The sequence below is a fragment of the Rutilus rutilus genome (assembly GCF_951802725.1).
Source record: "Rutilus rutilus genome assembly, chromosome: 10".
NCBI lineage: Eukaryota > Metazoa > Chordata > Actinopteri > Cypriniformes > Leuciscidae > Rutilus > Rutilus rutilus.
The window spans coordinates 40,779,339-40,851,427 of NC_140215.1; the positions used below are offsets into that span (position 1 = coordinate 40,779,339).

At 41.0% G+C, this 72,089-nt stretch overlaps 2 protein-coding genes and 2 long non-coding RNA genes across 4 annotated transcripts; all 4 read right to left on the minus strand.

The window, feature by feature from the left end:
• Positions 1-8,837: 8,837 nt before the first annotated feature.
• On the minus strand, positions 8,838-13,559 carry LOC311298342. The gene is made up of 4 exons (XR_014628939.1): positions 13,199-13,559; positions 11,343-11,418; positions 11,110-11,202; positions 8,838-9,161 (listed from the first exon to the last, which is right to left on the minus strand). It is a non-coding gene; the product is annotated as an uncharacterized lncRNA (long non-coding RNA).
• A 6,484-nt stretch (positions 13,560-20,043) lies between these two features.
• LOC311298892 (uncharacterized protein) lies at positions 20,044-39,996 on the minus strand (the record flags this gene model as incomplete). The annotated part of the gene is made up of 10 exons (XM_084422217.1): positions 39,784-39,996; positions 39,412-39,690; positions 39,195-39,263; positions 38,843-39,106; positions 38,285-38,704; positions 37,401-37,451; positions 33,372-33,492; positions 20,485-20,527; positions 20,352-20,391; positions 20,044-20,138 (listed from the first exon to the last, which is right to left on the minus strand). Exons 1-10 carry the CDS (start codon positions 39,905-39,907, stop codon positions 20,044-20,046), a joined length of 1,506 nt encoding a protein of 501 aa, XP_084278343.1. The 5' UTR covers positions 39,908-39,996.
• A 9,557-nt stretch (positions 39,997-49,553) lies between these two features.
• Positions 49,554-56,404, minus strand: LOC311298343. Its single transcript, XR_014628940.1, has 3 exons — positions 56,005-56,404; positions 55,434-55,508; positions 49,554-49,884 (listed from the first exon to the last, which is right to left on the minus strand). It is a non-coding gene; the product is annotated as an uncharacterized lncRNA (long non-coding RNA).
• Positions 56,405-63,831: 7,427 nt separating this feature from the next.
• LOC311298314 (E3 ubiquitin/ISG15 ligase TRIM25-like) lies at positions 63,832-71,750 on the minus strand. Its single transcript, XM_084421125.1, has 6 exons — positions 71,120-71,750; positions 66,964-67,059; positions 66,643-66,876; positions 65,231-65,390; positions 65,033-65,080; positions 63,832-64,793 (listed from the first exon to the last, which is right to left on the minus strand). The coding sequence occupies exons 1-6, from the start codon at positions 71,696-71,698 to the stop codon at positions 64,246-64,248; spliced, it is 1,665 nt and encodes a 554-aa protein (XP_084277251.1). The 5' UTR covers positions 71,699-71,750; the 3' UTR covers positions 63,832-64,245.
• Between the last annotated feature and the right edge of the window lie 339 nt (positions 71,751-72,089).

A 72,089-nucleotide genomic window follows, 5' to 3' on the forward strand; every position in this document is an offset into this window, starting at 1 on the left:
ATATAGCATAACAAGTGATTTATGAGCTATTTTTTGTAGGCCGGTCATTTTTGACCGGGAACACCACAAGAGTGACAATGTGCCATTTTGTACAAAATAAAAGTTTTTCAAAACAAAATTCCTGGTGAAACATTAAAGTAGACTAGTGTGATCAACCGTGCCAATTTTCTTCAGATTTTATTTAATATTTCCAAAATTATTCAAAAATAATGTTTTTTTTACTCATAAAATGAGATGCCTTCTATCAAATAAATGAGGCCTACAATTAATCAGATGCAAATAGAAATATAAAACCAGTCCTAACTGAAAGAGAACAAGTTGACAAAAAGATTGAATCCAATATTGGGTGATAATATTGCATAACAAGTGATTTATAAGCTATTTTTTATAGTCCGGTCATTTTTGACCGGGAACACCACAGGGGAAATTGGGTTGTGAACACCACACAAGGGTTAAGGGACCCGATGCCACACAGAGTCACACAAGGGTTAAGGGACCCGATGCCACACAGAGTCACACGCTGAGTAAACCACGAGTCGGTTTACGTGGATCTCACGGACACAGCCTCGCCAGTCTGATCTTGGTCAGAGGGTGCAGGGTTTGCTAATACCTCTTTAGTCGGTTGCCTACTGTTCACTCATAGACAAAAGTGTAGTTTATTTTGCCACTTCCGTACAACTTGCCAAGTCAGTGATAGACAGAAATCAAAAGGTCTTCAGATGACGTGCCTACTGCTCTGTTCATATGCGCCTTTAGTTTGACCTGTCCTGGACACAGAGCTGCGGTAGCACCAGCCTCCTCATAATCTACTACAATAATGATTTCAGAAAACTTCAGAATAAATCAAGATGTAACATTTATTTGTCAGGTAAAAATGTATCATGCCAATTACACAAGTAAATGATTAAAAGCCAATTCAGAAATAATAAATACATGACATCAATTACTCAAAGATGACTCTAAAAGTAAGCAATGCATTCCTGACAGAGACACAAAGTGGTGTGTGAGCGTTTTCCAACGGTAAAACACTGACACCGCACTGTATGTTTTTTTTTTTCCTGGTTACAGGTTTCCCCAGACTGCTCTGTCACCTAGCCTTAAATACCCAGACCAGAACAAAAAGATTATACAAATATTGTTTAGAGCTGTTTTGGGTCAATTCATGTACCCCAGGTGGTAACGCCTGGATTCGGGGGAGAGGGGATATGTCTTGAAGAGACATCACCCAGAGAGGAGAACAGAATTATCCAAAGTGTTCAATCTTTCTCATAATACCAATGACTGCAATGAAATTTAGACCATTTTACCAATCGCACTGAGACATTTAAAATGATACCAAACATGAAAAGGAAAAACAATAGATTCACAAGATACATTATGTGATATATAGACAATCTTAGTGAACTCTGTGAAATCCTCACGCCATTGATGGACCAATTGCGGAGGGAGGGAGCTCAGGAGGAGGACGAAGAGTAGGTGAAGGGCAGACAGAAGGCAGGAAGAACCAGGGCGGAGCAGGTTGTGCAGGCGGACAGGGCGAAGACGACGGAGGGAGGAGCCATTGTGGAGAACGGGCTGTCAACTCCAGGGGGCTGACTGACGGAGGTGGAGCAGGTGGAAGGGGAGACCTGGATGGAGCTGGAGAGCCAGGGCGACGCAGAGGATCCCGAGGGACATGGCGATGCCTCTCAGAAGGTGTTTATACAGTACACTCGTGTCTGCAACTCTATTCTCTCAGAAGGTGTTTATACAGTAAACTCGTCTCTGCATCTCTGTTCTCTCAGAAGGTGTTCATACAGTAGACTCGTGTCTATCTCTGTTCTCTCAGAAGGTGTTCATACAGTAGACTCGTGTCTATCTCTGTTCTCTCAGAAGGTGTTCATACAGTAGACTCGTGTCTATCTCTGTTCTCTCAGAAGGTGTTCATACAGTAGACTCGTGTCTATCTCTGTTCTCTCAGAAGGTGTTCATACAGTAGACTCGTGTCTATCTCTATTCTCTCAGAAGGTGTTTATACAGTAAACTCGTATCTGTAATCCCGCTTAGGCTGAGGTTGGCCCTAACATTCTGCTAAACATCTCCTTTTGTGTTCCACTGAAGATAGAAAGTCATACAGGTTTGAAACCCCACAAGGGTGAGGAAATGCTAACAGAATTGACTTTTTTTGACAAACTACTGCTGCCATAAGTTTCTTACTACAGAATGAAATGAACAAAATCAACAAACAAGTAATAATCAAAATAGAACAACATCAAATAAGACACATGATGTAACTTTACTTGATTTGGGCTTTCCTTTTTAAACTAATTCCACGATTTCTGACAAAATCTCTGATGTTTTGTGCACTGTGCCTTGCCAAAACAGGATCTTCAGCTGTCTTACACTGCTGGCATTCTGTCAGTGTGGCCAGTTTCCCTTTCGTTATATGTGCTTTAAAATGTTTCATTACAGCGCTAACTTCCGAATGGCACACTTTTTGTCCTCTCCGTGGGTTTTCAATTTCTTCCTCACTCTCATTCTCTGTACAGAATAATTAATACATTAGTAAGCTCTAACTATATGAGAGCTCATGTACTCAATGATGGTCGTGTTCTAATTTAAACCTCAGGTACCTTGCGAAACTTCAGTGGTTTCCTCAATGGGCATCTTTTGAACATCTGCAAGAAATCAGTTATATACTGATCAGGAAACTCGGATGTAACTTAAACTTACAGAACTCAATGTTAACTGGTTATAAACCTGAGTCAGAAATCTTAATGACATTTCAAACAACATATTCAAAATATTATTCTAGAGATTTAAATGTTATCAGCCTGTTAAACAGCTGCTTTTTAAAACTTGTGTTCATCTGTCATTTATCAGTTTTTGGCGAACATAAAAATGATCAACTTATTGGTTGATCCCCAATTTCAATAATATTCTGTTAGAAAAGTTGCACTAAATGCACAGTATAATTTTATCTATGCATTTTATTTATGCCAATAATCTAATGAAAATTATGGGTTAAAATAGTTAATAAACAAATAAACAAACAAACATGTTCATAAACTTGACACATACCAACATCACTGGAGACACCTGCAGCTCCAGCAGGAGCATCATCCTCAGACTCACTCTCATCAGGATCATTGGCATCAGAATCCGTCATACTGATCTCATCTTGAAGAAAAAGTGAAATTTAGAACATGAGAAACATCTACATGTTTATGTCATGTCTCCGGTCTGATCTGTCTTTTTTTTACTTGCGTTGTCTGTGTGATTGTCTCGGAGCACATGGCTTTGTTCTGACAGTTCGCCATGTGCTCCGCTGTCCTTGTTTTGATCTGTTTCCCCACCCTCTCGTTCGCCACTTCTCTATCCCCACGTGTTATTAATTACCATCATCTCTGATCAGCCCGCACCTGTTATTGATTACCTTCCTTGTTCCTTTCCCTATTTATTCTCCTCATGTCATCTGTCTTGTGCCAGATCGTTGTGTTTGCTTCCTGCTACACTTCGACCCTGCCAGTTCTTTGTCCTTCAATCGTGTCTTGTTCAGTCCCGTTTTTGAGGCTCCAGTGCCGTTTTTGTTTCCCTGTTTGTTTCTTTTTGTGCATCTCTGTCAATCTCCACAGGCCTTCGAGCTGCTGCCGGCCATGTTTCTTCTCCAATCATTTGTCCACCTCAGCGTGCGAGTTCTCCGTTGTCCCTCTCCTCTGCCGGGCGCCCTGTTGTTTTCCCGCTGCGTGAGCTTTGCGCTCTGTTTTGCCTTATAAGGAAACGGACTTCCAGTGTCTCTGCTTTAGTTTGCTTTTTGCTGGATTGATCGTCTGTTTAGCTTGTTTCTCTATCTAAATTTTGCCTGTTATTTTCGTCAATAAACTTTTGTTTGAGCCTGCAACTGAATCCCGTCCTGATTCCTGACAGTTTAACCTGTACTCAAAAATAATTTGTGAAAAATGACAATTAGACTACACCCTACAGTGTACTCAATGGATGCATGGTACATCACATAATTCAGAGTTTCCTTAAACCTCCCTATGAGTGTAAAAGATCCACTGTACTGCCTACACTAGGATGGACATACCTTCAATCTCAATGTCATCAAGCGATTTGCCTTGAATATTAGGAAGACAGCCCTTTTCCATGGCTAGCAGTAACTTGTACATTTTAGCCAGCTGAGTAGTGGCTTCTGGCAGCCTGTAATAGTCGCGATGGACGTGGATATCATGTCATGTTTCGTAAATAATTAGTTAATCATTTACTAATGACTTGTAAATGACTTGTAACGGAATTTACAAAACATACATAAAATGTTAGTATATCACTTGCTAATCTTTTATGAATGTTTTGAAAATGAATAGTTCATCATTAACTAACCACTTATAAATGACTTACAACTGAACGTTATTATAAAGTGTTACCCAGCACCCATCTCTGCCATTCATTCAATCACACACAGAAACGCGATTCACTTGAGAATGAAAAAACTTACTACAGTATTTCTCAGCTCAGCTGGATCCGTTGCTCCTCGAAATACCAGCACTTCTGAGGTACATTTTCCATTATTATTATTACGATAGTATTATTCCTCACAGCGCCACGAGACGGTGTAAACAAGTACAATGATCTGAATAAGCTTGATGTGTTTTCTCGAGCTGATATGGGGGCGTTCACAGTTTGCATGGATGCCTCAGTCATTTGCGTTTGAATAGCGCGCGCTCTCCGTGGGCGGGATCACATTAAACTTAATAAGCTGAAATGAGAGTGACCGACATCTCTCTCTTTTCATACAGATTACATAAACAGAGAATATTTGATTTAGTTTGAATTAGATAATTTAAAAGTACACACTTGAATGATTATTCTTGGAATAATTATTAAGATTATTCTTACGCTTGGAACCTCAACAGAGGTGGTACCATTTAAAGCGAGCCGTACCGTACCGTACCATGCAGTGGAAATGCGCCATAAGTGAGCCGTACCGAACCGAGCCGTACCATACCATGCAGTGGAAAAGCACCAAAGCGTGCCGTACCGAACCGAGCCGTACCGTACCATGCAGTGGAAAAGCACCAAAGCGTGCCGTACCGAACCGAGCCGTACAGTCCCATGCAGTGGAAAAGCGCCATAAGTTTTGAGACGTGCTCCAAAAAAAAAGTTCACCGAGACGGACAGGCAGAAAGCACACCCTGTTTATTTTCTTTATTTTACAAAAACACATTGTTTTTTTTTTCACTTGTAAGTGGACACATAAAAGAAGTACCACTGGTACTTCACATGAAATGGGGTCGAGGTTACGAGCTGTGCACCAGCTGGTGAAGACCGACCACTTAAGAGCAAAGAGGCGTCTACTTGACGGTGCTTTAGCCTCAGTGATAGTGCTTAGGACTCTCTCTGGGAGGTCCCAGGATACCCATTGAGGGGCCACACATGGAGGGCCCACAAGTTGGGGCGAGGGTGCCAAATCGTCCCGTTCGCCTGTGTGAGGAGGTCTTTCCTCATTGGTATCGGCCAGGGGGCTGAACTCAGCATTTGTGTCAACTCTGGGAACCACACCTGGGTTTTCCAGAGGGGAGCTATTAGAAGGACTTTGCTCTTGCTCTCCCTGATCCGCTTGATAACCTGAGGGATCATCGAGATGGGAGGAAACGCATAGAAAACACGCTCCAGATCCGATGAACCGTCTGTGGGTGAAGAGACCATTCCCCTGGGGGAGTGTTGCCCCTGGATAGCATGTCCGCGCCCACGTTCTGGATGCGCGGAACATGAGCAGCTCTCAGAGAGCGCAGGTTGGCTTGTGCCCAAAGGAGGAGGTTTCTGGCCATGGCATATTGGTTGCCCGATCTAAGGCTGCCCTGGTGATTTATGTAGGACACTACCAACATGTTGTCCATTCGGACTAAGATGTGATGTCCCGCCAGGTTTGGCAGAAACGCCTTTAGGGTTAGAAAAACTGTTCTCATTTCGAGGCAGTTGATATGTAAGCTCTCGACCAGAGGCCGGAGATAGGCTTGCCCTTGTGCAGCACCCCCCAACCCAGGTTGAAGGCGTCTGTGAACAGGGTTTTCCTCCTGGAGGCTACGCCCATGGTCACTCCAGACCGGTACCAGTCCGGGACCTACCAGGGAGCCAGGGCTCTGATGCAGCCCTGGTTCACCTTGATGTGCAGGCGTCCTGAACGCCATGCATGGGCTGGCACACAACGTTTTAGCCAGTGCTGTAGGGGGCGCATTTGCAGTAATCCTAATTGGAGTACTGGTGATGCTGCGGCCATAAGGCCCAGAACCTTCTGAAACCTTTTGAGGGGCGCGTGCGCACCCTCCCTGAAAGACGCTACTAGCCATTGAATAGAGAGAGCTCTCTGATGTAAGCCGTGCTTTCATCTGTGTCGAGTCGAAAACCATGCCCAGAAAGGTTACGCTCTGGCTGGGTGACAGTTTGCTCTTGGAAAAATTGACCCTGAGCCCGAGACATTCTAAATGTCTAAGGAGCCACTATATATGTTTCAGAATATTCCCCTTTCACCCCCTTTTGTTTTTTTCTCACAAATGAAAAAAATGTTTATACGTTTTCTCTGGAATAATAAAAGGGCAAGACTTCGTTTGTCTTTACTGTACTTGCCTTATGAACGTGGAGGTTTGAAATGTCCTAATTTTAAGATGTACTATTGGGCTGCGCAGCTAAGGTCTATTTTGTTTTATTATACTAATCACTCACCACATTGGATAGAAATGGAATCACAAGGATTGAACTTACCTCTTCCCTCTTATTTATACTCAAATACAATAAGAAAACTATTAAGAGAAATTAAAAATCCAATTCTTAAAAACATGATAAAAGTATGGAGTGATGTGAAGACACTTTTGAAAGATTCACATTGTCTGTCTCAATTTAGCCCATTATGGGGCAACCAATTTTTTCCACCAGGCAGGGCAGACGCAACATTTAAGTTATGGAAAACTAAGGGACTGAGAATGGTTCAAGATGTGTATTTGCAGAATCTGACATACTTATGACCTTCCAAGAATTACAAGATAAATTTAATTTAGATAAAAAACATTTCTTTAAATATCTCCAACTCAGGAGTTTTATAAGAGCAAGTCAAAACAATATATTAACGAAACCCACCACTTCAGACTTGGAAGAATTGTTGTTAAAAGATAGTCAAAAGAAAGGCATTATTTCTCAGTTTTATAATCTGATTATGTCTTACGTTCATGAAAGTTCTCATGATAGATTTAGAGCTTGGAAGGATGATTTGTCATTGCAACTTTCAGAGGAAGACTGGCAGGATGCATGCACTTTAGCCCACACAACATCAATAAATACTCGTCTTAAAGTTATTCAATTTAAATGGTTAATGCGAACATATGTGACACCAGTGGAACTCTGTCGATATAATGGAAACATTCCTGATGTGTGCTCAAAGTGTGAACAATGTAGAGGAACACTGGTTCACTGTATGTGGCATTGTACAAAAATTACACTCTTTTGGGAAGAGGTAAGAGACATTATTCAAAATATTATTTCCAAACAAATAATATTAGAACCAAAATTGTTTTTATTGGGCTTATATCCAGAGAAGCATAACTATACAAAAAATGAACGTACATTTATAGACCTTAGTCTGCTTAACACCAAAAGATGTATAGCTTCCCACTGAGCACAGACACGTCCAAACGACGTCATTACAACGTCTTTGTCGAACGTTCAGAAGACGTCCACTGAGTAGCCAGAATGAAAGTTTTTATGACGTCTTTTTTAGACGTCTTTTTGACGTTCAATGTTGACGTCCAAGTGACATAAAAAGTCAACGTTCAAAAGACGTCCAATGAAGAGTCAGCTTGAACGTCTTTTTTAGACGTCTTTTTGACGTTCACTGTTGACGTCCAACTGACATAAAAAGTGAACGTTCAGAAGACGTCCACTGAGGAGCCAGAATGAAAGTTTTTATGACGTCTTTTTTAGACGTCTTTTTGACGTTCAATGTTGACGTCCAACTGACATAAAAAGTGAACGTTCAGAAGACGTCCGCTGAGGAGCCAGAATGAAAGTTTTTATGACGTCTTTTTTAGACGTCTTTTTGACGTTCAATGTTGACGTCCAAGTGACATAAAAGGTGAACGTTCAAAAGACGTCCAATGAAGAGTCAGCTTGAACGTCTTTTTTTAGACGTCTTTTTGACGTTCACTGTTGACGTCCAACTGACATAAAAAGTGAACGTTCAGAAGACGTCCGCTGAAGAGCCAGAATGAAAGTTTTTATGACGTCTTTTTTTAGACGTCTTTTTGACGTTCACTGTTGACGTCCAACTGACATAAAAAGTGAACGTTCAGAAGACGTCCGCTGAAGAGCCAGAATGAAAGTTTTTGACGTCTTTTTTAAACGTCTTTTTAGCGTTCACTATTGACGTACATAGTGAACGTTCATTAGACATCTCTTTTAAATGTTGATTTTTGATGTCCAAGTAACATCTTTACAATATTGTAAATGAAAGTTTTCACAACGTCATTTCAACGTCACTTACAGACGTCTAAAGAACATTCATACAAAATTTTAAGATGCACAAACGAAATTAGCTTTACTATTAGCTTTATTAAACCATGTTTTGGTCATCAAACAGGCTTTTGTTCCAAGGTTGGATGACAACATGGTATTCAATAAAACTCATTCTAGTCATAGTAAAAGCAGTGTGCAGAACTACTGCTTTAAAATTGTAAATAATAAATTAATACCTATCCCTTTGATGCACCTGTCTAAAACATGCAAATACTTTTTAGTAGCCTTATATTTTTGCAATTGGAAATAAGTGACATCTGATTATTGATTAAAAAAAAAGCAAAAATAGTTTGAAATGACAATTTTTTTCCATCTTTAATGAGGTTTTCAGCAAATTATGAACAGGCTGATAAATAAAACAACTCTAATGGTTACACTGAACTGCCAAGTGAACAAAAAACAAATTACTCCAGACCAAGATTGGGGGTGGGTGGTTGGAAAGGGGGAGAGAGACATAAAGTCCCCTAAACTAGAAATAAACACACGCGCCTTACAGTACTCATGTAAAATTCCTCATTATTTCCACCCCTGTATGCCCTCCACGGCACGTTTAAGATGTTCTGCTGCATGACGCTTGATTGTAGCCTCTGTAGCTTCTTTATCCCATTTTATGACTGCAGCTGCAAGAGTTGAACAAAAACAAAAAATCCATAAGTAACATTGCAAGTTAACATACAATATTTTTATACCGGCTCATTGTTTACAAGCGTGGAGGAGGATTGTTCAAATTTATTGTATGTTGAATGACATATTTATGGATTTTTGTCAGTTTATTTAAAATGGTTTGTATTAGTCTTCGCAAGTTCACTTTGTAAACAACGGGGCGGTACTTCTGCCTACGTCCAGCATGAAACTGCATTGATTTGGACTTCAACAATTTGGTTACCGTTGAAGTCCATTGTGTGGAGAAAAATCCTGGAATGTTTTCCTCAAAAACTTAATTTCTTTTCCTCTGAAGAAAGAAAGACATGAATATCTTGGATGGCATTGGGGTGAGTAAATTATCAGGAAATTTTCATTTTGAGGTGAACTAATCCTTGAAGTGGCAATACTACAGTGACCAATGGTGACTGGTGTGGTATATGGCAGCAAACAAATGACTGAAAATGGGTTCTGTAAACTCGCGTCGCTGTATGTTAGGAAGGTGTAAGACTGCAATAGACAGTGGCCTTGGGTGACAAGATATTTAAGATAGCAATCATGAATTGAGAGAGACTGCATATAATAAAATTTCTCAAGCACAGCCCAAATGTAATGCTTTTGGATACTATAACTTCCATTTTAGCAAATACTAGATTACTTGTAGATGAGTTTAGAAAGAGGTAATCCAGTGAAGTATCCAGCTCCAGCGTTATCAGTTCTGCTGTCAGTACTGGAGAAATTGAGAAAATGCACTTACTATTTATTAATGAAATATAGATGTTATCTTGCAAATTCCATCTTTGCCAGCCGTTTCTATACGAGATAATATTAAATCATCTGTCTATGATGCATTTTTGATATTTGCAATGCAGAAGAGAGTTGTTGTAAAATGCAGTCTCTACTGTTGCATTGCGGTTACTTGTTTGATAATAAAAAAGAGCTATTTAAGTAAGGGATAATGTAAAGCAAGGCGGATGTTATAGCGAATACAACCCCGCAGGCTGATGCGGAGGGGTCTTGAATCTGCCTGAAGTGGTTGTATTCGCTATAACAACCGCCTCGCTCTACATTATCCCGCTTATTACATGGCTACCCACCAAATAAATTAATAATTTGACATAAAAAATTGATTTAAAAAGGAGTTTATTCATTTAAAAAGGATTGTATTGCTTCTGCTAAAGAAAATACTCCGTTACGTCTCTACGGTTAGAATCCTGCGTCTATAGCAAACCTGTTTTTCATGGCAACGGTGTGTTATACTTAGCAGATGTGTTATCAAGAAATAACACACCGCTTTCTACATTAGAGTTCAACCAAGCCATGTAATAATGGACAATAATTTCGAGCAAGGGACGCTGTTTCCAACTTCAAGGTGGCTTATGTGTGTGCGCACCGAAACCGACCACAACTAGACAAGGAAATTATATTTTAGGCTTTGTGTGCGCATTTAACCATCAAATACACAACAAAATATGTCAAAATGACCGGATTGGAGAGTATTCACTTAAACAGTTCATATCTTAAATTGGTGTAAATAGTTTGGAGAAAAGGGGAGATTGGTATTATTTGATCTGCATTCAGTCTAATAAACCTTCTGATGATGGCATCATTAATGTGAATCAAACAAAAGGCAAAGAGAAAATACTCACAGCCCTTGAATGATTAACTTTGTCTTGATGAATTGTCTTAATGCTTACCCTCACTTTTGTCTATCTGAGTGCTTTTAATTTATTAAAATAGAACAATGTAAAAAAAAAAGTAAAAAAAAAAGAAATTAGTTCATTGTGTTTTTAAACTTTATGCATGTAGCATGTGCTTTTCAATTTGCAATTTTTTTAAAAGTTTGTTCAGTAGGTTACCAGTTTAAAAAGTACAATTGGGTATCATTTTATTATAATAATACTAACATAATTTGTGTACCTTTACCTTTCAAAAGTTTTAGTCGTCTCCAGAGGCAGTTTCTGCTTCTTCACCTTCCCCTTCATATTGAATTTTGCCATCAGCCAGTTGGTAAAGAGCCTGAAGAAACAAATTCACCATTTAGAAATTACATGTGTGTGGTAATCTACAGGAACTGTAGCATGGGTGAGAGTGCCAAGAGTGAATTAAAGAAATGGGGGCATGGGACACTGTTGTTTTCTGGAATCGATTAAACAAACCTCTTAGAAGTGACCATTTGCTCTGAGAAAGACCTCCCAGAGTATCTTGAGATTGGCCTTTGAACATTTTCAGAATCTGAAAGACAAAATTTGTCAAATATTACTTTATTGTTCGTAATAGTGGATATAGCTCTTGTAGCAAGTTGTGTGCCCATATAACTCGAGCAACCCCAGTGCAGAGCTCCTGCCTCTGTTGTACTGAGCGGACAGTGTAAAGATATCTAGGCTATATACTTCTGGCAAGGGCTGCACGATTTGGGGAAAATGTCATTGTCATTGGAATTATTGAGGTCAATATTGTGATTGAGATATGCAATCACGATATAATAAACAAATGGTTTCATGAGTCAACTTGCTTGGTTCTCAAGGAAAATGCACACACAGATTATTGATGATAATGCTGAAATGTGTATTTCTCGACTCAAACTAGCAACAACAACTTAATTATTGATAATACCTATAATGATCAATAAGCCATTGATGACTGGATAAAAACTCTTAAAACTTAATTGTAGCTAAGAAGACACACCTAAGAAGACTGCTGACAAGAAATGTATACACACACACAGACACAGTATATTGCTTTTAATTTATTTAGCATATAGTTAACAAAATAATACTAATATAAATGAAAGTCAAAAGCCCACAGTCATACCTGGAAACAAATCCTGTTCAAATAGGATATATGGGCCATTCTACAGAATTGGTTTAAAGTTAAACAAATTTTTATGCAAGCAAATTTTATAATATCCAATGTAAACATTTCTAGTAATTGTGCAGTTAATCATCATATTGTATTTTCAGACAGGTTTGGAATATTTATCCTCTCCCCAAAATTGTGACTAATGAAACACAATAATATGAAAGTCAACAACAATTACAATTTTAACTATTCCAAGTGTAATTTTTCCTTTGTAAAAAGCATAAATTTTATCATACGTATTTCAAAGTTAAGGATTCATTAGTATTGTCTAAAAACATTCATATTTCGTCTCAAGCATATATATTTTATGATACATTAATATAGGGCGTATACATTTTAATTTGCAGTGTAATAGCATACGTTTAAAACATTGCATTTTATTTAAACAACATATTTCATGAACATATTTCAGCAGATTTTTACTCATCTCAGTATTGCAATATAGTTAAGGAAAAGCTAAACTATAATAGCGTTACGTTCATGTAAAAATAGCATGTTGTAATTGTAGTAAACGAGCATCTGAGCCGTTCATTCACGCATACAAACGCGATTCATATTAGAACAAAGATATTTACGTTTGAATAGCGCGCGCTTTCAGCGGGTGATTAGCAGATAATGAGTTGCCATGAGAACGACTAACGTCTCTCTTTTTATATAGATTACATAAACAGAAAATTCTCTTTCGTTTTGAATTAGATAATTAAAAAGTAAACACTTAAATTATTATAAAGATTACTCTTGACAGTGTGTATTTGCTGAGTTTTGCTTACGTTTAGAGACCTGCTCCAGAAAAAAAAGTTCATGTAGAAGGAGAGGCAGAAAGCACACAAAAGCATAATGTTTTGTTTCGATTGTAAGTGGACACATAAAAAAGACATTTTACAGTTTATTTTTCCATATTTCAAGTCTGTATGACCATAAATGACGGAGTATTTTAAGTCTATTTTGCTGCTATGTGAAAAAAACAAACAAAAAAAAACAGCAGAACGCGCGGGCGCATTTGTCGACTTTTCGGTTAATGTGCCCGCGCAAATTGCCGCAGTTTTAAGAAGTTTTTCAAGGTATTAGGGGGCATGTGTGACTTCCAATTCATCTGATATCATCTCTCAACTGAATAACATATTAAATTAATTTTTTTTTAATGTTTACTTACCTGTTTTAGGGTTTTAGTCCAATTAAGGCAGTGTCTCTCTCCACGTGTCAGCAGCCTCTTTCATCGGCAGGATACTTTTCCTGGTGACTTTGCAGTGTGACGTGCGATTCTTCTTCTTTGATTTTTTAACGGCGGTCGCAAACTGTTTTAGTGCATTACCGCCACCCTCAGGTTATAAATGATCTCTGGCTTACATGCTATGTCATTATACGAAATAAATAAATAAAACAAATGATTTTATCCAGCTTGGTAGCTCTTAGAAACTAAAAATAAATATTACATTATTTTATGGCCTGATGATTTATTTAATATTTCTTTTAAAATCCCTCCCATGCCCTAAATTTTCCTCTTCACTATGCTATCATATTTATTACACATCATAACAATCCTCTGCTGATCAGGTACATTGCAATTATTACATAAACCAGTATCATGCTTCCCTATTAGATGCAGAGTTTTGTTTGGTCTAGTGTGCCCTAACTGTAACCTTGCAATGATTTCCCCCTTCGTACCCCAACTTAAGGGTTTATAAACATAGTTCCCCTCCCTTGTTTCCTCTATTCTATTGTTCCTGCCACATTCTCATAACTTCTTTCTTTATTATCGATTTAGCTTCTGATTTTCCTTCTTTGCTGTATATTGAAATATTTTGTGCTAGGGTTAGGGTAACCCTAACCCTAACCCTAACCCTAACCCTAATCTCACACATACGTATTTGCTATATTTGTTCATCAGTACAGGATTCTGTGTCCTCCAATGACATCAGGACATTTTGTGATGAGATATATGTGCTAAATCAACATTGAATTAGGAGTCTTTACAAAAACAAAAATACACATATGATCCCACTCCAACATTTTTTATATAAATCTGTAACATTTTAGGCCCTTTGTGGGCTCAACCCTATTTGGAAGATCCAGAGAATCATGAAGCGTGCTCTGCACCACTTGATAGTGGGTTGTAATTCTACTGAATTGCTTTTAATGCTGGAAATGTGCATGCACTGTGCAAGTTTGAGCACACATTCACATCCAAAATTTCACAGTTTCTATTACTTAATCCATATATCAAATAAATAATTGATTCATTTTAGAATGATTGCATAATATCAACTTATTATGCAATATCATTTGCCATTTTCATAATAATGTGATTATTTAAAAATTTTTATTTACCAGTATTTCGTATGACTATTTGTCAAAAAACTTTTTGCATTTCACAATGACACATTTCAGATTGGTTCAGATACTGAAATAGTCTTCTGTCCAAAAGGAGTCCTGGCTTTCTTGCACATCCATACATATCCACAGTAAGGGTCCCTATTCAGATGTTCGATATTAAACCAAATTTGCACTTCCACAGATGTCCAAAGGGTTCCCTAGTCAGATGTTCAGATTTTGAACCAGTTTTGCATGTCCACAGACATCCAAAAGAGTCCCTAGTCAGACGTTCAGATATTAAACCAGTTTTGCACGTCCATAGACGTCCAAAAAAGTCCCTAGTCAGACGTTCAGATATTGAATCTGTTTTGCACGTCCACAGACGTCCAAAAGAGTCCCTAGTCAGATGTTCAGATTTTGAACCAGTTTTGCACGTCCACAGACGTCAAAAAGAGTCCCTAGTCAGACGTTCAGATATTAAACCAGTTTTGCACGTCCACAGACGTCAAAAAGAGTCCCTAGTCAGACGTTCAGATATTAAACCAGTTTTGCACGTCCATAGACGTAAAAAAGAGTCCCTAGTCAGACGTTCAGATATTAAACCAGTTTTGCACGTCCATAGACGTAAAAAAGAGTCCCTAGTCAGACGTTCAGATTTTGAACCAGTTTTGCACGTCCACAGACGTCAAAAAGAGTCCCTAGTCAGACGTTCAGATATTAAACCAGTTTTGCACGTCCACAGACGTCAAAAAGAGTCCCTAGTCAGACGTTCAGATATTAAACCAGTTTTGCACGTCCATAGACGTAAAAAAGAGTCCCTAGTCAGACGTTCAGATATTAAACCAGTTTTGCACGTCCACAGACGTCAAAAAGAGTCCCTAGTCAGACGTTCAGATATTAAACCAGTTTTGCACGTCCATAGACGTAAAAAAGAGTCCCTAGTCAGACGTTCAGATTTTGAACCTGTTTTGCACGTCCACAGACGTCAAAAAGAGTCCCTAGTCAGACGTTCAGATATTAAACCAATTTTGCACGTCCATAGACGTAAAAAAGAGTCCCTAGTCAGACGTTTAAATATTGAACCTGTTTTGCACGTCCACAGACGTAAAAAAGAGTCCCTAGTCAGACGTTTAAATATTGAACCTGTTTTGCACGTCCACAGACGTCCAAAAGAGTCCCTAGTCAGACGTTCAGATTTTGAACCAGTTTTGCACGTCCACAGACGTCAAAAAGAGTCCCCAGTCAGACGTTCAGATTTTGAACCAGTTTTGCACGTCCACAGACGTCAAAAAGAGTCCCCAGTCAGACGTTTAAATTTCGAACCTGTTTTGCACGTCCAAAGACGTCGAAAAAAGTCCCTATTCAGACGTTCAGATATTTAACCAGTTTTGCACGTCCACAGACGTCCATAGGGGGTCCTAGTTAGACGTTCAGATTTTGAACCAGTTTTGCACGTCCACAGACGTCCATAGGGGGTCCTAGTCAGACGTTCAGATATTGAACAAGTTTTGCACGTCCACAGACGTCAAAAAGAGTCCCTTGGCAGACGTTCAGATTTTTAACCAGTTTTGCACGTCCACAGACGTCCATAGGGGGTCCTAGTTAGACGTTCAGATTTTGAACCTGTTTTGCACGTCCACAGACGTCCAAAAGAGTCCCTAGTCAGACGTTCAGATTTTGAACCAGTTTTGCACGTCCACAGACGTCCATAGGGTGTCCTAGTCAGACGTTCAGATATTGAACAAGTTTTGCACGTCCACAGACGTCAAAAAGAGTCCCTTGGCAGACGTTCAGATTTTTAACCAGTTTTGCACGTCCACAGACGTCCATAGGGGGTCCTAGTTAGACGTTCAGATTTTGAACCTGTTTTGCACGTCCACAGACGTCAAAAAGAGTCCCTAGTCAGACGTTCAGATATTGAACCAGTTTTGCACGTCCACAGACGTCCATAGGGGGTCCTAGTCAGACGTTCAGATTTTGAACCAGTTTTGCACGTCCACAGACGTCAAAAAAAGTCCCTATTCAGACGTTCAGATATTGAACCAGTTTTGGACGTCCACAGATGTCCATAGGGGGTCCTAGTCAGACGTTCAGATTTTGAACCAGTTTTGCACGTCCACAGACGTCAAAAAAAGTCCCTATTCAGACGTTCAGACATTTAACCAGTTTTGCACGTCCACAGACGTCCATAGGGGGTCCTAGTTAGACGTTCAGATTTTGAACCTGTTTTGCACGTCCACAGACGTCAAAAAGAGTCCCTAGTCAGACGTTCAGATTTTGAACCTGTTTTGCACGTCCACAGACGTCCATAGGGGGTCCTAGTCAGACGTTCAGATTTCGAACCTGTTTTGCACGTCCACAGACGTCAAAAAGAGTCCCTAGTCAGACGTTCAGATTTTGAACCTGTTTTGCACGTCCATAGACGTCCATAGGGGGTCCTAGTCAGACGTTCAAATTTTTAACCTGTTTTGCACGTCCACAGGACGTACAAAAGTGGTTCTGAACTGACAGACGTTATACAGACATGATCTGAACGTCTATCTGACGTCGCGTGTTTGCTGGGTTTATTTTGGAAAAAAACATGTAGACCAAGAGGCACTTTATGGTTACGGCAGATGCTGTCTGCTCTGCCACTAGAGAGGATTACATATGTGCTAAAAGGCAAACAGGGACTTTTTGAGAATATCTGGAATACTTTTATTGATTATGTAAAAGATTTGGATTTAACAGATGACAATGACTGAGATGTGTGGACACTGCAGTTCACTTCCGTACAACAATTTGTACCACCTGATTTGTATAATTCATGTATTTTATTTTAGATTATTATTTTAAAGATAAAGGATAAATATTTATAGAATGTTTTTCTGATTTGCATTGTGGTTGTTTGTCTTGTGTTTGTGTATGCATAAAACTTAATAAATATATTCTGGCAAAAAAAAAATGTCCGAGGAGCCAGGAGTTGTGTGTCAGTAATTTGGTTTTTGTCTGAGCCAGAATGAGCCAGTCGTCGAGATAGTTCAGCACGCGCACTCCCCATTGTCTCAGGGGAGAGAGCGCCATGTCCATGCACTTCGTAAAAGTACGGGGTGCTAAAGACAGGCCGAACAGTAGGACCGTGTATTGATAAGCCTGCCCCTCGAAAGCGAATCTCAAGAATGGCCTGTGATGGGGCGCTATCTGTATATGAAAATAGGCGTCTTTCAGATCCACCGTGAAAAACCAATCCCCCGGGCGAACTTGCGTGAGGATTTGTTTGATAGCTAACATTCTGAATGGCCGTCTCATGAGGGCACTGTTCTGCTGTCTGAGGTCTAAAATAGGCCTGGTGCCGCTGTCCTTTTTTGGTACAAGGAAGTAGTGACTGTAAAACCCCGATCTGCTTCTCGTGGGGGAAACTTTCTCTATGGCCCCTTTTGCTAGCATGTTTAGCAGTTCAGTGCGAAGCACGTTAGCCACGTCGCTTCTCACCAAAGTCTTGATGACTGCCTGAAAGCGCGGGGGTCTGCGAGCAAATTGGAGTGAGTAGCCTCGCTTTATAGTGTCAATTCGACACTTTGGTGATGGCTTGTCAGGCCTCGACCCGTGTGGCTAGGGGTTGAATGAAATCTGGGGATGGGCCGCCTAGCATAGGGGGACCTATTATCCGTGTTTTGTGTTTTGTGCACATACTCATGATGTGGCTGGCTTGCCAGGCCTCGGCCCAATTGAATAGCGATAGAGTGACAACTGGGGATGGGCCGCCTAGTGAAGGGGGACCGGTTACCCGGGTGTTGCGTGTTTAAAACATACTATTTTTGTGCTTTATTTGGGTCGCTGTAAAAACAGTGTTTGTTTGTAGGGGCGCGTGCAGCGCAATGGACCCATTGTCTACAATAGAAAAATCTCCAGCCGCCTGAACTAAACAAGGAGCTGGAAGATTTAAGCAAGCTCTTTTCGAGGGTGGTGGGGCTGAGAAACCCGAGGCACTGGCTTTGCTAGCTGAGGAGGCGGCGTTCTCTCGGGGCGGCTCGAGGCTGAGCTGGAGCGTTTAGGCAGGAAGTGCCGCATAGCTTGTGACGACTTCTGTGCTTCGGTGAAGCGCTCTGAGAATCCCTTAACAGCTGGGCCGAAGAGACCGCTGCTGGAGACTGGTGCGTCGAGAAACGCCGTCCTGTCCTCTTCTTTGATGTCCGTGAGGTTTAACCAAAGATGGCGCTCGAGCACGATCAGGTTAGCCATACCGCTGTTGATAGCCTGAGCAGTGGACTTTGTAGTGCGCAGTGATAAGTCAGTGGAGCTGCGTAGGTCTTTAAACAACTCACGATCCGGGCCAGACTCGTCCGTAGCCTGGACAAGCTTAGCCTGGAAAACTTGCAGGACCGCCATGGTGTGCAGGGCCGAAGCAGCCTGGCCGGAAGCGGAATAGGCGCGTCCATCGAGGGCTGAAGTGTTTCGGCAGGGTTTGGATGGGTGAACTGCTTTAATTCTCTATCCAGCAGCAGTGGGCGGGCAGAGATGGGCGGTGACTGCCTCTTTGAGAGGAGGCAGCTTCTCGTATCCCTATTCCGCAGCACCGTCTACAGAGGAGAGCGTTGCAAAAGTGGAAGAGCTCGTGCACGCCATGAGTTTGTGAGCTCTTCTTGTACCTCATGGAAAAAGGGTGCTGGTTTGTGACGGGGGGCCTGCTGGTGTCCTGGCAGAAACCATCCATCCAATCGGCTCTTAACAGGTTCCTCGAGCTCGAGTGAGGATACGAAGCATTTCGAGTCCGAATTAGTTCTGGCGACACTAGTGCTCGACTGGGAAAGGAGGGCGGGGTCAGCCGAGCCCGACCACTCGTCTTCGGACGCCGCAATGGAGAGCCTGTCGTCGTGCACTTCCTCGTCCGATCCGCAGAAGGAGACGCTCAGACGCTCAGGTCAGCCTGAGTGAACAGGACCGGCAAGGGTGATTGTGATGGAGAAAGGGAAGCACGCGGGGACGAGGCCGGCGTGGGTTCGTTTATCTCCATGTGCTCGGGCTGCCGTTGGCTGCGGCGCATCTTCTTCCGCGGCCCGAAGAGGGCTAGCCACGTCCGCAGCTTGGAGATGGGCATGCTCTCGCAGAGAGAGCAGCTTCCGGCACAGAGTGCAGCTTCAGCGTGCGTGAGTCCACGGTATCCGCACGAGGTGCAGAGAGAACGGGGCATTTGCTACAATGCTCGTATCCTCCCGAAAGTTCTCTTTTAGACTGTGTGTTGCAACGGCGAACACGCAGTTTTTGCAGTGAAAAGGATATAGCATTTGATCGCCGGATGGCCACAGGAAAACGTCAACAGAAAAGGAGCGGCTTCTAGCAGAGTGAAGAAGGTGCTGTCCGCTGTGAAAAGGCTCGTTCTAGCTGAGAAGGTTTGTTTTGGCGGCGAAGGCTTGGTAAGAGACAGTGACGTGAAGGTCGCTGAAGGAGATAAAATCTGTTTTATGGCAAAATAGATGGGCTTTTATAGCTATAAGCCACGCCCATTCTGGCGGGCTCTGATGTGCTTCGCGCCAAGCTACCCGATTGGTTCACGCGTCTGAGCCGCCTCGCCATAGGTTGTGCAGTTGCCTCAGCACAGCCAATGGGCGAGCTAGTAGCTCTGCTGGTATTTGCAGTGTAGCTGCATTGCGTTTTAAATTTTAGGCTTCGATATTCTTGAGGAAAGGAGTTTCCCCCCACTGCGTATTAGCTAGGCAATACGATGTGACCGTTCTCGAAAGGGAACAGGATCAGGCAGAGCTGGACATGAGAGGTACATTCAATGACGATCTGACACTGGACTGCAAACACAGAGAGAATAAATATAGATCAAAGACTGCTCTCACTCAGCCCACCTTAACGTCCAAAAAGGACCTTAAAAACAGCAAACAACCTCAATTTAACAAGGTTATCTAACAGTTTACCTACCCGATTATACAATGAAGTAATACTTTGGCGGCATATACCATAAATCATTCAATAGCCTTGTTGACAGCAACAGCTGGTGTTCCGACCAGGGCTACGATAAGCTGCGATGCCACACCGATGGAAGCCCTGAAGGCACACCGCACTGAAACAAATAGCTATAACTTAAGTAAGGACAAACCAAACTTCCCACAACATCCCAAAACACAGTATTAAACTTACCTGGGAGTAAGCAGCATCCCACACGCACACGGATTCTAAGTACCTGTTATGACAAATCAGACACAATTATTTGTTATACTTAACAAATAATTTTTAAAACTCACTCTGGGATCTATGGTCCCTTCCTCCCAACTAGGGTAAGAACCATGACTACCATCAGATAAGATGGTTTTATTGCTGTTAAAAATGTGGTCATGTGATAAAACAGAGACCATAGGGAAGACAGAAACACACCCTAAAACAGACTTTGCTGCATTAATTTATAGTCAAACTTATCTATAAATGAACATGCATCCCAGAAAATTGTCTGAATGATTTACTGTCTTGTGTATTGTCTTTTAATTCTATAAATTTTTTATACTGTGTATTTTATGATAGAACCGACGGTCATGGTAACCTCACCTATACCATGTTTGGTCTCTATAAATTGGCACTTTGAAGATTGAAATGATTGTGTACATGATATGTTGATAGCTGCACAACATATTAGTATTACAAGAATCTTTCATAGTTTCGTCATCAGCAACCAATCCAGCTGCACATGCAAATGAGCACGCTTAAAACAAAGATCTATAAATCAACAACAGATGAATTTTCCCGCTTGGAAAATGCCGCCCAGGGCCGGCAGGTCACAATCTGCATGTGCTCAGACATGTGCTCATGGAGAGAGAGAAAACCTTCAACCAGAACAGAGTCAAACAAACCACTCAAGTTCACTAACTGTTCTTCATTCAACGGTGTGACTGGAGACTCATGGAACCTTGTTCAGGAACTTAACGAAATGTTTCCACTGCAAAGGCCATGCAAGTATAGATTTAATGAGGTGCTCTGAAAATGATAAGCTGATGGTTCTTTTAATAGTTAAATGGATCTTTTCCATAGTTCCATTTCCTGCTTCCGGTTCCATTCTGTCACTCACCATTTTACTTATGCATGTACAGTGGAGAGAACAAGTATTTGATACACTGCCGATTTTGCAGGTTTTCCTACTTACAAAGCATGTAGAGGTCTGTAATTTGTATCATAGGTACACTTAAACTGTGAGAGAAGGAATCTAAAACAAAAATCCAGAAAATCACATTGTATGATTTTTAAATAATTAATTTGCATTTTATTGCATGACATAAGTATTTGATCACCTACCAACCAGTAATAATTCCAGCTCTCACAGACCTGTTAGTTTTTCTTTAAGAAGCCCTCCTGTTCTCCACTCATTACCTGTATTAACTGCATCTGTTTGAACTCGTTACCTGTATAAAAGACACCTGTCCACACACTCAATCAAACAGACTCCAACCTCTCCACAATGGCCAAGACCAGAGCATTGTGTAAGGACATCAGGGATAAAATTGAGGACCTGCACAAGGCTGGGGTGGGATACAGGACAATATGCAAGCAGCTTGGTGAGAAGGCAACAACTGTTGGCACAATTATTTGAAGATTGAAGAAGTTCAAGATGATGGTCAATCTCCCTTGGTCTGGGGCACCATGCAAGATCTCACCTTGTGGGGCATCAATGATCATGAGGAAGGTGAGGGATCAGCCCAGAACTACACGGCAGGACCTGGTCAATGACCTGAAGAGAGCTGGGACCACAGTCTCAAAGAAAACCATTAGTAACACACTACGCCGTCATGGATTAAAATCCTGCAGCGCACGCAAGGTCCCCCTGCTTAAGCCAGCGCATGTCCAGGCCCGTCTGAAGTTTGCCAATGACCATCTGGATGATCCAGAGGAGGAATGGGAGACGGTCATGTGGTCTGATGAGACAAAAATAGAGCTTTTTGGTCTAAACTCCACTCGCCGTGTTTGGAGGAAGAAGAAGGATGAGTACAACCCCAAGAACACCAGTTTGTCCATAAGTCCATAAGTCCATAGTCACCATAAACAGTTTATTAATCATTTACTTACACTTTCTAAGTGATCTTGTGAACCACTGACAACTCCTAAATAACCGGTTTGTAAATAATGCTATACTTCATTTAGAAATTATAAATTGATAATTAATAAAGTATGAAAATACAATTATTAAACACATTATAGATATGCTTATAAATCAAGAATAAATCATTTATAGCTGTATTTATAAACTGCTTATTAATGTCTATTAATGCTTTATAAATGATGAATTAACTGTTTAGTAATGCTTAACTAATGATTCATAGCGTGCAGTTATTATAAAGTGTTACCGAAAATCTTTGGAGGGAGCTGAAAGTCCGTATTGCCCAGCGACAGCCCCGAAACCTGAATGATCTGGAGAAGGTCTGTATGGAGGAGTGGGCCAGAATCCCTGCTGCAGTGTGTGCAAACCTGGTCAAGAACTACAGGAGACGCATGATCTCTGTAATTACAAACAAAGGTTTCTGTACAAAATATTAAGTTCTGCTTTTCTGATGTATCAAATACTTATGTCATGCAATAAAATGCAAATTAATTACTTAAAAATCATACAATGTGATTTTCTGGATTTTCTGGATTTTTGTTTTAGATTCGATCACTCACAGTTGAAGAGTACCTATGATAAAAATTACAGACCTCTACATGCTTTGAAAGTGGGAAAACCTGCAAAATCGGCAGTGTATAAAATACTTGTTCTCCCCACTGTATGTAAGTGTGTTTAGATTAGTTATGTTTGTGATTTAGTTAATAAAACTTGTGCACTTCCTAAAAAACGTGTTGAAGCATCTGCCCCATTTACATACTGCGGAATGGACTGCTTTGGACCATTTGTCATTAAAAGGTGTAGGAAGGAGTACAAAAGGTACGGCTTGATATTTACCTGTTTCTATTCCCGAGCTGTCCACATTGAAATGTTAGAAGATCTATCCACTGACTCCTTTATCAATGCCTTACGGTGTCTCATCAGCCTAAGAGGAGTAGTGCGCCAACTGTACAGTGACCAAGGCAGGAATTTCATAGGAGCTAGGAACGAATTGAAAGAAGCACTTAAACAGTGTGACAACCAGGCTTTGGAAATGTTTCTGGCTGAGCATCAGTGTGAGTTTGTCTTCAATGCCCCGTCAGCAAGCCATGCTGGCCGGAGATGATTCCTCCCTTAGGACACTCTTTTACGAGGCCATGGCCATCATTAATAGCCGCCCACTGACAGTAGATGGAATAAATGATTCCAACTCTCTTGAACCTTTAACGCCTAATCATCTAATCCTAATGAAGTCAAAAATTGCTCTTCCACCTCCTGGGAAATTTGAGAGGGAGGATGTATACTGTACAAAGCGATGGCGCCGAGTTCAATATTTGATCGAGCAGTTCTGGAGTCGATGGAAGAGGGAATACCTCCAGAACATTTCCACACGACAGAAGTGGCACGTGGCCCGCGCAATCTCAAAGTGAATGATGTGGTCATTGTAAAGGAAGATATCCTCCCAAGAAACCAGTGGCAGTTGGGGCGAGTTGTGGAAACCTTTATGGATAGTGATGGCTTAGTGCGAAGAGTCAAAATACGAGTTGGAGAACAGAAATCAGGAAAGCATCAGTTTCCATCTAAACCTTCTGTTATAGAGAGGCCCATTCAAGAGTTGGTGCTGCTTCTTGAAAGTGAATAGTCATAAAGTATACGTTCACATACATACATGCACAGACAAACATACAAACATGCATAACCCATCATATTAACATAACTCTATGCTTATTTGCACAATTGTCCAATATTGGGATGGTAAGTGGTCTATAAGATCTTAAGAATCATGTATGATTTATTTGGTGTTGCAATTATCATGACATGATTGGTGGGAGTGTAAAGGACCACTTTGGAGTTTTAATGTATGCTGTTGATTAAATGAAATATGGGTTGGGTTATTGGTAAAATATTTGATTAAATGTTTGTAACTTATTCAAATAATTCTATATTTTGTATGCGAGTAGCTATATAAGGTACCTTGTGTCAAAAATGATTTATGACCCTTGATTTATGACTTTTATGACATGCGTTTATGACCGGATGTTTGTACTCATGGGGGTTTTATGACCACCTGTTTGTTGACCTTTGACTGTGTGTGTGTTTCCAGAATTTTTATGGTTGTGTGTTTATGATTGTAATCTGGTTGGTGTGAGAGGAATGTTTTTTTCAGGATGGGTATTTGAAATAGCATTGTGTGCCTTATAGTCTCAGGATTGTATAAATAGTTGCGCATCTTTTTTGTAAGACAGATACGTGTTTGTGAAACACATCGATATGGATTGTTTAAGACCCCCTAAAACTCCAGAGCGTAGAGAGGACAACGATATGACGGAATATCTGACGATGGCTCCGCGAAAAGCACCAGGTCATGTAAATCTGACAAAATTTCTCCATGCTGATTCAAGCATTGTAAAAGGGGAATTTATACTGAATAGTAACCGTATATTCGGCTATATATTTCATAAACATTTTCGAACTGTTACGCTCTACACATCCGATACTCCAGATCAATTTGTACCGGGAGAAGACCCATGCCTGGTGTTTCCTGATAAAGACTGGACATTATTTTACAACCGAATCTGGAAAGATTTGAATGACGGCGGAAACGAGCCATTGTACATAGCCGAGTGGGACGGTGAGGCCCCGAATGTTCGGTACCGGGTGGTCGGGGATCATTCTAAAAAGAAAGAGGATGATTGTGTATACATATTCAGTTGTAAAGATAAGACAAAGCTTTGTGCTAGTTCAGGAACTGTTCTACAAAATGACCATCACGATCTGTACGCGATGCAATTTTTGTACAAATGGAGGGACGCCTGTCTGCTGAGTCTCCTTTTTTCAACGATAAACAAAATGTTCAAGTGGTGCGACATGTACGCCGTGTACAATAAAATTAAAGTGCAGCTGTTCTATCCTGAGAGATGTGCTCGCAGTGCGACATACACCCATCCGTCCCCGCCCATCTACTACAGCCATTATAAAACCAAGGTAAGTCTGCCCCTCCTCACACTTTGTCTTTATAAGCCATGTCTCAAGACGCTGATTCAAAGTGTGTCTATAGTTATGATGCCTCTGGCAGTTGTCTACCTGAGCCTGATGACAATGCTACTGATCATATTCTAACAGACGGGGTCGATACGTCCGATACGCAGAAAGGATGGCTGGACAAATTCTGCACTGAGCTTGGATGCCGCAACCTAACTTTCCTGACTAATGCGTGTAGTATTTGTCAGTCTTCTGATAAACCCGGTTTCGACGCTACAGACGGATGTTTCAGCACCATTGGATTCAAAATCGTAAAAGCTGCAATAGTGTTGCTGCTACAACACCTCATTGACGACAAACTGAAGGATGAGTGCGAGGGGTGTGCAACGGATCATCCGAGCCAATTACAACATTCCTGCCTGTACGAACCACCTACATACTTCTTCGAAACCCACTTTGACGAACTGACCGGCAAACTGTTTAAACCTAACCTTCGATTCATCATAGCATTTGTCCTAAACCGAGGTGGCTTTAAATCCCATCCTCAGGCGATTCATGGAGCAGTCGGGTCTATTCTGCATGAATTAAGAGACGAACCATTCATCGGTACCAAACTACAAGAAATCAGGGACAAACTTCTGGATCAATCCTGCAAGGCGATCGTCTACGACGTCGTCGATCTCTGGCAAGGCCTCTCAATTGTGAATGGAGAGTGACGAGGAACCCACCAGTATGGCTGCAGCCAGTAGCCGAAAGAGTTTCATGGAATTCATGTTTAAAGGACATTACAGAAGACAGTTGGTTTCATTAATGCAAAGAGTCATCGAGTATTCAAGTGAATCGGATGATGATGATGACGTTGATGTTGAAGCCAAACGTGTAAGAAATCTCAAGAAACAAATAAGTTTGATAAGAGGTACGCCTGATTCATGGGGTGAAGTTTGCAATCCACGATGTACTCTGTATGTGTGCGTATGTGGCAGATGTATGTAAGCTAATGATTCCAAAACTAAAATTCAATGATGAGGACGATACCTGTAGAATTATCGAAATGTTTGTCAGTTATATGCTAGATCGTAACATGATGGCATGCAGAAATTTCCTCTACTGGTTAGACTATCGGTGATGTTATTGTTACCCCCTTTTTTCACAAACCTCTAAGGCTATTATATCATTTAGAGTTTTGTACTACCATTATTTCTATTATTAATTCTTTTTTTTTTACCTTATAACATGTAGTTATTATTTAACCTGTTTTACTGCTCGTGATATTAGATGTGTTGTTTTTAATAAAAGGTTGAACCACTATGCGTGTTTGAGTTATTTCTTTTACAGAGGTTGGAACGATAGCATGTCGGAGCTTATGAAGCAGGCTTATTATACGCCATCTAACCCCGGGTCTTTAGGTGGTAAAAAACGTTTAAAAGACGCCGTCTTAAAGGATAATGGAGTGCAACTAAGTGATAAAGAGGTGTCAGACTGGTTGGCCGGAGAGGATGCCTATACATTACACAGAACCGTCCCTCTAAAATACAAACGCAATAGAGTTGTGGTGTATGCGATAGATGCCCAGTTCCAAGCGGATCTTGTCGACATGTCTGCCTATTCAAAAGAGAATGATGATAATAAATATTTGCTGACATGCATTGACCTATTTAGTAAGTACGCGTGGGTTCGCGTGCTAAAGAATAAGAGCGGTATTGAGGTTACTAAAGCATTTGTGTCTATACTCGAAGAGGGCCGTGTTCCGCAGAAACTGCAGACGGATCAGGGGAAGGAGTTTTTTAACAAACATTTTCAAGATGTGATGAAGAAGCATCAAATTAATAATTTCGCTACCGCTACCGATTTGAAGGCTAGCGTCGTGGAACGTTTTAACAGAACATTAAAACGTCGAATGTGGAGATTTTTAACGGCTACAAACTCCCGCCGCTACATCGATGCTTTACAAGATATCGTGCAGAGTTACAACTCCAGTTATCATAGGAGTATTAGAATGAGACCAGTGGACGTCGATAAAGTAAACGAGACTTTGGTGTTTCAAAACTTGTACGGAACTATAAAGAAGACAGAGAAATGTAACTTTAATTTCAAAGTTGGAGATGTTGTGAGGATCTCCAAAGTGAGAGGACCGTTCACCAAAGGTTATGAACAGAACTATACTGATGAATTTTTCACCGTATCAGCGTGTATTCCACGTCAGCCACCCGTCTATAGATTGGCTGATTATGACGGGGAATCCATCGAATTTTTTATGAAAAAGAGTTACAAAAAATAATTGTGGGTAAAAACAAATCTTTTAAGGTGGAAAAGATTTTAGGTCAGAAAAAACAAGGAAAATCTACGCTTGTTTTAGTGAAATGGTTAGGCTGGCCAGCTAAATTCAATAGTTATATTGATAAAAAAAGCACTGGTGGACTTACAAAAGCCTTAAAACATATGCTCGCTTACGGGTGAGATCATACGTGTGCCGGATGACCATGGATGATCAAGGGTTCTATGTTACGTTACCGTGTAACGCGTCATCGTCGGTTTATCCTGAAAATCGCATATCCAGCTATACAACCAGGTTAGCAAAAACTATAAACTTGAAAGGGGAATGGGAAGTAGGACTCGCCGAAATTGAATATCCTAGAAGCTGGTACTCCTTCAGCGACGACGACGGATATTTTACCCTATACACATCCCCCATGAACGATGCAGATATCCACAATGCAGACCCGATTAAAGAGTTATCAGGGTTTACTGTATCGAGGAAAATGCATATAAACGGAGGATATTATGAGAACATTCGTGCGCTGATATGGGGGATAAATCAAGTTCTTGCACAGACAGCCATATTGAATTACGATAATTTAAAAAACAAAGTGTTTCTGACGGCGAGACCTAACATATCGGTGGCATTCTATGGAAAACTTGCCGCTATTTTAGGCTTGAAACCGGACGATGCTCTCGGACGATCGGCCTACCATGAAAAAGCTGATTTTGCAAAGAGCGTCGTCACGTACGCCCCTCATCAAGCAGATATAAATGCGGGGTTCTATACATTCTACGTATACACCGACATTATCCAATATCAATCAGTCGGGGATTCCTACGTACCCCTTTTGAGATGCGTACATATATCTGGTGAAAACAATGATACCGTCAGTGTTAGATACGACACCCCCCATTACGCATCGATCAACAAGGGACACATCACCGACATCACCATAGAGCTAAAGGACGACCAAAACTGTGAAATACCATTTTCTTACGGGAAAGTCTTAGCAAAACTTCACTTTAAGCCATCGAAACATTCTATTCTTTAGAATGAGTTATTATTATAACCCTCGCGAAACGAATGCTGCTGAATATGTTAACTATTACCAAAATCAGGCTGGTGGTCTACCAGGATATTCAGGGGGTGGGGTTATGTATGGGGCTGGGCTTGGAGGTCTTTTCAGAGGTCTGTTTAGGATGGCCATACCTTTGCTAAAAAGAGGATTTAGTATCGCAAAACCCCACCTAAAATCTGCGGCCAAAAATATAGTGGTGGTTAAGAGCAGTGGTTAAGAGATCCATAAAAACCATATTCTAACATGTCGCTACTGCACCGCATGTCGGGAGAATGCATTAAGTCTGAGTTGGACTTATTTACGGTGCCACTGACGCAAACGGTTATTGAGAAAAACGGGTATTTGGAAGTCCCCCCTTTATCCGCTATATCGGACTCTGCACCTTTGGAGTTTTTCATAGCAGGGAACGGCGAGGATTATGTGGACCTAAATAATACATTATTATATCTACAACTTAAAATCACGGGTCCTGACGGAGGTGATATCGCAGCCCCTGCAAGCAGGCCCGTCGCGACAAGGCAAGCAAACCAAGCAATTGCTTGGGGCCCCGAGCTGGCCTGGGGCCCCAAGACAACGACTGGTTAAGAATAAAATGCAACGACAAACTGTGTGAGCACCCCTTTGATAGTCAATGCAGTAAGCTAAAGTGCAATGACACTGTTATCGGGATCCCCCTCAAGGGGGCCAACCTCAGTAGTCGCTGACAGCAGCCGGCAAAATACAAAACCTCCTCGGCAGTCATCATTAAGCGGAATTATGCAAGTAAAACAAGATAGTGGTAAGTGATAAATTACACTGGATAAAATAGCTCTACTTGTCTTGTACAAATGGTGTAATTTTGCAGCAGGTAGGCTAGCAAAAATATGTTTATGTTAGCTGTCTGCCTGATGGCAAATGCTGCTTGACGAACAGTTAGTGCAACTTTTTTTTCGAATGGACGGAATATGGTTACATACTGTAATATGGTTTTTTTTAACGGGATAAGGAAGACGCAGATCTGTTCCAGAATCACTGTTTATCGTATTTAATGTCGTGGCATTGCTAAAGCTTTTTAATAGGTTTTGATGAAAGTGGCATAGATAGCATGCTATACTAACTATTCCACCGTGATAATCTATTTACCAAATGGGTGTTAGGAAAACCACACAATAAATTTCGTGCATATCAAACATTAGCTCGGGATGTTTTTAAGCATTGGTAGTTGTGAAAGCAGCTGCATCCCTTCCCTTCTAATATCAAAATATGGAAATGCTAACATATCTTTTCGGTAAGACTTTATAATAACCATCATTAATAGATGGTGAATTGTAAATTGTTGGCCTCCATGTCCATTTTGCTTGGGGCCCCCAAATTCCTTCAAACGGCCCTGCCTGCAAGGGTGGGCCTAATAAACTACCCCGGAGCCACTATATTTTCACAAGTTGATGTGAGCCTCGGCGATCGGCTGATATCCCAGAGTTCGAGCACGTATCCTTATCGATGCATCATAGAGAGTCTGATCAACTACAGTAAAGATGCGTTGGAATCACTTTTCTCAGCCGGTCTGTTTTACAAAGACACCGCCGGACACATGGATGTGAATGATCCTGGAGGCCGTAACGCGGGGTTGACGAAACGTTCGCTCTACACAAACGGTGGTCAGGTGGTGGAGCTGCTGGCTCCTATTCACAGTGATATTTTCTTTCAAGAAAAATTAATGCTGAATGGCGTTGACATCAAAATACGCCTGACCCGTGGTAAAGATGAGTTCTGTCTGATGAGGGCTGATGATGTAGCATACAAATTAAAAATTGTGTCAGCATCCCTATATGTCAAGAAAGTGTCTGTATCACCTCCTGTGAGACTGGGGCACGCCCAGGCACTGCTCTCTACTACCGCCAAGTACCCCATAGATAGGGTATGTCTAAAGAATTCTCCATACCCGCGGGGTCGCGCGTTTCAAATCAAGAAAATCTGTTTTTAGGGACGCTGCCAAAATCTATCGTCCTAGCTATGGTCGATAATGATGCTTTCACAGGATCCTACGAAAAAAACCCTTTTGCGTTCAAACATTACGATTTGGAGTTCCTGGCGGTCTACGTCGACGGTCAACAATTCCCCGCAAAACCTCTACAACCCAATTTTGAGGCAGGGTTGGCAGTTCGTGAATTTTACCAGCTGGCAATGACGACCGGAAGACATCTTAAAAACCAGGCACTCTCTATCGACAGGAGCGATTTCCTGAACGGGTACACGCTTTACGCCTTTAATCTAACGCCTGATGAAGACTGCGGGCAGCACATATCCCTCATCAAATCCGGAAATATCAGACTCGAAGCGCGGTTCAGACAAGCGCTGCCGCATACTATTAACTTGATTGTTTATGCAGTGTTTGACAGTATCGTTGAAGTGTCTAACCGCAGACAGGTCCTGGTTGATTACTATTGAAATGAATACGATACAGCTCACGGGGATCATGGATAAAATCACGTGCAACACTCATTTTCTCGGAGTTCTCCCAAGCGATCAACTACCTAAAAAATCTGTAAGGAACTTACCAGCGTTGTGTATAATTAATACGCACCCTGCACACCTACCAGGAGAGCACTGGCTTGCTATTTATTTGCCTCAAGATGGACCAGCGTGTTTTTTCGACAGTTTCGGTAATCCCCCCTACAGCGAACGTTTTCCAGCCACCATCAATAACTTCCTAACAACCAATGATGTCGACGTTATGTATTCGGACAGATGTCTCCAGGATTTTTCATCAGATACTTGTGGCCAGCACTGTGTGTTTTTTCTATATCATTTAGTCAAGGGTCGTAACTATCACGACGTGCTGAAACTATATAGTTATGATTATATTAAAAATGATAAAATGGTTTCGCTCTTTGTTCAGAGATTAAGTCCGTATGATTGTAATGAAAAAATGTTTTTGTGTATTCATTGTGTACAGACGTGTAATATATCATTGAATCATGATTGAGTAATCACTCTATATTGTATTTTTATAAAAAACAATAAAAAATCATAAAAATCCATAATTTTCAATATTTTTATCAGATCAAACAGATGACACACACACACACACGCACACACACACACACACACACACACACACACACACACACACACACACACACACACACACACACACACACACACACACACACACAGCGTTTAATGCGTTAAAATATTCCATGCATGCAAATAAAATGGATGCTTTAAAATTCTAGCCATTGCCGTCTATCGATAGACAGTGATTTAAAAATGGCATCTTCTGACGATCTCGATGAAGAACGGGCATATCGTCGGGGTTTTTTAGACGGTCGAATATGGGGTGATGGTGGTGTAGCAGACGTACTCTTTAGACCGTTGATCATACGTCTAACATGATGATTCGGAACCGTAGAAAAAGGGATGTTTAATTCGGCAAATGCCTGTAGAAACTCAGACCATCCTAGAGGTCTTCAGTCATCCCGAACCTTTTGTGGCGCCGTGACATTTTTTAGCAAATCAACCATGTGTGATCCTTGTACAGTTTTACCCCTGAACACAAATTCTCCCGACTCAGTCCAAGAGCTTATTCCTTTAGCTTTTGACATTTTGTCTAATATGTATCTACTGTTTTTCACGCTTCTCGCCGGTACATTCTTCAGAACTTCTGCAACAACATCTGCCACATTTCCACCGGCTTCGACATTGGTGGCTATGACATCGTCTTTTTGACCGGGGTCTGGGTGGGGTAATGCCAACGTTAGCATACTGGTCTCCCGATCGCCTTGTTTAACGATAGCCAAAAACCTGCTCAGGATGTTTGTGTAAAGCTTGGCTTTTTCATATTGATTCAAATCAGTCCTGAGTAAAATATTTCTCACATAATCATCCAGATCGTTCTCAACAACCTGTTGAATATTCTCACAACCATTTCCAGATTTCAACTTTTCCAGCTGATGCTGTGGGACTAAGTACATTTTCTCAGCAAGCTCCATCCTCACCCCCGTCTAGCGGCTATTAAGCTTGAAATAAAGGGTACTGCAATGCTCAGGAGTGGTAGAATAAACCCCCCTCTCTGGTTGAAGATCCGCTTCTTGGCCAATATTCCAAATTTTTTACTGGCAACAAATTTAATTTCGGCTTTTCTCTTTTTCAGTTTTCGGTACTGTTGATGACTGACCGGAATTGTGCCATATAGGATGTTAAGAGCCACTTCACACAACGTTAAAATGAAATCGTCGGATGCCGATTGTAAAATAAGCCGACGGTGTTTAGGGGTGGCCTTATGTAGCAGTTTTAACATAGGCAGATGCTTACAAAGTCGTGCTGACATGCCTATTTATTACGTTCTTCTTTTTTTCTGGAGATAAACCACTTGACGATCGGAAAGCAGACCCGTTCTGAGTCGGTATTGTTCAGGAGTTTTTGCTTTATAGTCTATCATTAAATATCCAAAGGGTTGACTGGTAGCATCGTGATAACACTCCATAAAGTATTTTGCATTTCCGGGGTACATTTGTCGTCCTAACACCGCCACTTGATTAACATCCCGAGGATTTTTAAACAGAATCAAGTAATTGGTGTTTAAGCTGATGGTACGGCTGGATTTACCCTGGACAAATAAATTCTGAACTATATAAATAGCACTGAGATTACGGTGATGCACATACTGCGTAAAGACCCGTTCAATCTCAGCATTCCCGCTAGCTTGACGCATCATATCATCCACAATCAGCAGGTTGGTTTTGTTGACGGGAAGTAAATCATCATCATTCAGAGTCGGGGGTATTCCTTCCACAAATTTAATATCATACAATTTATGCAATTCGTCGTCAAGCGGTTTCCAACAATCATACAGAAAAACAATGTTTTCAATTTTTTTAGATATCAAACTCAAACCATTTTCCAACAAAAGTTTTACAAAATAAGACTTTCCAGAATTGGAGGGTCCACTTAATACACAACTAAATGGATGTTGAAGCCTGAAATCAAAATCAGAAGCATCCCGTGACCCTCTATGTGACATTGCATCAGTAGCCATAAGGGAGAGTAGTGAAATCGGGCAACAGTCTACGTTTGTTGTACACCACCTTAAACTTTTTAACAACTGATTTGTTGTGCAATGTGAGAGTCGTTTTATTTCTCACAATGTTTTCAGTATGAGCCATGATGCATTGCGTGTCATCGTTCTTCGTCACATAGCTGTCAACCAGACCAATCAGACTGTCTAAGCGTATAGCTTTGGAATTTTTAGCATTCAACGTTATACCCTTAGCTTTCATACACACTTTGCCTTTGGCAGTCCGATAACCGTAAGATTTAGGACCGCTAGAGCAAAACTCTGTGATGTGATCCCCATCGTCTATTTCATTCGTTAGTTCCCCTAAATGATCCCCCAACGGGGGGTCCCAGTCGCCCTCCCTAGACACGAAAATAACGCTATCGGTATCGGAGTAAAGCAATCTGTCGCCAAGTTTGTCCATCAGGTTGTACAGCTCCAACCGCGCATGTGCTGTTGTAAACGCCCCCACAAACACATTGATATCTTTAGTACTACGAACACTCCCTTTGGGTTCACGATACTGAACAAGAGCTACATCTTCTGAGACGAATGTGAAACACGACAATGATTCGGTTTTGCCAAAAACAATTTTGGTAAATTCTTCAGGTTCGTTCACCATAATGGTTATTGGTAGGTCTTCCCTCATAGAGAACCTCCCCCAAAGGCTATTAAGCAATAATTTGTTAATGGCCCTCTGCGCGGGGTTGTACTCAATCTTTTCGGGGTCGAGATGTATCCCCTCTTTTTCAAAATACTCGTGAATGTATGCATTTTTGTCGGCATCCGTGACGACGTTCGACGGATACCCCGATGCTTGCTGTTTTAAACGTAAAAACGTTTTCACATAGTAACAAAACAACGTATCTGACTGCTGCGGAAAATGCCACACTTTGTCTATCTTGGCAACCACATACCCCTTCTCGATTGCTTTTAAAAGTTCGATACTAACCCAACACCCTGACAGGGCCCTCTCTTCGTCCGTATGACTACAGACCGTTAACTGGTTTTGGCCGTGGACGCAGGTCCTGCATAACGGGAACATTAGTTTTCCGCCGCATCTGTAAGGGAGAACAGGGAGTAGTAATTTACGCGGAGGGTAGACAGTCGCTTTGATAAGACCATAATAATTTTCAATCGGTTCGAAATCTTTGAAAATGATTTGTGGATGTTCGATAGGATAGCTCTTCCTAGCCTGACAGAAGGGATATAAGCTGGTAAAATCGACGTAACTTATTTTCTCACCAACCGTCGCTTTGTGATAGAGTTTATAAGCATTAGTACGCCCACCAAACAGTGCTTCTCGTGGTTTCAGCCGCTCGGGTTTCGAATAAGTGGTCATGAATTCTATCACAGAGGGGTCGGTCTTTTTCATTCTATTCCATTTGCACTCCCAAAGAACCTCAATTTTCATGCCATAGGCATTCTGTAGAATTTCAACCTTATCGGCAAATCGCTTTCTGAGAACACCGTAGGGGACTCCCGACAAGGGGTGTGTCTCATAGGCGTTAAACATGCATTCGTGTCCATGGTGCATGCAACCGTTAAATTCTAAGCCGTGTTGTACACCGGCCTCCTCGTAGTACCCGTCTAAAAAGTAGCGCCCGACCGAGACTTCGCTTCGGTTAACTGCGTGACAAATGTCTACGTTTCGAGTCTTTTTCACATACTCGAGCCATTCGATCGAGACGTTTGAGTAGGTCTTACTCTGTCGAACATATGCATTGTTATGGGTCAGTGCTAACGTACCGCTGTTCAAATAATGCGTTTTGAAGACACCCATGCAGCAACTAGCTAGCGTCGTGAACCCAAAAGGGTCGAGTTCGGTACATTTTATGAACGCCTCGCGGTATTTCATGCATGCTTCACGTAATAAGACTACGTCATTTACCCCATACTCATACAACTCTTTCCCGAAGTTAAACTCCTTACCCACCGTTGTGCTATACCATGAATCAAACTTTAGTTGGTCTTTATCAGACATGTTGTCACGATTGTAGTACTTTTTGTCGGGGTAGGGGCCTATATAGGCTGCATTTTCTACCCTGTTGAAAAGATGGGGAAAGTAGCCTTTTTCAGTCGTGGTCAAGTTTAGCGCAGCTGGCATCTTAGACAGAGCCATGGGGATGAATGCATAAGAGTCTATATAACGCTGTGCAAAAACATCATCGTACATGAAAATTAATTTACACCCTTGCATAATGATGTCTACCTTAAGCCCTGCTTTGCAAAAATACTCAAGAATGAGAAATGAGTCGAATCTTGATGCGTAATGGGCTATGAAACAGTAGCCAGCGTATCGGGGTTGTCTGAATCGATCGAATAGCGCCGCAATGCATTCGGTGCCTCCCGCAACAAATTTCTCCCCTTTAAAGGTGATTGCGCATACGAAGTTTGCTACGTGTCGTCCATTTTCATAACGAGTTTCAAAATCGTAGAAAATATACTTCTCGGTAGGCTCCTTGGGGGGTAGGGGAGTTATAAAACACTCGTGTAAACCCATATCATGCAGATCGACGCCGCAATTGATACGTCGGACTGCCGCACATTTGTGACGTTCTCCTTTGGAATATCCTATGACGTCGTATCGTCTGTTACATAATTTGCAATATTTAACCACATCGCATGACGGTCTGACACACCCCGGAGGGATTTTTTTATGCATGTCGTAACAGTAGCTCGATTTACAGAAACGCAGACAATCGGTACAATGCACAGTTCTTTTAGGTACTTTGTAACATTCGGCGTCGTGGCATACATTACAGACGTGTGCGCATTGATGTTGTCTTTGATTTTTATAACCGCCATAACAGTATTCGCATACGTAGGATGTACCTATGAACGCTGTGAGATTGGTTATCATGTAGTAATGTGCGTCATGCAAATAGAGACATATCGTTTTCGGGTGAGGATCATTGTGATTTTTGTACGTTTCTAACAAGCCACCTGCAGTTCTGTAAAAAACAATGATTTTAATGTCAAGTAGTCGTTCAAACGCCTCTAAGTCACCGAGTCCTATCTCGCGGTCGATTGCGAAACCGGCGTTTTGGTTGATGACGGTCGCCCGTCTTTCTAGCATGTTCTCTGGTAATTGGGGTTCAAGAAAACGTGCCAAGCAAATAGATATAGAATAGTTTACGCCGCCCACCACCTCTCCTGTTCATAGCCACACTTGCTTCTATCTCGATAGTTTCGTCAGATAAAATCTGTTCGTCGCTCTGTAAAATTTTCTCGAATTGTTCGAGAAGTTCATTAACGTCGTAATTATTTCTGTCCGTTAAAACGACGTTGACTGGGTATTGCATACTAGGGGCCGTCAATGCCAAATTGATGACAGTAGAATCACCACCAAGATATCTAGAATACGATACAATTTCACTAAGAGCGTCATGTAAGAAGATGTTATACGTAGCCAAATCTGTAGAGTTAATATCCCTCAGATTCATACTTCTACGCAATTCGATACTATTGAAACCGGGTCTAGGTAAAATACGATAACCGTTTACAACCCCACCCTCACGAATCAGTGATTCAAAGGCGGACCTACTTAACGGTGTTGTGCCTGAAGGGGTACGAGTGTTGCTAGTCGTCGACCTATCAGTGCTACTACAAGACGATGTCATATCAGGACCAACATTACCTGTACTGGCAGGGGCGTTGCTACCCGTCGTGGGCTCAGTGGCAGAATTACCTGGGGGGATAACATTGATAGACGATGGGTGATCAATTTCGACATTACCTGAGGAGGGTAATGCATCGCTAGATGCTGCTTCATGTTCGTTTAATGCATAACCATCTTGTACAATTTGTATATCACATTCATTTAATAGTTCTTGTAGCCGATCACATAGATTCATATTGGGGAATTTCTCAATAGCTATTTCTAATTGCTCTAAATTACAAGACTGTGACGTCGGTTCTACATTAAAAGATGTTGGAAAAAATTCCGAATACATATTTATCATTTGTTGTAACCCATCACACAAATCAGGGGTACCAGCAATTTGTATATCAAACATTCGCTGTAGAGTATCTGAAAGATTTTGGTCTGGAAGACAGCATTGTGCATTGGCGGCTGGTTTGTTTTTGCCAATGTCCATTTTAATTTTAATTTTGAACAAACCACTATTGACCTGAAATTATGAAATATCAAAAACCCTGAGCATTCAGTGTAATGAAAATGACAATTCAATTAGAAACACAATGTAAAAAATAAAAAAATAAAAAAATCATAACAATACAAGTAAGGGGATGCTACTACATTCACGTAGAATAATACAGAATACAAATCTAATAGCACATATTGAAATGAATACAAAATATCATACACGGCTGTTCCCTCTCATCTTCTACGTACCGCACTGCTTATAACTCCAAGAAGATTGACAATTAAACGCCGTTCCCTAAGCTGATCGTTTAATATGAAAAGCACTCGTTCATTGTTCTCATCCCCAACTGCTTGCAATCTGTGGATAGAATTTTCGAGGCTCTGATACCGTTCGTATAAAATAGTCTGTAATTCACGAATCTTTATGTCCTGAGCATCCATATGGTCGTGAATTGCGGTGAACCCTTCCTCTATTTTACGGCATAACGATGTGTAGTATACCTCTGACTGCTCACGGTACTCTGTGTGTAGCACTACAGTTCTATGACGAATCTCTTCGCCCTGTGCAATAAGTCTGTTAATGAGAACATGTGTCAGAGCACTATTGCAACAAGGTTGATCATTCCGCACAGTCGTGGGGCGATGCACTTCTTCTCCTTCTTCTTCTTCTTCTTCTTCTACTTCAGCAGACGTCAGGTCGTGAAAAGGATACGGCGATTGTCTGGCTCTCACAACATCTTCGTCGTAAGCATCATTTGACCAAGAGACTTGATCCCATCGATCCTGCTGTGTTTCGGTCCACGCCGTCAAATCATCTGTACTGTCTACTTGCTCATCTGTAAAGATTGAGAGATGACAAAACACAAATTAAATACTATTGTAGAAAGTATATCATGGCTATGATTAGAATATCATAGCAGATCTTATTAGCAAATTAAATGAAGCATATTAATAATAATAAATGTAGTATTTACCATCATTTTGATTGGTCTTGGGTGCTACGATTTGCGTAGAGTATGACACATTTCGACGTTTTCTGGGCGGGGCGCTAAAACTCGGTCCTGGTTGATTGTCTGAGTCCGTCGTAAGATCAATCAGATCTGCACATCTCATAAGCTGATCGTCAGAACACAACGACGCGTTGGAAAAAGGTGTACCGGCTCTAGCAGGGGTTTGTGTTTCAGCGTTTTCTTGCGACAAATCGATACATTCTGACAGTATAGGCATCTGCAACAAACCTGTGAAAAGACAAAAGGCGGTAGTATATTTAACAACTGTCAAAACAAATATATTCTTACGGTCTATATCATGATAGTACGCTCTTACCTGTTGTTGAGATGTCGAGGACATTCGGAGTGTCAGCTAAATCAGTAGTACTGTCTACTACTTGCACATCTGTGAAAAATGAGAGATGATAAAACTCGAATTAAATACTAATACATAAAGTATATCACAGCAATGTATAATTGAAAGTATGATTAGAATAACAAACAGATCTCATAATCAAATTAAATGAAATATAATAATAAAATGTCAGATTTACCATTATTTTGTTCAGTCTCGGGTGCTACGATTCGCATGGAGTATGTTACATTTCGCCGCTTTCGAGATGGTTCACGAAAACTCGGGCCTGGCAGTTCTTTGGAGTCTGTCGTAAGATCAATCAGATCTACAACTCTTATAAGCCGATCATCAGAACTTGGTGAAACCGTAGAAAAAGGGGTATTGATTCTAGCGGGATGACTGGTAGCTGTGGGGTCTTCTTCAGGTTCTTTCTGTGTCAAATCCACAAAACAGTTAGGGGTGATCCACTGTAACAGATCTGTGAAAAGATGAAAAAAAAGTAGAAGAAATATTTGGCAAATGTCAAACACTAACGTTTCATATGACTAACAGAGAGATAGCGCGATTTTACCTGCGTTCGAGACGTCTACGATATTCTCTGGCGTGGCTGTCACTATGACAAAATGGTAGATTTGTAAATTTAACTTTGCACAATTATTTAGATTGAGACTAGATTTAATTATAACACATTCCATACACTATAGCAAATCATAGTTTACATAAAATAAATGCAATGAAAATCATACAGTTAATCCTAAATTTATACAGAATGGAATTATAATAATAGCATCATAGCATTTCATAGAGATGTGCATAGAAAATGGACAAGATAAAATATATGATATTATAACGTTTATAAATGATGTACATAAATAAATGATAGTTATACATGAAAAAGTCAAATTAAATTGTATATTTATGCCAATATTTATATGTGTATAAGAATAGAAAATTTATACTTACGGTTGTCGATGGATTGAAAAGCAAGCAGCTCAATGTTCGATTCTAGAGCATAAAAGACCTATTTAAATAAACATTTGCAAATTTTATATTCTATGAATATTGTACATTTGGACAGATAAAAAATAAACGACACTCCCGGAGCAGCAGCAGCCCCTGCCTACATCCTTTCTCATAACCAAACATGTAAACTCATCGGTCGATTAACATAGCAATCATACTCACTCACTCTCACACACACACACACACACACACACACACACACACACACACACACACACACACACACACACACACACACACATTTTGAAAACATATTGTGAAACACTACATAGCAAATAGGCTACCATGAAAACACATATGGTTACGCATGATATCGCGGTTCGAACATGGGGGATCTGAAAAGACTAACAAATCAAACACAAATGCCATCACACCAAAACATACTATGAAAGGAATACCACCGCAGTCCGGACCAAAAGTGCGTAGATCATAGCATGAAGACATTGCAATATTCTTAGTTCTTTTTAAAATCAGAGAACTCGTATTAACATACGCCGAATCAAACACAAAAAACTCATAACAAGGCCTACTCAAACGAAAGCCACCGCATGGGACAACAAACAATATAGCTTCATAAACTTTGATAGCCAAAATAGCAATTTGTTTAAAATATAAATATCAAAATTACGTAGTTATGAAAAGGCATTATAAACACATAATAACTGCAAACAAATATTAGACCTACTTTCAAATATAACTAACACGTAATAACTGCAAACAAATATTACTTTCGAAATAACAAACCATTATATGTTACATCGAAATCAAACACTTAAACTCTTAACAAAGTCAAGTCATACGAAGGCAAAGGGTAAAAAGCAACAGCACCCCGCCCCACAGCCATTTTTAGTAAGATTACCCAAAATAACCATTTGTGTAAAAATAAATATATATTAAAATTACATAGTAATGAAAATCATTTATAAACACATAATAAATTATCTGTACAACCATCTGAAAGACTAACGAACCATAATCTTAATCACAGATTTAAATTCCGAGTCTTCCAATAATAATAATGATTAAAACAACATCAATCGTTTGAATCATAGCTCTACTATTTTTACAAATAAATTAATTACTGAGAAAAACCACAGCTTAAAGTATAAAAGAAATAGTCCTTACCTTCCATGTTTGAAGATTTCCTCGAGGATATGAAAAACGGCAGCGAATTTTAGTTTCGAATGAGGGACCGTGCGACGGCCGTCTTTTAAATACCTTTTAGGCCGCTGTGGACAGAGAGATGGGCGGAGTAGGGGTGGAGTCTGGTTTCGTTTTAATACATCGATAAAAATATATCATACTAGCCATAGATAAATAAAAGTTATAATGTATGTTTTATTTCATGCGTAATTTTTTTTTTTTTTTTTATCATTATTTTAAATCCAAACATTATGCACTTAGCATGTTGCAAACAATGGAATTCTTGTTTAGCGAGTAGCCCTACTAACCGATCTGCGTATAAATGTATTTTAGTTTAAACTTTTAATAGCTTAGGGCTATATACAAATATTGGATTAGATTCTGATTATTTAACTGAAACATTTAAACCTATCATCAAATAAGTTCATAAAAATTTTTGACTATAATATGGATAAAAAATTATAAGCTAGGCTATTACAACATAACGAAATAATGGCTCTGATTAGATTAGATGATTAGATTCAACTTTATTGTCATTACACAAGTACAGGTACAAGGCAACGAAATGCAATTTAGGACCGACCTGAAGTTAGTAAGAATACAGCATAACATGGGGAGAGTTGAGGAGAAAAAAAGGCAACCCCCAGACTATGCTCCAATAGGGAGTACAGTTTGGGGACAGTAAAACACCTCAGCAATTTGCACATAATCAGTACACAACATGAACACACAAGACTTGCAACAGGGGAGGGGGGAGGGGGGGAGGGGAGAGGGGAGAGGGGGTTGGAGGTAACCCAGCACAGGCAAGCAGCCACCCGGTCCTGCAGCCATTTCGGCGCTGGTCACAGACCCGCCTGACAAACTGGTGGTAAAAAGCGTCGAAGGCGTGGGATGGGGGGTGGGGGAGGGTGATTGCATATCTGTATCTATGTAAGAGTTTCTGTATGTGTGGGCCTGAAGAGTCGCTACGCCTGGCATCCCAATCTAGGTGCCTCAGTCCGCAGGATGTCATAGCGAAACACAGCAGTTGCCATGGAGACAACCTTGATCAGGTCCCAGACAGAGTCAACAATCAGCAGGTGTCAGTGTGGAATCGGGGAAGGAACGCAAGAGCGTCTCTTTGCAGTGCTCTCTCCAGAGGGAGTTGTTGTTCCAGCAGCGGCCTCGGCCAAGGCCAGTGCTGATAGAGGGGGGCCGAAAGCAGATAAGATTGTGGTTGTTTGGTCTTGGGACGAGTAGCCGCATTCCAATTTACACAGCTCCTGGTCCATTTGGGTCTCCGAAACGATCCATTTGCCTTTGCAAAGCTGTGAGCTTCTCCATGATGTTATCCATATTGTGGTTCATAGTCACAGTCTGAGTGCCAACAGCTCTGCCCACTGCTTCAATCATAACGGGCAGCCTTGTGGGGCTTTGGACAGCTGTCACTTGATTGTTGAGCAATATATTGGATAGCGATCATTTATCTTTTATTTTTATCCAATGGTTAAATTTACTTCACTAGGCTACTATATTTGCGGATTTTCTTAAAATAAATAAAAACAGTCGCTCACTAAATAAAGGTATAATGTAATAAGAACGAAATGTAATAATTATTTTTTATAGATAGAAACTTTTATTTTTAATTCTTTGACCATCTGCCGACAGTGTGTCTGAGACATTGTTTCTGTGAACAGTCGCGAGGGTATTTTATTATTCGGAATGTATTGGAATAGAATCATCATTGTCTTATAGGCTAAACAGTGGGGACAGTCAGAACCCCGTTGCGCTTTAATACAATGGCATAGTTAATGATCATTCAAATTTATTATCACTTCCATAGCTATCGGGGCCAGCCAGGATGTCGCTGAGATATCAGATTGTCTGTTCGTGGGAATATAGTAGTCTTTTGCTTGTAAAAACACATAGTGTCCGGCTATCTTTTAATTGGTTTGAATAGTCGCACACCTGGGTTGGAGCTGGCGGCCGTGCGCCCGTCCCAGACATTGTGTTTTCTATCAGTCCAGCCCTGTAAGCAGCAGCGAACACATCTCCACACTGAAAATCAATGGACCACCGAGTCTCCAGGGTTATGATACGGCATTCAGAACGCAGCAATCGGGTATTCCTGCAGACCGCACCGTTCAGATCACCGCGAGCTCTCACAAACCAATCCGTCGAAGCGCTGCGATCCTGACAGCCAGAACACAAAACTGTAAGCAACCCACTTCAACTACCACTGATTAACATTTAAAACAATTAATTATAAATAAATATCATATTCTTTCATATATTTCATATTGGTTATTTTGTAGAATCTGGAAAACATTAGTAGCATTTCATCTGATCAGAAAGATTTAAGGAACTGTGACTTAGCCGGAGAGACGCATAAATTTCTCCTCATTATAGAAAATTCAACACGTTTAAAGCGCACTATTAAAATACTTATACTTGATAATTTAACATTTCAAATAATATTAACTATTATTCACTATTAAAATACTTATACTTGATCATTTAACATTTCAAATAATATGCACTATTATTCACTATTAAAATACTTATACTTGATAATTTAACATTTCAAATAATATGCACTATTATTCACTATTTATGTTTTATCCATGTAAGTCAGTGTTTTGTTGTGTATTAGATTAAAATACTTATACTTGATCATTTAACATCTTGTTTCATATAATCTAAATTGTTTTATTTATGGATGTGACTGTGTAATCTGAAAACAAATCACTCTGACATATTTCTTTGACGAAAAATTCCACGATCGGCTATTTCTGACAAAAATTCCCCGATCGGCTATTTATACACTCCTGAGAGACTATCAAACATTCACTTCCTTGTCACACCAAGCAGTTTACAGTCAAAACACCTCTGAAAAACAAATCCATGACAGATCTCTTCATATTCATAATTTTGTCATTCTGGGAATATTATCCATAATAAAAAACACCCCTCCTGAAAAAACATTACTCTCACACCAACCAGATTACAATCATAAACACACAATCATAAAAATTCCGGAAACACACACACAGTCAAAGGTCAACAAACAGGTGGTCATAAAACCCCCATGTGTACAAACATCCGGTCATAAACGCATGTCATAAAAGTCATAAATCAAGGGTCATAAATAATTTTTGACACAAGGTACCTTATATAGCTACTTATGCGCTTTAATGTTATTTGTATGTGATTGACCGGAAATCTGTGCACCTGTGATGTTGAAATTTGTCCTTTTGGTGGCACCGTAGTTTGCACAAGAGAAGATGAGCTTTTAAAAGGTAGCTGGCGGGTGTGAATGGTACGCAGCTGTGTTTGAGCATACATGTGGATTTTATCTGAGATTTTGTTTATTCATGAACTTGAACTCGACGCCCATTTCATGACGGAAGAAAGGACTATCGTATATTGTTTTGCATTCTATTCCTTGGTGAGCGCAGCGAGGTACGATAAGTTTTTGTTCATATAATTCAGAAAATTGTTTGCACATATGTATGGTTTATTTTGCTGTGTAATTAATGTTTGTCACCCTGAATGTTTGTTAATGTAATGACGTTTGTAGCCGTGAAAACAAGTGTGTGAAATGTTTGTTGTATGTATGTTTTCAATACAGTTTTCACGGTGCTAAGGTGATGATGGATTGAAAGTTGAACGTCATGCTGGTTTGGCGAACTAAATAAAGAAACACCTTATGCATCAGTCGAGACTCTCTTTTTGGATCCAAGGGCTGCTACAATACGTATTTGGTTCTGATTCTCTGCTTGCAACAAAGTTTACTTTACGATTTGGATTTAGACTACAGGCTCTTAGTAGTACTGTACAGTAAGAAAGACATTACCCTCCCCCGGAAATTAATATTTCTTAGAATTACTAAACAATTAACGCTGAGTGTTCAAGGGATGAACAGGTGGGTTGATTGTAATATAAATTTTTCTACATTAAGTTAATTCTATTAACTGATCCAAATATATATAATAAATTATAACAAGTTATGATTGATTATTAATATTTCTTTAGAGCTAATTTGCTACAAACCCAACATCACACTAAACAAATAAAAATCACCAAATGTCCCTGGATAACACTAGGCTCAAACAGCTAGACTACACAATGCTAAAAACAACACGAACCTCCGTAGTCCATAGCAACTCCTTAATAAATGTTTTTTAATAATGTAATACATAATTTAGAAATGATAAATTGATCATTAATAACGTTTGAAAATACAATTATGAAACATGTTATATTGTATCATTATAGATATTTTCATAAATCAAGAATAAAGCATTTATAGCTGTATTTATAAACTGCTTATTAATGTCTATTAATGATTATAAATGATGAATGAACTATTTACTAATGCTTAACTAATGATTTATAGCATGCAGTTATTATAAAGTGTTACCAATATTTAAAGTACAAGTAGAAGCTTGTTAGCAATTGTAAAACTCTGTATTTTTTTCTCAGTCACTTTGGCTGATTTTTAAAAACAGTCTTAACATTCTCTAAACTGTAAGTGTACGACTGATCGATGGGACATCAGAACTCTGTCTGCAGAATGTAGAAACTCACACAAAACATTTAAAAGATCATTCACACAGAAAACATTCTCAGTTACTTTGGTACATATCTCAAATCATGCATTTGTAAACCAGTAAGGTCATTTCTCGAAACAATTAAACAAATCTCATTTTGGCAGGTAAAGTGGTAACTTCAATTTTTTCAACTTTTACCATTTCCTTCTCATGAATCTTGTTTTGTGTGGTCAAGTGTAGCGAGATAGGATGTTTTTTTTGTTTTTTTAGCACAGCTGACTGTAATAGTGATGTTACATTTGACACTGAAGCTTCAAAGCGTGTATCGAGTACGCAGCGCAATCTCTCATGAAGCTCCGTGCCGGAGCGCGTATTGTTTTCAGAGAAACACGTGATCAACGAAAAACGAAGCCTCACTTTCTTTCCAGTCACGTGAATGCTTCACTTTGCGTGTCGGAATGTTTGAACCCAGAACACTACTCTACAGGGTTTAGGAAGTTTAAGTCCATTTACTAACATAATTTTTTTTTTTTTTTAAACATAAATAAGCCTATAGCCTATGTTACATATATTCTGACACATAGCATAGAAACCATAAAATAATTAGACCAACATTTACTTGCATCAAGCAACTCTGTTGGTATTTTTAAAATTAGTATTAATATAATTGTTACATTTATTTTATTGCTACACTTTAATATGTGAATTATATTAACATAAAACTGAATATTTGGCGTTGTCAGGCTTTTATTTGTGCTTAATGGATAAAACAACGGCGCTGCGCACTCGGCTGCTCATAAACATGACTGCAATAAATTTGACCTGCCACAAGATGCCGCTGTTTCGACACTCTTGATGCTTCAAATCTTTTCCCGAAACATTCAGGGGAAAACATCAGTGCTTCATGAGGCTTAATTTGCCCATCCCTAGACTGTAATATACAGTGGGGAGAACAAGTATTTTGTCATGGCTCGAAGGAAAAGTCAAGGATTCAATAGCAAGTGAATACTGGTGTTTATTAACACAATAGTAAGAGGAAGTGCAGGTTGAGATATCAGGCAACAGTAGAATAACAGGCTCGGCAACGCAGGACTCAGTGGGCAGACAGCAACGGACGAACCGCAGACAATCCTCAGAACAGGCAGACGAATCTCAGAACAGGAATACAGGAACTGGAACGAGGAAGAGAAGACTGTGAGCTGAGCCTGAGAACCTCCACAACCATCTGACAAAGACAAGACGAGGTGACAAACAATATATAGGACATTCTCATTCAAAACAGCTGGCGCTGATCAGCTCATCAGCGATAATGAGCCGTGCTGATGAGCCGCGCCCATTCATACAACACGCACACACATAGCAAGGGCGAGTCTAGGGCTGCGTCCGAAACCGCGTACTCAATGAGTAGGTACTTATTTTCAATGAGTACTTACTTAACGAGCGCTAAAAGAGTAGGTACTTTATAGCCAAATCTCGTTGAGTATGAATGCGAACCGGACATCTGCCATGTTGACGTTATCATGTGACCTACGACGCATTATCACACGCGCAACAACTTAAAAGATTTGAACGACACGTTTAATTCATCTATCTGTAAATATTGATATTGATTAAACTTGCTCATTTTGAAGAAACTGCTGCCCATTTATTTTGTGAATACATTTAGGGTTGATTAAAGTTCTTATATTTAACCCTACTAATGTGACCCACCGTTTTATCCTTACAATATTATTTATTTTTATTACGAAATCCCAAAATGGTCATCTCTTGAATGTTGTTAATTTCTTTATTTTATATCCAAACATTTTTATCCACAAGCAAAAGTGGCTAACTGCTTTATGTTTTCCTCTTTTTCTTGTTGAATTTAACTCTCGTTTCATCCCTCAGGCCTAGGCCTATAAATATAGATTTTTTTAAATGCATTTTTAAATGTATTATATTGAATTATTTAAGAAAAAATATATTAAAATATTCAACCTTGTACTAGGTTATTTTTTCCTGTGTAAAAAATCTCATATTATGTATGCAAACCCATGATATATATATATATATACACACACCTCATAACATCAGCAACTCAACAGCCCTACCTAGAACTAGGGCTGCAACAAACGATTATTTTGATAATCGATTAATCTAACGATTATTAGAACGATTAATCGACTATTCATCGATTATTTCGCCGACTAATCAGTACGTTTGGAACGATTATTCAGCCTTTTCAATTAGTTAAAACACTGAGTTATACATATTCTAACTATAATATAAAAAAAAGAAAATCACTTCAGCTTTTGAAATGGTTGTTTTAATGAACTTTGAGCAACTAAACGGGTCATTCTCTTTAAGTTTTCAGATTTCTGTCCAACTCAAATCACACACAAATGCTCTCTAAGCATTGTTTAAATAATCTGTTCTCTTTCAATAGAAAAAAATAAACAAAAAAAATTATCAGTTGAATTACAGACACACTTAAACTGCAAACAATTATTATAAGAATCTTTTTTTTTTTTTAAATTGATATGACAATTGAGCTGAGCTGACAGAGACATTCTCATTCACCTTTTAATTTACAGTATAAAAAATTAACTGACATGATATTCTTCATAACATCTCCTTTTGTAAGTCTTCATGAATATGTAACAAAATACAGGCAAGGGATAAGACTGTAATAACGTTACCTAATAGAGCTACAATAATAAAAACAGCCCCGACTCCTAAGCTCGATCAAGCTTTATTCTATGCAAAAATGAATCATCACATTACTGTAATTATATTATTATTGTTAATATTATTGCTATTATTAGTAGTATTGCATTCTCTAAAAAGAGATTTACTGCTAGTTATTTAGCTTCAGCTGGAGAATATTCACCTCTCACCGGCTCGTCTCGTGCCGGGTTTTTCCTCTTTAAGTGTTTTGTGTTGTGCTCCCGTGAAAAGCAAGTTCCGCCTTGCATGTATTGCATACGACAGCATTCTAGGTTTGCAGTTATGTGAAACTTTACACACCTTACTAGTTCGGATTCGTTTGCACTCCGTCATAATTCGCGCTGTGTTTTCTTCTACCGCAATAGCATTTGTAACGGCTGCTTTACACTCTAGCGCTACAGCGCCGTAGCGGTCAAATCGTGATATTGCAGGCCCTTACATTAGGTCACGTGGGATCAAACGACTACTCGACAACAAAGATATTTGTCGACAATTTTTTATTGTCGACGTTGTCGACAATGTCGACTAATCGTTTCAGCCCTACCTAGAACGGATTTCCTCAGCGTTTCTAATGTCTGCACAAAGGGCAGCTGTGCAAAGATTTGCCTTTGGAGAAAACTGTTGATTTTATACTCAAAAAAATTTAAGTATCATTAATATTAAAAATTAATATTACCCCAGAATGAATTGCATTGATATCCCACCCCAAAACATACAATAAAAACAACGATAAATGCTGACCAATACTTAATTATATTACTTTTTACTGAAAATAGTAGTAAAAAGTATATAGTGAACATATCTACATTTGCATTCAAACAATTAAATAAAGCATTAATTAAATAATTATATTGTATTTACTGACAACAATGAGAAATATTAATAAATTAGTAAAAAAATGAATGAAAGTCACCATCACACAATAAACAAATGCATATACAAGTCAACACATGAAACAAAGCTTTATTCAAACTACAATCATGTATGTAGGCTGAAGGCGCTGAGGTTGTTGCGTGTTGTGTTGTGCTTCACAATCTGAGGCAATAAGGGCAGGTGGAGTGATGGAGGGACTCGTAAGGGCAGGTGGAGTGATGGAGGGTCTCGTAAGGGCTGGTCTCGTAAGGGCAGGTGGAGTGATGGAGGGACTCGTAAGGGCTGGTCTCGTAAGGGCAGGTGGAGTGATGGAGGGACTCATGGCACCATCTCCAGGATTCAGCTCTGGGCTCCTCATCCTCAGCACTCACACCAGCCTGCTGACATTTCAGATTCTACAAAATGCACAAACATAACACAAAAGCAGTCATTTTAACCACACAATGTCATATGATTTCAGTATTATTTAGAAGACAAAACCACTTTTTTTCACAAACGCCGCCATCATCTTCCCTTGCAGGTCCTGCTCCACCACAGAAGATCTGCAGTGTCATGATAGAACAGACAGGAAACAGTTTGCAGGTGCTCAAAAACGTTTAATATCTCAAATGGTCAGGAAACAGTTCAGGAACAAAGAAGGGCGACGACTCAGGCTCGTGCAGGGACTTAAGATGGTCTGTGGTGCTCTGGTGCTGTGATGTGCAGAATCCCGATCCCGGTGAAGTGCGGTGTATCCAAGGACAAGGAACAGGACGGCAAGAAGACAAGGCAGGCGAGACACAGACACGGCAACTTCACAGGACGGCGACTTCACAGGAACACGGAACAGCAACACAGGACCTCAACAAACAATCCGACACTGGAACAGATAATGGTGTGAGTATATGTAGGCAATGGGAATGAACAGCAGCTGTGAACAGTGATTGAGATGATGATGATCAGCTGGAGCGCTGACAGACACATGAGCGGGACAACGCCCACTCACACACATAACAACAATGACACGAGACAAGAAGGAAACAATGCATTCAACAACCGTGACAGTACCCCCTCCTCTAGGAACGCCTCACGGCGTTCCCAGACTCCCTTACCTGTCGATTGTAATCATCGATAAGAGAGTGATCCAGGATGTCACGAGCCGGAACCCAACTTCTCTCCTCCGGACCGTAACCTTCCCAGTCCACCAGGTACTGGAATCCGCGTCCCCTCCGCCTAGAGTCCATAATGCGACGGACCGAATAGGATGGTTCCCCATCTACGAGTCGCGGCGGTGGGGGAACCGGGACAGGCGGATTAATGCGGGAAAAAAAAACGGGTTTAATTTTGGACACGTGGAATACCGGATGAATTCTCCTGTACACTGGAGGGAGGTTGAGGCGGACTGCCACCGGACTAACAATTTTGGTGACAGAAAACGGGCCAATGAATTTAGGAGCCAGTTTATTGGATACGGAGCGGAGCGGAATGTTCTTAGTAGAAAGCCACACTTTGGAACCGACGACATATACAGGAGGCCTAGACCGGTGGCGATCGGCTTTGGCCTTGGTGCGCGCCCGCACACGGAGGAGAGTCTCACGGGCTCTTGTCCATGTGCGGTGACACCTCTGGACGAAGGCGTGAGCGGAGGGGACCGCGACCTCGGATTCCAGACTAGAAAAGACCGGTGGCTGGTATCCTATACTACACTCAAAAGGAGATAGGCCCGTAGCTGACACTGGCAACGAATTGTGGGCGTACTCCACCATAGGCAGTTGCTGACTCCAGGAGGAAGGATTCCTGGCAGCCGTACATCGCAAGGTTCTCTCCAGGTCTTGGTTGGCTCTCTCAGTTTGACCATTGCTCTGAGGGTGAAACCCGGAAGACAGACTGACCGTCGCCCCCAGTAACTTACAAAACTCTCGCCAAAATTTTGACACAAATTGGGGACCCCTGTCAGAAACCACGTCTGTCGGGAGGCCATGTAACCGAAAGACGTGATTAACGACTGCAACCGCTGTCTCCTTGGCTGAGGGTAATTTGGGCAAGGGAACAAAGTGGGCTGCCTTCGAGAATCGGTCCACCACGGTTAAAACTACCGTGTTACCCTGGGAGGGTGGGAGGGCGGTAACAAAATCTAGAGCGATATGGGACCAGGGTCTCGAAGGCACCGACAGCGGTTGGAGTAACCCATCTGGGGGTCGATTGGAAGACTTACCAATAGCACAAACTGAGCAAGCCAAAACAAAATCGTGAACGTCGCGAGCCATAAGCGGCCACCAGAATCGTTGTCTGACCAAATAGAGGGTGCGAGTAACTCCTGGATGACAGGCTAGACTAGAACAATGGCCCCATCGAATAACGTCTGGACGTAGTTTCTCCGGCACAAATAAGCGGTTCGGTGGGCACCGGATCGGAGGCGTTACCCCTTCTAGAGCCTTCTTGACTCTCGATTCGACCTCCCAAGTGAGCGTAGAGATAATTAGGGTCTCAGGAAAAATACGCTCGGGAGTAGGTGCGTGTTCGGATCGATCAAAAATACGGGACAAAGAATCGGGTTTGATGTTTTTGGAACCCGGACGATACGAGAGAGTAAAATCAAATCGGCCGAAAAAAAGTGCCCACCGCGCCTGCCTGGAGTTCAACCTTTTAGCGGATCTAATGTACTCCAGATTCTTATGATCCGTCCAGACGATAAAGGGTACCCCGGACCCTTCTAACCAATGACGCCATTCTTCCAAGGCTAACTTGACCGCCAACAACTCCCTGTTGCCAATGTCGTAATTTTGTTCAGCTGGTGATAAGCGATGGGATAAAAACGCGCATGGATGCATCTTGTTGTCTGAAGGTGAGCGTTGGGAAAGAACTGCGCCTACCCCCACCTCTGACGCGTCGACCTCCACCACAAACTGACGTGAGGAATCAGGGGCGATTAAGATGGGAGCCGAAACGAAGCGGCTCTTGAGGTTGGTAAAAGCAGTCTCGGCTGCTTCCGACCACCTGAACGCAGTTCGGGGGGAGGTCAAGGCAGTCAGAGGTGCGGCTAGTTGGCTAAAGTTGCGAATAAAACGCCGGTAGAAATTGGCGAACCCCAGAAACCTCTGTAGGGCCTTACGGGAATCTGGGTTTGGCCACTCTACCACAGCCTTAACTTTGTCAGGATCCATACGCATACCCTCAGCCGACACGATGTGTCCTAAGAAAGGGACCGACTGTGCATGAAAAGCGCATTTCTCCGCCTTGACAAAAAGCCCATTCTCTAGCAACCTTTGGAGAACTCGTCGGACGTGCTGCACGTGTTCCTGGAGAGACGAGGAAAAAATCAGAATGTCATCCAGGTAAACATAAATAAACTGATCGATCATGTCTCGCAGCACGTCATTGACGAGTGCTTGGAAGACTGCGGGACTGTTGGACAAACCGAAAGGCATGACCAAGTATTCAAAGTGCCCCCTAGGGGTGTTGAAGGCAGTCTTCCACTCATCCCCCTTCCTGATACGAACCAAATGATAAGCATTACGTAAGTCCAGTTTTGTGAAGATGGATGCTCCCTGCAACCTCTCGAAGGCTGAAGACATCAACGGCAAAGGATAAGTATTCTTTACCGTGATGTTGTTCAACCCCCGGTAATCAATACAAGGTCGCAGCGATCCATCCTTCTTCCCCACAAAAAAGAACCCCGCCCCCGCTGGAGATGAGGAAGGTTGGATGAACCCGGATGCTAGAGAATCAGAAATATATTTCTCCATAGCCTCCCTCTCCGGAACCGAGAGTGAATAAATCTTGCCTTTAGGCGGAGACTTACCTGACAGTAAATCTATAGCACAGTCGTAGGGACGGTGCGGAGGAAGAGAAGCAGCCCTTGACTTACTGAACACTTCCCTCAGGTCACGGTACTCCGCGGGCACGTTTGATAAATCCACTGCTTCCTCCTGCAATACAGGAACAGAGACAACAGAACAGGCAGACACAAGACAAGAACTATGACATTCAGTGCTCCAGGCTGATATGGTTCTTTGTTTCCAGTCAATGCGGGGGTTGTGTTTCTTGAGCCAGGGGTGACCCAATACAATGGGGGTGTGATGGGAGTCCGTGATGTAGAATGATATTGTCTCTGCGTGATTTCCTGAGATGATGAGTGTAATGTTCTCGGTGGCCTGGGAGATGGTGGGTAGTGACTGTCCATTGAGTGCATGTACGGTGATGCTCTGGGGAAGTGTTCTGAGTGGGATCTGAAGCTGAAGTGCAAAGGTGCGATCCATAAAATTACCCTCTGCCCCGGAGTCCACCAGTGCGGTGCAGTGATGATCGTGGACAGACCATCTAAGTCTCCCCGGGAGGATGGTGGATGTAGATGAGGACTTTTCGGCGGAGATCCCACCCGATAGTAGCCTCATACTTACTATCGGGCTTGACCTTTTACCGGGCAGTTGTTGGCAAAGTGTCCTGCTCCCCCGCAGTACAGGCAAAGGCCAAGGGATCTCCGCCTCTCCCTCTCCTCCCGGGAAAGCCGAGCTCGACCCACCTGCATGGGCTCGGGATCGGAGGGACCGACCGCGTCCATGCCGCTGGATCGCTGATGTTCCCCCCCCCCACGAGGCAGGCTGGGTGGAGCGCGTGGTCCGACCCGGGCTAGTCGAGCGTCCACCCTCAGAGCCAGATCGATAAGTCCATTCAGTGAGGGGGGTAGATCCAGGGCGTAGATCTCCCTCTGGACGCGGTCAGCCAACCCATGCAGGAACCTATCCCACTGCGCTTCCTCGTTCCAGCGACACTCGGCCGCCAGGGTCTTAAACTCGATGGCATAATCAGATACCGAACGCTCTTGCTGGCGTAGCTCTGATAAGACCCTGGCAGCCTCTCTTCCCGCGACCGCGCGGTCAAAAACTCTCCTCATCTCCGAGGAGAGCTCCTGGAACGAGGAACAGCATGGTTCTCGATTTTCCCACACCGCCGTCCCCCATAGTGCCGCTCTCCCAGTCAATAATGTGAGAACGAAGGCCACCTTCGTCTCTTCCCTCTCAAATGTCCGTGGCTGGAGAGCAAAGTGCATGCTGCATCGAGTCAAAAACGGCCGGCAAAAGTTAGGCTCACCAGAATAGGGCTCAGGCGTAGGAAGGCGTGGCTCCGACTGGGAGGCGGTCATCGGTGGTGTGGGAGGGACGGGCGGTGCGGCTGGCGCAGCGGGAGGTTGCAGCTGTTGAAAACGCTGGGTCAGCTCGGACACCTGCGTGACGAGAGCCTGAATCGCGCGCGCCGCCTCCCCTTGCTGACGGTCTTGGGCGTCCATCCTTTGAATACTTGCACGAACAAAGTCATCCATTGTAGCTGCGGCGCCACCTGCTGCTTCCATCAACTGGTCGGATTGTTCTGTCATGATAGAACAGACAGGAAACAGTTTGCAGGTGCTCAAAAACGTTTAATATCTCAAATGGTCAGGAAACAGTTCAGGAACAAAGAAGGGCGACGACTCAGGCTCGTGCAGGGACTTAAGATGGTCTGTGGTGCTCTGGTGCTGTGATGTGCAGAATCCCGATCCCGGTGAAGTGCGGTGTATCCAAGGACAAGGAACAGGACGGCAAGAAGACAAGGCAGGCGAGACACAGACACGGCAACTTCACAGGACGGCGACTTCACAGGAACACGGAACAGCAACACAGGACCTCAACAAACAATCCGACACTGGAACAGATAATGGTGTGAGTATATGTAGGCAATGGGAATGAACAGCAGCTGTGAACAGTGATTGAGATGATGATGATCAGCTGGAGCGCTGACAGACACGTGAGCGGGACAACGCCCACTCACACACATAACAACAATGACACGAGACAAGAAGGAAACAATGCATTCAACAACCGTGACATGCAGCTAATGCACAGAAACCAAGAATCAGAAAAGTGCTGTAATAGCTCTGTTTGAAATTACAATAATTAGTTATTGTTATTAATTTCTGTGGTATACTTACTCAAAGCCTTTGATGGCAGCATTCAGCTTCATGAGCCACTCTCCACCGGATAAACACACATCTGTTCATCTGACCCTGTAACATCCAGACAAGATTCACATTACCTCTGTGATTTATGAGCTTGTTTTAACTTTTTATCCAACATAAATGTTCCTCAATTTATCAACAGTACTAATGGACAAATAAAATAGATAACTTATGTTTAGTTACTTTATAGATTTGTTCTACATAATAGCACACATTCATCACTCAGATGTCTATTTCATGTTGTGATGTGCTCTTCTGCAATACTTACAGAAGATTTTCCTGTCAGATGTAAATAGACATTTAAAATAAGTGTCTTTAGGATGTATATGGTTTATGTAAATCCACTTTAGAGACGTAACTTACGTTACGTGTCCTTACTGGAGCTCGCCTGTTAGCTAACGTTATACATAATAAAACGTGTTTTTACAGCAAAATCACAACTATACTACACTGTGTAACGTCTTTACACCTTCAACAATTCAACAGTTTACTCTACAGTAGTTCAACACATGCAATTTTAACACAAGGACCCGTGTTTACTCACATTTGAAAGCACCCGCGTCGCTGATCTCTGCGATGTTTGATAATGACGTATCCTCTCGCGTGGCCTCCTGGGATAGAAAAGTATTCATCTTCGAGCTCTTCAAAATCTGGGTTGAAGCAGTAAGCCATCCGGGAACTTCTCGCCTACTCTTTTATGAGTACTGAGGTTTCGGACATACTACTCCGTTCACGTACTGTTTTCCCATACTATATAGTAGGAAAGTAGGAATATTCGGACGCACTATAAGTATATGTACGCCCGAATCTCGCGATAATTAGTACGTCACTCTGGTAATTCTCGCCTACTCTTTTATGGATACTAAGGATTCGGACATACTTATTCGCTCGCCTACTGCTTTTTCCATACTATATAGTAGGGAAGTATGCGGTTTCGGACGCAGCCAATGAATCCATGAACCGTGACATATTTGATACGCTGCCGATTTTGCAGGTTTTCCCACTTACAAAGCATGTAGAAGTTTGTAATTTTTATCATAGGTACTCTTCAACTGTGAGTGATGGAATCTAAAACAAAAATCCAGAAAATCACATTGTATGATTTTTAAGTAATTAATTTGCATTTTATTGCATGACATAAGTATTTGATACATCAGAAAAAAACAGAACTTAATATTTGGTACAGAAACCTTTGTTTGCAATTACAGAGATCATACGTTTCCTGTAGTTCTTAACCAGGTTTGCACTCACTGCAGCAATGGTACAGAACATTCTCTAAACTGTAAGTGTACGACTGATCGATGGGACATCAGAACTCTGTCTGCAGAATGTAGAAACCATAGACTGTAAAAAAAGATGGACGACGCCCCTCCGCCCTCTTCCGTTGATGAGAACTGAAGCCGCCAGAGTCCTGATATGGCGCTGACATATTGGAACTTGAGTCTGCGCAGTAGCGATCTCGGGACCAGACCTGCGCAGTAGTGAGCAGGAAGTAAAGCCGCGAAATCAGCGCTCCGCCCTCACTCTCGCAGAATGCACTCAGGGAGAGTGGATTCTGCACACTTTTTTAAAAATTGATTGCAGTACGACAAGAGACTTGTTAAAATAAAGTAAATACAATCTCCTCAGTCCTCCGAAGATCCCGAAAAAATGTCCGTTGGTGCTTCAGTGACTACTTCGCTCGAGAACCTGTCAATCACAGCTGTCAATCATGACGTTACACCACCGCATCACGTAACTAACTAAAAACCAACTTATTTTTGAAACAGACACTTGAACTTACACCAGCTTGATAAAAACGACAGCAAATGAAAGAAACCACCTTTGGACAAAAGATATTTTCTCAAAAAACATTCTCAGTCACTTTGGTACATTTCTCAAATCATGCATTTGTAAACCAGTAAGGTCATTTCTCGAAACAATTAAACAAATCTCATTTTGGCAGGTAAAGTGGTAACTTCAATTTTTTCAACTTTTACCATTTCCTTCTCATGAATCTTGTTTTGTGTGGTCAAGTGTAGCGAGATAGGATGTTTTTTAGTTTTTTAGCACAGCTGACTGTAATAGTGATGTTACATTTATATATTTATGGTATATTTGTTTGCAATTACAGAGATCATACGTTTCCTGTAGTTCTTAACCAGGTTTGCACACACAGCAGCAGGGATTCTGGCCCACTCCTCCATACAGACCTTCTCCAGATCCTTCAGGTTTCGGGGCTGTCGCTGGGCAATACGGACTTTCAGCTCCCTCCAAAGATTTTCTATTGGGTTCAGGTCTTCTTACGGAGAGCCACTCCTAGGCTGTGTGTTTCGGGTCGTTGTCATGCTGGAAGACCCAGCCACGACCCATCTTCAATGCTCTTACTGAGGGAAGGAGGTTGTTGGCCAAGATCTCGCGATACATGGCCCCATCCATCCTCCCCTCAATACGGTGCAGTCGTCCTGTCCCCTTTGCAGAAAAGCATCCCCAAAGAATGATGTTTCCACCTCCATGCTTCACGGTTGGGATGGTGCTCTTGGGGTTGTACTCATCCTTCTTCTTCCTCCAAACACGGCGAGTGGAGTTTAGACCAAAAAGCTCTATTTTTGTCTCATCAGACCACATGACCTTCTCCCATTCCTCCTCTGGATCATCCAGATGGTCATTGGCAAACTTCAGACGGGCCTGGACATGCGCTGGCTTGAGCAGGGGGACCTTGCGTGCGCTGCAGGATTTTAATCCATGACGGCGTAGTGTGTTACTAATGGTTTTCTTTGAGACTGTGGTCCCAGCTCTCTTCAGGTCATTGACCAGGTCCTGCCGTGTAGTTCTGGGCTGATCCCTCACCCTCCTCATGATCATTGATGCCCCACGAGGTGAGATCTTGCATGGTGCCCCAGACCGAGGGAGATTGACATCATCTTGAGCTTCTTCCATTTTCTAATAATTGCACCAACAGTTGTTGCCTTCTCACCAAGCTGCTTGCCTATTGTCCTGTAGCCCATCCAGCTTTGTGCAGATCTACAATTTCATCCCTGATGTCCTTACACAGCTCTCTGGTCTTGGCCATTGTGGAGAGGTTGGAGTCTGTTTGATTGAGTGTGTGGACAGGTGTCTTTTATACAGGTAACGAGTTCAAACAGGTGCAGTTAATACAGGTAATGAGTGGAGAACAGGAGGGCTTCTTAAAGAAAAACTAACAGGTCTGTGAGGGCCGGAATTCTTACTGGTTGGTAGGTGATCAAATACTTATGTCATGCAATAAAATGCATATTAATTATTTAAAAATCATACAATGTGATTTTCTGTATTTTTGTTTCAGATTCCGTCTCTCACAGTTGAAGACTATGATAAAATTACAGACCTCTACATGCTTTGTAAGTAGGAAAACCTGCAAAATCGGCAGTGTATCAAATAATTACTAGGTATTTACCTGGTAAATATATGGTAAGTTATAGTTGGTTATTGGTAATTACCACAGGTAACAAGTATGTAAATGCAGAGAAACTACTAGGTATTTACCTGGTAAGCATATGGTAAATTATAGTATTTTAGTGTGTAATTACTTAAGGTGATTAGTATGCAATTACAGAGAAACTACCAGGGAAAAAAACACCACTGTTAAATATCAACTCAACAAAGTCCTGTGTACTTGTTACCTGTTTAGGTTGGTAATAACTCCGATTTAATTGTGTACTTCCTCAGAATGTAGGCAGACTATTTTTAGAAACACCTCCAGTATTACCCATCAATTCAAGTTAGGTTTGTAGTTATCCTAGGGTTATGTTGGTAACAGTCCATGTTTATTTATTACTATCTTGAAATTAAGACCGTAGTTTCCAATAAATTACCTTGTCTTACATAGTTGTTGTTCATTGCTACACCCATTTATAGAGGGTTTGTCAAATAATTTACCTTACACTTACCTGGTAACTACCCCGCAGGAACAGTTTTCCCTAATGTCATGGCACATCTTAAACACTGGGTATGTTCTTGCAAATGTTTTTACAATTTACTCAGTAAGTAAAGTGCAACTGTACTGTAAAATGAAGCCTTGTTTATTTCCATGGTATTACCGGAATTGTACCATATAACCTGATCATTCCCTTTTCCATATAGTCACAATTTTTTACCTCATATGTCCTGCAACGTTACCAAGGAAAACATGACAATTTACTCAGTAAGTAAAGTGAAACTGTACTGTAAAATGAAGCCTTGTTTATTTCCATGGTATTACCGGAATTGTACCATATCATTCCCTTTTCCATAGTCACATTTTTATTTATTTGTTTTCCTAGTATGTCCTGCAACGTTACCAAGGAAAACATGACAATTTACTCAGTAAGTAAAGTGCAACTGTACTGTAAAAGGAAGCCTTGTTTATTTCCATGGTATTACCAGACTCTTACCACATCCTTTGCTACTGCTTAAACATTTTTGAAATCACAAACTTTTAATGAAGTTTTATGTAACAAAGTTCGGGAGGAGCATGTTCAGGTAATCATCCAATCAGCACAAGAAGAAGCCAGTATAAATAAAGCCTTCCCTTACCTCCTGTCTCATGACAAATTTCTCAGCATCCCGCCACCACCCCATCACCTCACTTTCGGCTGGGTCTACTCATAGATACCTACGATCTATACATTCATAGGGGGGAGTTCTCTGGGGTCGGCCCGAATTCCGAGCTCGGAGCCCTCCCCCCGGACAGCAAGCCAAATACGCATTATAAATTTTATATCAGATTTCATTAACATGTGAACTCGTGAACCGTGTGTTCTGCAACTTAACTAAAACATTCCAGCCTGGTCTCATTGTTAATACGTAGTATTAACACGTAATTTTCAAAGATAGAAAACTACATAGGCTACAGTTATGAAGAAAAACAACATATGTGTAATCACAATAATTTATTTATTGCGAAAATGTCAAAACCGGTACCAAAAGTCGTTCACATGACGATGTGTTGCAGTCACAGTCCTCTCTTTCAGTATATAATAATTTTGAATGAGGTACAGAGCAGAAGTTATTAATCCATGTTAATCCGGCTTCGCTCTGTGTGAAGGCGCGCGCGCTTCTCCATTTCAAATATAGTTTACCGACTGAAATACGGCATGTCGCAATCTGTGACGAACATAAACGAACAGGCGATAGCCAATGAGCGTTTGATATCACTGCCGTAAAACATGTCGTAACGCTTCTTGAGGGCGCAATTTTTGAATTTGACTTCATCATCACGAGCGCGGGTCCGCGGGATTTGACAGTTACAGACTGCGCTGTTGTTAAAGCCTGTGGAATGGAGATGAAGATCACTCACTGGATAAAGGGCTGAATTTGGATCTCTTTCTTGCAAACGTATGGATTCTAAAGATTTGGATTATATCAAGTAGGCTATAATAAAATTGATGTCTTTTGTGAATTTATGTTGGGTTTTGGTGTATTATTGTTCTATTGGAAAAAAACGCATTTTGTGTCTCACTGTAAATAAACTAAATATTAAAATGGTTAAACGATTAAATAAGGTACTTTTAAGGTTTTAAAGTGTATTCTTGTTTAACTGCATGTAGGCTAATCCTCCGAAACGAGTTTGCAGCAGAAGGCACGAACAGAGCGAAATGTTATTAGTCTATTTCTTGAGTAAACTGCATAAATGCGACTGAAAACGTAATTGATAAGACATTTGAATGCAATAGAGTCAAAACATTAATGCCACGATTTTAATATGCATAAATAAGAATGCGTACAAATATGTACGTCGGTATAGAGTTGTTCATACGTAAATAATTTATGTTTTTGTGCTGTTATGCAAACATTTTACGTTTTAGTGCTGTAAATACTATACGTTTCTGTGTGTATAAAACGTAAGTAAATGTACGTATGGTAGAATTACACTTTACGTAAAAATACACACGTATTCTCATGAGATCACGTTGAACATTCTCAGTAAGTAAAGTGAAACTGGAACGTTACTGTAAAAGGAAACCTTTTTTTTTTCATGGAATTACTGGGATCTTACCCTATAATCTGTAATAGGTACAGTTACGTAGCTATATTATAGGGTAAGATCCCAGTAATTCCATGGAAATAAAAAGGCTTCCTTTTACAGTACAGTTGCACTTTACTTACTGAGTACATTGTCATGTTTTCCTTGGTAACGTTGCAGGACATATGAGGTAAAAAAAATTGTGACTATATGGAAAAGGGAATGATCAAGTTATATGGTACAATTCCGGTAATACCATGGAAATAAACAAGGCTTCATTTTACAGTACAGTTACACTTTACTTACTGAGTAAATTGTCATGTTTTCCTTGGTAACGTTGCAGGACATATGAGGTAAAAAAAATTGTGACTATATGGAAAAGGGAATGATCAAGTTATATGGTACAATTCCGGTAATACCATGGAAATAAACAAGGCTTCATTTTACAGTACAGTTACACTTTATTTAATTGTAAAAACATTTGCAAGAACATACCCAGTATTTAAGATGTGCCATGACATTAGGGAAAACTGTTCCTGCGGGGTAGTTACCAGGTAAGTGTAAGGTAAATTATTTGATAAACCCTCTATAAATGGGTGTAGCAATGAACAACAACTATGTAAGACAAGGTAATTTATTGGAAACTACGGTCTTAATTTCAAGATAGTAATAAATAAACATGGACTGTTACCAACATAACCCTAGGATAACTACAAACCTAACTTGAATTGATGGGTAATACTGGAGGTGTTTCTAAAAATAGTCTGCCTACATTCTGAGGAAGTACACAATTAAATCGGAGTTATTACCAACCTAAACAGGTAACAAGTACACAGTACTTTGTTGAGTTGATATTTAACAGTGGTGTTTTTTTCGCTGGTAGTTTCTCTGTAATTGCATACTAATCACCTTAAGTAATTACACACTAAAATATTATAATTTACCATATGCTTACCAGGTAAATACTTAGTAGTTAGTTTGTAGTTTCTCTGCATTTACATACTTGTTACCTGTGGTAATGACCAATAACCAACTATAACTTACCATGTATTTACCAGGTAAATACCTAGTAATTAGGGGACTGTAAAAGAAAGGGTTACCCAAATACTCCCCACTGTAAGCCCACTGGAGGCAAGTTTGAAGTGAGAAATCAAGTGGAGCTTTATTCCCAAAATGTGATCAAACATAAAACAAAAGCATTGCATGAACTCAAGACAAAACCAAGAACATTGACATGGTGCTCATCAACAGTGGTTACAGGTAAGACTACTTGACAAAGACAGATGGCAAACATGAGGACTTAAATACACAAGACTAATGACTAGACATGGGACACCTGTGAAGAATGAAACAATGAACCAATGACAACATGACAACACCGAACACATGGCAGGATCACATGACTAGAACAGAGGATCACATGACAGACATGAAACAAAACCAAAACGTGACACTGACATTTGCTTCTTCTGTTTCAGTCTTTGCTTAAGTGTCCTTCCACTAAGTATCCAAAGCTAAATCCATTCTTTCTTAGAAAGTCTAATTTGTCTTTATATGTCTTATCACCAAACTGATAACATCGCTCCAAGGTTTGGCCTTTCTCACAGAACGCACAAGGTTAAGTGAAAGCACTGGTAACTGGTGCTCTGTTGTTCTTCATCATTGTCAAGTCTTTTTGAGTTTCACCAGCCTGTTTGACATCAGTTGCAAAACTGCTACTTCTTTTTCCTTCTCTTCTCAGCTTGGTTCCTTGAAGACTTGGTGGTGTGTTTTTCATCATCTGCCAAAGCATCCAAATCTCCAAAAGTGGGTTTGATATTACCTTTGCTTGGCGATCAACAAACTCCACCGACTGAATGAACTTGGCTCTTCTTCTGCTGTGCTCCTCACACTCGTAAGCATGGGCTCTCCATCTTTCACTCAACTTGTAGGGCAGCTTTGAGATAATAATCCTCATGTTGGTAGGATTTTCCAACTAAGTAACCGACCACTTTTCCAACCATATTCAATGTCCTCCATTACTTTGCGCCAAGTGACCAGGAACAATGAAAATGCACTTCAAGATTTTCCATCCTGTAGGATATATTATGATAAACGGTCAAAAGCTTTGTGTTCTCCCTCTATGCGTCTGCACTTATTACATGTGTGTCAAACTCTTTTACATGCGCTACAAAATAGACGTCACTGAACATGCTCAAAATATAAATCGAAGAAATATATTCAACAGTAAATGAATAATTAACAAAAATAATTATTATACCAAATTTGTGTAATAAAAATATGAAAATATATATTTTGAAATGTGAAATATGGCTCTTACATCAACTATATTTAAATGTACACAACTAAGAACAGTGTGAAAAGACTTTCCTTTTTATATCTATCTGAATTATAGACAAAACAGGTTATATGTGACTTTTTGGAGGGCTTTTATTTTGGAATCAGACAGTCCTGACATTGTGTGAGTGATTTCTACTATCATTGTACTTTCATTCTGAAGTGAAATTGATGTTTGTAAACAGGTAATTTCCTTTTATTTAACTTTTTTCTTGAATGAGCAAAAAGGCAAAGAAATACACATTCTCTCATATGTACATATGCGCATATACATCCACATACATATTTACACAAGGCACACATAAGAGATAATGAGACAAAACAATATTGTTATTGAGTTTAGCAGGGAATATTATATCAGCTTCAAGATCACCACTTAACCATAATCTGAACATGTTATTAATGTAATAAAGAGAAAGAAAGAGACTTGATTTATCATGCAGCTCAAAGCATTATGGGTAGAATCTCTCTACAATCTATTCTGATTCACCAACACAGTTTCACTGATGATCCACTATAAACATTAAACCCAGGATAGAGCGGTTGAGTGAATGTGGTCTGGACTGTGTGGATGAGGCTCATCGTGTCAGAGATGCTGTAGAAGGACAGAGTTCCTGCACTGTGATCCACATACACTCCTATTCTACTGTGATCCACACACACTCCTGTTCTACTGCTGATGGGCTTTACAGGGAGTTTAGTCTGTATGTTATTGTGCCAGAATGAAAAACTGTTAGAAGAGCAGAACAAACTCCAGGACTGATCATTGCATCCAAACACACACTCATATCCCTTCCTGCTGATGCTTTTATATGACACTGATATACACACACCATTAATCCCACTCCACTCAATCTCCCAGTAACAGCGTCCACACACACTCTCTCTACACAACACCTGAGCATATCCATCAAATCTGTCCGGATGATCAGGATACGACTGGACTTTGCCAGTGTCAGTAATCACTCTGTTCCTCTCAGACAGATGGAGGTGTTTATTCACTGTTTTCAGATCCAGAGTGAGCTGATGGGAATCTGATGGAGATAAAACACATCAGATTTAGGAATTATGAATCTGTCTGATCTTTTAATGTATATGAACTCTTCATGTTCAATATATCATCAGTGTCTCAGTGCAGTTTACCAGATATCCTGAGCAAATCATCATTTACATGATCAACTCTAAAACTCTTCTGTCATGTTTTCTTTCACTTCTCCAGGAAGAACATGAACACACTCAGTGAGTTTTTCTGCTTGTTTTCTCAGTGACTTACATTGTAGGAAGTCGTTCCTGGTCCTGGGAACAATGTTGGAGAAAGTGACTGTGGAAATCAACAGACATGAAGAGTGTGATTATCATGTCAAGAGAAAATGATCCCTGCATCCGTTCCTAAGACATTTCTAATATGATCTTCTACATGATCTGAGATGATGGAGGATCATTTCTGAGAGCAGAATCTCCAGGACTTTACCTCTGTCAGAGATCTTCTTCAGCTCCTCTTTGCAGAAATCCTCCAGTTTGACTCTCAGCTGAAGGACAGATTCTCTCACGCCATCAAAAGAGGAGCGAGAACTGAAGAGATTGTCATTTACGTCTGTAGATTCAGGAGGAGCTGAGAGAGACTGGAAACTCTAGAGAAAACAGAAATCAAAGCTCATCACCTCCACACTTCATCAATAACCTGCTCTACTGTCAGATTTGTGCGGCTCTTGTTGATCTTTAGTAACTCTCCTCAATCCAGCACTTTCACAGCATCAGCTTCATTCTTCTCATAGTCATTATGTCACATTAGAGACACAAGTTCTAGCAAAATGAAGGTGAAGAAACGATACTGCTGTATTAAAGGAAATAATATAACATTTCTCATTTTATTCTATTTGTTCTTCATTTATTTTTCGTTGAATATATCGTGTGTCTAGAGATTGCCATTATCTAAAAACACACTGAATTCATTTTGACATGGAGTGAATACAGAGCGAGGTTTTTTATTAGTGATCGGCAGCGAGTGATGAGGAGAGCGAAATGATCAACTAGAAATCTCTATAGAAAATAAACTGGACAATCAATTTACTATAAATGAGTTTAGATTTGGATACTGTGAACTGGAACCTGTGAAACTTTCATTGCTAACAAACTACGCTGAACCACCGAACGCTAATGTTGTGCCTACAACCAATATGAGAGCAGAATAAATAATGAATGCACATCAGTTGGGAATCATTTCAATGTTCAGAAACAACCTATTTATATAATTTATGAAAAAGTATCATATCAGTACTTAAACATATAAGTTTTGAGAGTGTAAGTTTTGGGAAGGGGCAAAATGTTCAGAAACGGCCCTGGTCTCATTGTAGACTTGAGTAGATTCGCTCAGGAAAAGCGGTTCAAAATCCACGAGCAGATTGAACATTTATAACTTTTGAGCAGTTATTGACACTGAAATCCACAAGGACTCTTAGGACACGATCCCAAGGTCAGGTTTTGTGTGGTTTCAGTATGTTGAAGCATTGCTAATATACAGACTTCATGTTTAGGGTCTTCATGGTCAAATTCATCAACATGTTAAAGGCAAACAATTATGAAAATACTGTCAATTCTGTCAAGTTTGAAGATCATCTGATCCAACTTTGATGAATATTACTCAAATTGCTACCATGAAGTTCACTGATTTCACCATTATATAAGAAATCAGAAGGAAAAATGATGTAAAAAAGTTGAAATGTGAGTGGAGATTATCAGATGAGAGTCTGACTGATGATTATATAATAACCGAACACACAGATCAACACTTCAGTCAGCGGCTCATTCTGCTCTCATGAAATGTTTTTCTGAGAGTCTCTTGCTCAAGTCCACTATGATCCTGTTCTTCTGGATCTCTGTTACCTGCAGGAAATGTATGTGATCCTGTGTGTGTGAAAGCTGCTCCAGCTCAGCGTCTCTCCTCCTCAGATCATTGATCTCCTGCTCCAGTCGCTCCAGTCGTTCTTCAGCTCGACTCACTGCAGTCTTTTCCTGATCTCTGATCCGCTGTGTCGCCTCAGAGCGGCTTCTCTCAATGGAGCGGATGAGCTCAGTGAAGATCCTCTCACTGTCCTCCACTGCTGTGTGTGCAGAGCGCTGTTAGGACACACATCACAATCACACAGTGAGCTTCAGTGAGTCCTGACTGAGACTTCTCAAACTTCTCTTCTTCTCCAGACTCACCTTATGAGACTCTACAGCCTCTCTCAGCTGCTGAAGATCTTTCTCTCTCTGCTGGATCCTCTGCTGGAACGACCTCTGCGTCTCCTTCAGCTGCTTCTGCAGCACAAACCAATAACACAGATGGCACTTTATACTGTCACTATTTCATCATGTGAAGAGTTGAATCCAGTAACAGTAGTTCTCTCAGGACCACTACCGTCAAATAGGATTGACAATTAGCATACAGTTTGGATTGGCGGTATGGTTCCGTTCTGGGTGAGAACTACCTGCGCATCCATGCAGCCTAGCATGGATAAGAGCAGGGAGAGCAGCAATAATCCCCCTTAGGGTAAACAGAACAGAACCAACATGAAAGTTTGTAAACATGAAATATTTAATTCAAGATTTTAAAGTACAACATAATTTGAGAATTTATTCTGATTCAAAGGGGAATCAGAATGCCAAATCCTGACTGGGCGAGAGGAGGAGCTGGGGAGGGAGGAGGGTAATTAGCTCCTGAGAAACGCGATCGCTGCTGATAATACTGAAGGAGCTTATATATGTATATGGTGATAGGCGTCGTATTCCTATAGGTAGATGTGGATCAGCTGAGGGTCAGCTGATGCGAGTGTGGCGGACAGTAGGTTTATTACAAAAAGAGATTTAAGGAAGAGTCGACTACGCCACCCTGGTCACTAAACCAGAGAAGTATCCTAATGAGGACACACAGGTTCGGTGTTTCCCTTACACAGAAAATTGGAGACGTGGGGGGTATAAGAAAATACAAAAATATTCTTTATTGGACAAATGTAAAATATTAAAATATGCGGCAATTGGAATCAATCATCACTCCACACACATGCGCACACACACACAAACACACAATAACAATACAGACTTATCAGGACTTGTGATTACCGGAAGCAGGATGAGCTAGCGCCAAACTTCTCCACATCAGCAATGGTCGAGAAGCACAAACACGTGCACTACACTGCACCCTCACATCAACCAAGATCAATCCCTATAGGTTATAGACCACACACACACGGTGCATCAGGCCCCACCACCAAATTAGAGCAACTAGCTCTCCTGCTCCGGACTCACAGTGCCTGAAAGACAAGAAAAACGAATTACAACACAAGAAATAGTTTACAAGAATACTAATTTACAAGGCACAACCACAATACCCAATATCACAAAACAAAATATATGATCCACTCAAACCTGTAGTTATGGGTTTCAGTAAGGTTTTCAGTGCATTGGTTTACAGTCACCAGCCTGTCCCAGCTTCACATGCCGGCCAACACCAACAACCCTCTTTCCTCTGACAGGCTGAGGATCACTCACAAAATTATTAAGTAATGCAAATATTATTCACAAAAGGAATACAGGGCGAACCCATAAAAGATCAAAAACAAAATAAATGAAGTTAAATTGTCCCAATAATAAAGCAAACTAACTCAAAAATATATTGAATGCTGGGCGTGCTCACATGAGAGCCACTACTGGCCAGCAGGTTATTGAAATAAAACAATAAACAAAAGTAAAAGATATTGGGAACAAAACAGCAGCAATGAAAGTCCCAATCCGAGCAGCAGTCTTCACGTAGCCTACTTTTATAACGGCAGATTCATTCATTCACCTGCAAAAGCCCGTATGTGAACTAAAATATGCACCGTACTGGCTCATCATTATAATACAGTGATCACACATACCAACATGCGGCGATCGCGTCATTCGTCCGGCAGCAACAGAGTGAGAACCAAATAATACCAAGGCGAGCTGAAATACACAGATACCCCATGACTAAAGATTACTCAAAATAAATACGACCACAAGAGCCAAAAAGACACTTACCAGAAAGCCAAACAGCAATACACCAGCGAGGATTATTGCAGTAGTATGACGTGCGTTTGTATACGGCAAACGGCGCGCGTTCACCAACCACTGTAAACACTCAGCTTGAACACGCGCTTCTCCACAAGCCGCACAGCACCTGACAAGAGTTACGTTGTTAACCGTTTAGCGTCCGGTAGGTTCGAGCAATAATAACCAGCTGCCGGCACACTCACCTCCAGCCAGAATGAAAACACAACGACTGCAAACACTCAGCACCACCTGTGCTTATCCACAAACCGCACGGCAACTCCAGCCAGGATGAACGCAGAGAAATGACGTGCCAGCCAAACAGCCACCTTGATATACCCGTATTGAGACGCTGATTACCTGCGGGCCTCTAGGGCGGAGTCAACACATGCAAACGAGGTGCTACCCAACAGCAGCACTTCACTACACGAGCTTGACTAACCTCTGGTTCACACAGGACGCCGAACGGAAAATCACGCGCGGTCCGGCGCCTGCCTGTTCACACTAGACGCGTATTCTCCGCGGCGGTCTACAAGCGCTTCTGCTCAGTTGTTGTTTATTCAGAGCTATTTTTTTACAACATGGGTAAGTAAATAACCTCATAAAATGAATACACCATGTTTCTGTAACCAAGAAGTTTGTACACTTCTTTTATTAATCCGTTGTCGAGACACACACGTGTTTAGTTAATACTCGCGGTATTTTAATTTGAAAATTGCTTATATTTTGACAACTGACCGGATGTCTCGTGTTTCTTGGTGTGACTTCCTGCCGGAATGGACGCGAATCACTCGCGGCTCGCGCAAAAAATAGACCAGACGCCGAAACTGGCGCTCCGCGTCTGGTGTGAACGACACCATAGGTTAACATGGGCGCCGAAAGGAAGCGGCCTCCGTTCCGCGCCGCTTCGGCGTCCGGTGTGAATGGGCCGTAACGTGACCTGCCAGAACTAACGCTACGCTTGATAATTAATGGCTGGAAGTTCAAACTCCTGAAGGAAGGTACCACCATTGTACATGAATTTACATTTAAACTGACTCAGATGTAAAGCTTCACAATTCTGCTGAAAAACAGACCTGCAGCTCTAAATAGTTTAAATGGAGTCAGATTTACTGAACAGAAACTCTTTGAGTCTGTCTCTGCATTTAACTTGCGTTTTTCTTGACAGATATATTTTGTCAAACAATGGGTGAATATTTTCCATTATTTTATGTTGCTTTATTAAAGGGGTCATGAAATGCATTGTTTTATCATTTTATAATGTTTCCTGGCGTGTGCACTTATAATGTTAGTATGATTTTGACATAAAAAAAATCATAATTTAGAAATAAAGGCATTTTTGCTACCCTGATTTTAGCCTCAGCGTAAGTCACTGATAAACTCAACGCTGTTTGATTGACAGTTCCAGCGATTATATAATTTATTCAGTTTAAATAACAGAATATTTTCATCCTACTAAGAGAAACTATGTGAAGCTGATTGTTTAGTCACTGGTTTGATTGACTGACACATAGAACATCTGACTGTACATGAATCATTACATCAGAAATCACTGGTCACAGATCAGGCATTAGAATGAACAGTTCACAACTTACATGTTGTGGCATTACTATCGAGTCCATATCTTAGAAGTGTGTTTGCAAAGCCTGTGCCGAAATTGCAAATAATTATCAAAGAATCCACAGTGAACTGTAGTGAATACAAATAAATAATGCTCAACTGAGACAACCACATTAATAACCACATTCCTAGCATTACGATCCTTTAGAAGATAATGTTGTTTTTAGTCGAGTGATCCTGCATCTTCTCTCCTCGTGATCTGATCTCTCTAATACGCCAGTGGACGGGGCCAAAGTTACGATGATGAAGTAGGCGTTGATTGTCTTCTGCAGAGGCGTCTTTAGTTGCACTAATACCTCATAAAGAGGCACATTCCACAACCAGTTGTTCACTGGGCTTGGTTACAATAAAAACTGTTTTTAGACTAACAAGGAAGTTTTCATTTCTTAAACAGGACATTCTTATAGCATGATGACGTCTTATAGGTGAAAAGCTCAAGGAAATTTGATTTCTCAGTTCATGACCCCTTTGAAGCCTGTTTTACTGAAGTTTGTGTTGATAAATGTTTACAGTGTATTTTCACCATATTTTCTGTTAAGTTAAATACGAAGCACAAATACGCTCAGCAGTGAAAGTCCACTTACAGCTTCTGTTCACTTCTGTGACGTCTGTAGTGTGAATGATGTTTCCTGATCATATGGTGCCAATATAAAGAGTGTCAACATTATTTCATCAATGTGTAGTTTCATACCTGTTTCTCTGTCCTCTGTGCTGCAGCTGATACAGTGTCGTGGTTTTTATGTTCGTCCATCAAACACAGCAAGCATATAAACTTCTGGTCAGTGCGACAGAAAACCTCAAGGAGTTTATCATGTGTTTGGCAGATCATCTCCTGCAGTCGTCCAGTGGCATCAGTCACTTTATGTGGCTTACGGGAGTGAAAATCCTCATGACGGTCAAAATGAGTTTGACAGTAAGACTCCAGACACAGCAGACAGGACTTGACAGCTTTGTGTTTTCTTCCAGTACAGACGTCACACTGCACATCTCCAGCTCCAGCGTAACAGTCAGCAGGAAGTTTAGTCTTCTTCAGTTTCTCCACCAGTTCAGCCAGCATGGTGTTTTTAGCTAAAGCAGGTCTTGGACTGAAGGTCTGTCTGCACTGAGGGCAGCTGTAGACTCTCATCTGATCCTCCTGATCCCAGAAGCCTGTAATACAGATCTTACAGTAACTGTGTCCACAGGGAATGGCCACTGGATCCTTCAGGAGATCCAGACACACTGGACACAGGAACTCATTCTGATCCACTGAAATTCTGGCTTCTGCCATTTTACTGCATGAGACACACAAACACACAACAGCTCAACTGCACTTCAGTTTCTCTTTCCCTGAACTCATGTGATTCCTGGTTCTGTGTTTCAGTGACGTGTGCAAAACAGGTTTATCTACAGGTCTGTGCAGCAGGTTCCTCATTCCTGGTCCTGGACAGCCTTATTCCTGTAGAGTTCAGTTTCAACCGTACTCCCACACACCTGGATTTTATTATAAATGCAAAAAACCTTTCTTAGTTGATTCAGGTTTGTTCAGTAACAGCTGGAATGAAACTCTATTTTGTCTCTCCAGGAAAAAGAGGAACCCTGTAAAGTCACAGATCATAAAACGTCCACTAGATGTCAGTCTCAGACAGTCACTCAAAACACTAAAAAGTTACTGAGAATCA

Bases quoted from the DNA above. Each gene is read 5' to 3' on its own strand.
- LOC311298314 (XM_084421125.1), bottom strand. From the start codon at position 71,698: ATGGCAGAAGCCAGAATTTCAGTGGATCAGAATGAGTTCCTGTGTCCA. The intron at 65,081-65,230 runs GTAAAGTCCTGG...TGATTTCCACAG, and splicing joins GAAGAAGATCTCTGACAGAG to TCACTTTCTCCAACATTGTT. The intron at 64,794-65,032 runs GTAAGTCACTGA...TATCTCCATCAG, and splicing joins CAGGAACGACTTCCTACAAT to ATTCCCATCAGCTCACTCTG.